The 60948-nt window shown below is 40.3% G+C and overlaps 1 protein-coding gene across 1 annotated transcript; it reads left to right on the forward strand.

Moving 5' to 3' along the window:
* The first annotated feature begins 8426 nt into the window (after positions 1 to 8426).
* On the forward strand, positions 8427 to 60186 carry DSG4 (desmoglein 4). Its single transcript, XM_056523006.1, has 16 exons — positions 8427 to 8714; positions 34396 to 34431; positions 34913 to 35050; positions 35418 to 35579; positions 35799 to 35943; positions 36318 to 36484; positions 38620 to 38754; positions 40495 to 40680; positions 41934 to 42205; positions 43889 to 44055; positions 44138 to 44350; positions 44954 to 45187; positions 45764 to 45891; positions 50991 to 51036; positions 53122 to 53375; positions 56251 to 60186. The coding sequence occupies exons 1-16, from the start codon at positions 8667 to 8669 to the stop codon at positions 57262 to 57264; spliced, it is 3345 nt and encodes a 1114-aa protein (XP_056378981.1). The 5' UTR covers positions 8427 to 8666; the 3' UTR covers positions 57265 to 60186.
* The last annotated feature ends 762 nt before the right edge of the window (positions 60187 to 60948 follow it).

Consider the following 60948-nt stretch of genomic DNA (forward strand, 5'->3'; position numbering starts at 1 on the left):
CTACGGGAGGGGGCGTGACAATCTAGCTGTCACGCCCCCTCCCATAGGCTTGCATTGAGGGGCGGAGCATCACACGGGGGGCGGGGGCGTGACGTCACACACCGCCGGCGGGACTCCCGTGATCAGGCATCTTATCCCCTATCCTTTGGATAGGGGATAAGATGTCTAAGCACCGGAGTACCCCTTTAAGTTAAGTTGAAGTCCCATTGCAACACCTGGATTCTCTTCTTTTTTACCCTCCTGTTGTAGATTTGCTGGTGTCTTTGGGATCATTGTCCTCTTGCATGTTTTAGTTACACATTTGACTTGCTGTACAGAACAGTTTATGGATGACTGAAAGGTGCCTATGTTCTGTAGTTTCATAATAAGCACAGATCATCATCCATCCACCACCATGCTTGACAGTTGGTGTGAGGTGTTTGTGATGATATGCATTGTTTGGTTTTCGCCTTATGTGGTGCTGTGCTTTATGGCTAAACATTTCCACTGTGGTCTCTTCTTTTCCAAGAACATTGGGGAAATGTATCAAAACCTGAGCAGAGGAAGAGTTGTGCAGTTTCCCATAGCAACCAGATTGCGTCTTTCAGTTTTCATAGGCCTTTTTAAAAGAGAAAGAAGCAATCTGATTGGTTGCTATAGGAAACTGCACCAATTTTTTGAATTTTTTGATAAATCTCCCTCGTTGTTCCTGAAATCTTGTGCTTTGTCCAGATTCAACTTTGCAAAATTAAAGTGAATCTGTCAGCTCCGTAGGACATATAGAACTAAAAGACCTAAGCTATATGATACGGTTAGATAAAACTAACTATACCTTTGCTTTCAGTGGCAGCCATTTCTAAACTTATAAAGCTAGTCATTTGTTTTCCAGCTAAACAGTAAGAAAGGCGGTGCCAAACCACTGCAGCGCTCCTCTTTCCTGCCCTGCTTTTATTGATTGATGATTCTTTTATTCCTTATGATGAAAAGTTAGCTCTTGGATATAACAGAATGGCACAATTGTAAAAGAAAACATGGCAACAAATAATAAATAAAAAGACCCCTGTTCAAAAGTCTGCAAACCGTTAATTCCTTTATACTGTGTATTGTCCAATTAAGTATCAATGACAGCATACAGTTTTTTGTCATAGATATCTTTGAGGTCTGAATTCTTGCAGCTGGTACAGCTGCCCATTCATCTTGGTAAAGAGTCTCCAGGTCATTCAAAGTCTTTGGCCATCTTGCATAAATTGCACGTTTGAGATCTTCCCTGAGTGGCTCCATGATGTTAAAGCGGTATTCCGGGAATTATTTTTATTTAACTATGCTACAGGGGCTGTAAAGTTAGTGTAGTTCATAATATAGTGTCTGTACCTGTGTGTGACGGTTTTCTCACAATTCTTATGTGATTTTCATCCCAATATTTATTTTTAACAGCATACAAAATGACTGCTGTCTCGGATTTTTCCCAGCTTGCAATGCGGTCGAGACCTGACTCACTAGTCAGCTGATGACAGGGAGCCTGTCTGCTTCAATGGGTGGAGGGATCAATCTGCAACTAATGCAACAGCTGGAGGCACTCTGATTGAAAACCACAGGTCTGCAGCTCATTTATGTTTCAATGGGTGGGGTGGCTGATGTGTGGGAAGGAGGAAAATGGTATCATGGGATTTGCAGGCAAACAAGAAAACTGAAAACAGGAAATACAAGTTCACAGAAAGCTAGCCACAGTATTATGGCAATCTCACAACATAGCCATTTAGCCCCAAGACAAGCGCAGATCCTTGCTAAGCATGACCATTACTGTCTTCCAGGTACGTGTTAAAATCACCTTATGCTGGATAACCCTTTTAAAGTCATGAGACTGATATGACCACTCTAGAACCTTCACCTGTTTCTGCTGTAATCACTAGAGGGTCAACTTGGCCTTGTTCTTAGGGTCATTGTGGTGCTGGAGAGTCCAAGGGCACCCCATGTGCAGTTTTCATGCAGAAGAATACAAATTGTCTGCCAGTATTTTCTGATAATATGCTGCATTCATCTTATCATAAATTTTTACAAGATTCCCAAGCCTTTAGAGCTCACACTTCCCCTTAACATTAATGACCATATGGTATTCCTTCCCCTATAATCTTTGCTGACTTCTCTCCAAACATAGCCCTCATTGTTGTGGCCATAAGCTCTATTTCAGTCTTGGACTGAACGGGCTCCACTGAGCCCACTTTCCTGTCTCTCCCCGCTCCCACTGTACTGGCGTGATCTTTGTATGTACCGCACCGTGATCGGAAATAAAACTGGAAAAGGGCGAGTGCCGTGCTATCATTTCTATACATAGTATCTATTTCAGTCTTGTCACTCCATATTAAAGTGTACCTACCAACAGTACAGTGTGTCAGGCATATTGTTACTATGTTTTTTGTGGCAACTCTACCATGCAGCTCATTTTTGTTCAAACATCACCGTATTGTGCTCCTTGAAACAACCACACAGACTTTCTCCAGAGCAGTCTGTATTTCCCCTGAGGTTACCTGTAGGTTTTCTTTCTATCCTGAACAAGTCATCTAGCAGTTGTGGCTGAAATTTTTCTTGGTCTACTTGACCTTGGCTTGATATCAAGCGATTCCTTAATTTTCCACTTCTTAATAAGTGATTAAACAGCTCTATTTTTAAGGCTTTGAATTTCTCTTTATATCCTTTTCCAGCTTTATAAAGTTCCATTGCCTTGTCATTCATTTCTTTTGACAGTTCCTTTCTGCTCCCCCATGGCTCAGTATCTAGCCTGTTCAGTGCATCCATGTGAAAGGTAGCAAATTCAATGACTCTTTATAAACAGACACTAATTGCAATTTAAAAATCCTCAGGTGCTGGAAATAAACCTGTAATTTCTATTTTAAACTAAGTGCCACCTTATGTGTCTGTAACAAGGCCAGACATTCGAAGGTATGTAAACTTTTGATCAGGGACATTTGGGTGATTTCTAGTATCATTATGATTAAAAAATTAGCCAAACACCTGTGATATATTTTCAGAATCAATGACAAAATATCAAAAGTTCTGCCAGGGTATGCAAACATTTGAGAAGAATTGTATATATCCACTTGAATGTGTAAAAATATGTAAACAACAGTTAATATATCAAATGTCAAAAAGAAACAGAAATAAGTCCATTGCTCTTTCATAGAAAATCTACAAATTTCTAAAACACTTTCCTACCTCCATCCACGGAGCAGATAGATTCTTCCATTAATCATTGCTATCTTCAGTTGTCCAGGGCTGGATATAGGTACATTTACTTTAACTTGCCAGCATTACAACTGAATATCTAAAGTGTGGTTGACTCTGGAATTCTCCATGCACTTAATGTGTTCAATTGTACCACTGTAAAAAGTGACCATTTAATAAATGTAGCAAATACAGTTACACAGGGGTATAACATAAGGCCTATAGGCTCCAATGCAAATTCTGTAACAGGTTCCCCACCTACTATTCAATGTTTATTATACCAACAAAAACCAGCGAAGATGGCTAACAGCCACAGCTGGTCCACATTACATATGACCACCAAAAAACTAGAACCAGACTGTGTTAAATGACATACATTTAAAAATGAAAAGGATAAAATATGGCACTAAAGTCACAACCACAGAAGATTGGAGAAGACAGGATAGAGGTCAATACATGGAAAACATGGAATACAGGGGAGATGAACACAGTATCTTAATATTACAGAGAATGTGGGACTGGTAGCTAGGAAAATACTCAGAAAATGAATAGTATAACGCCTTCAGGAAGTTAAACCAATATACCACAAAAACAATTATATAAACTGTGCACAAAAGCAAAAATGGTACCAATGTTAGACAAGCCACATAAAAGGTCCTCCTGCCATGCAGACACACACCTGCCAGCTCCTACCCCAATGTACGTTTTGCCTATGCTTCGTCAGGGGGCCCCCTCTGTGGTTGTGACTTTAGTGCCATATTTTATCCCTTTCATTTTTAAATGTATGTCATTTTTTGCATATATGTCAATAAATTGAATTTATATATTTAACACAGTCTGGTTCTAGTTTTTTGGTGGTCATATTCAATGTTTATGTATTTACAGTGCAGGTTGGGAAAGTGAATTGTGCAACAATTCCATGATGCAAAATTGGATAAAGACTTTTCTTTTACATATAGTTCTTTGATCTTACTTGTACAGGACCCTACTGAAATTGCCCTATATTTTCCAAAGGTATCCAATCTCTGTTGGCAATGTGAATGAGTCTTAGGTTCGGTGCTTCACTTGTGGTATAAAGTTTTTCATCCATGAAAGCTAGATGTGATTTTATTTATTATAACCACATGTGCATCATCTGTATCAAGATTGTCCTTAGCTATTCATTTACAAAAAGTACTGCTCATGCAACTGTGAGGCATAGTATGTAAAAACAACCTTGTTGAACCACTCATATCCTACAGCAGGCTAAGGTGTTTTATTTTTACTATACTTGCTTTCTTTCTACTGTTCAGAATGTGTTACAGAGATCACCTTGTATTATTCTTAAACAAATTTACCTAGTCTACTTTTCTCTGTAGATATTGTTAAAGGGGTACTCCACAGGAAAACATTTTTTTAAATCAACTGGTGTCAGAAAGTTAAACAGATTTGTAAAGGAATTCTATTTAAAAATCTTAATTCTTCCAGTACTTATCAGCTGCTGTATGATCCACAGGAAGTTCTTTTCTTTTTGAACTTCCGTTCTGTCTGACCACAGTACTCTCTGCTGACACATCTGTCCATATCAGGAACTGTCCAGAGCAGAATAGGTTTGCTATGGGCATTTGCATATACTCTGGACAGTTCCTAAAATGGACAGAGGTGTCAGCAGAGAGTACAGTGATCACCCGTTGAAGGCAGCATCAACATACGATGCTTTTGTATGTTGAGGCCATCGCATAAACGGCTATCTGGCAGCACAGACTGCTTCAGCTGCCGCGGGTAGCCGTTTAAGGTGCCCCGTGTGGTCCGGTGATGGTCACTCACCTGTCCCCCGACGTTCCGGACTGTCCCTCTCCTTCGTCGTCATCACGTCGCAGTGCACGCCTTCCTATCATCCAATAGGAGTGCCGTGCGCAGAGACGTGATGATGGCAATGAAGAGCGACGATCCCGGCCAGCAGAGACGGTCCAGAGCGGCGGGGACACCCCGGGGATAAGGCAAAAGTGATGGAGGGCAACATCCAGGGCAGCGGTGACGGTCCGGAGCGGTGGGGACAGGTGAGTATAACTTCTTATACTTTATATTGCACGGATCCCTCAACATACGATGATTTCAACTAACAATGGTTCATTTGGAACGAATTACCATCGTATGTTGAGGGACCACTGTACTGTGGTCAGACAGAAAGGAAATTAAAAAAGAAAAGAATTTCCTGTGGAGCATAAGGCAGCTGATAAGTATTGGAAGGATTAAGATTTTTAATTAGAAGTCATTTACAAATCTGTTTAACTTTCTGGCATCAATTGATTTTGAATTTTTTTTTCCCCAGTGGAGTACCCCTTTAAGTAAAAAATGCTGAGTTTTTTTGGTCATTCTTGAGAGACTCAATGTTTTCTTTTTTTTTCATATTTTACATACTTCCGTAACTATTTCATTTGTGTCAGTAGAATGCACAGAATTACATTTACATAATGTATACATTTATTTAAGGTTTCTTACATACGGTTCCAGATCATTTATAAACTTAATTTTTTTGGTAGAATTTGGGCTCAGTTCTGGGAACAGACATTGACTTCTTCCTGTTACATCTCTGGCAATTGCATTATTGGTCACATGACTGGCACACATTTGTGAAATGTCACAGTGTTATCATAACACCTAGAAAAAGCTGGTCAGAAAATGTTCCCGACTTTTCCCAATAGTAAATATAGAGAAATCCTGCAAGTCTGAAACAACTTTTCCCACTAGTAAAAACCCAACACTCTTAGTAAATGAGGCCCGATGTCTATAAATTACATGCAGCTTAAGACACCAAGGCTAAAAACCCCCATGCACATAGACATGGGTCAACAGAACCTACACCAGCCAATCATCTGATGAATATTGGGATTTCCTGATTCTCCGACAGATGATAATTTATGTGTATGGATGTATTTGTAGAGATAGCTGTCAGACAAAGAAGTTTTCACCTCAAAGCTGACCATACAGATTAGATCAGTTACCTACTGATCTTTATGGAGGCCTCCTGATTCCCATTACGAGAGAAGGATCCAGTGTATTGGCTGTCATCTGCCAGATTTTGGACACTTTATAGCCTCCCCTGTTCACATGGACTCCATTATCATCACCTCTTTATTCCCATCCCCAAGCACACTTGTCTAATGAGCAGCAAGTTCCTTACTATTTAGCTAATGAATTGTGTAGATCCACAATCTAGGTCTGTAGGTCACATCTTCCTTTCTGCAAATGTAGTTCCAGAAGTGGAAACGAACATCATATTATTTATTGTTCATTTTATTATTATATTATTAATGCAACAGAATGCAACAATCTAATGGAAAACCAGTCATAAACTGAACGGACCATTCTACTCAATTCTGTGTCTCAATTCTAAATTCTACCTAAACACAATTCATTGCTCTAGTAGAGGTTCCTATCATGTATATCTATTTGTTTGTACATTTAAACTTTATGTTAGACCAATGTAAGCTACATGCCTGTACACACAGATACTGAAGCAGTTCCAAAACAGGAAACAGGTCATCCAAATGGGCATGTTATTTTAGAGGTGAAGAGCATGTGCCATATGTCTCAGATGTCACTTATCTTGATGAGTAAAATAGGATGTGACAAGTCAAATAACTACTGCTAGCTTAAAGGGGTACTCCGCCCCTAGACATCTTATCCCCTATCCAAGGATAGGGGATAAGATGTCTGATCCAAAAGTTACTATTACATGCAAAGAAGCAAATGAATCATGTTATATGTTGCACTGGTTTCTTCTTGATCACTTATATATAGTTGTAGACATTAAAGGGGTACTCAGCCCCTAGAAATCTTATCCCCTATCCAAGGATAGTGGATAAGATGTCTGATCACGGGGGTCCCGCCGCTGGGGACCCCCGGGATCTCTCCTGCAGCATCTAGTCATCTGCAGCATGGAGCCAAAGTTTGCTCCATGCCTGATGACCAAGATAGAGGGGTCAGCGGTTCATGATGTCAAGGACCCGCCCCCTCGTGATGTCACCCCCTGCCTCTCCCACCCTTCCTTGCTTGTGTCCAATGATATGCAGTGACTTTGTGCAATAAAGTCTTCAAGCAAGCAGTGGTGAGTCGCCAATTTTCTTTTCTTCATTTATACACCACATTGGCAAATATGTTGGCAAAATGTCAAAAAGGGAATGCTAATATATACGTGCACATTGATTTCAAAGGCCAGAATAAGTCATCTAGTGACTAGGTTTAGGTCATTTTCTGAGCTTATACATATTTGGGCTCCAACCTACATGTGCATCACAGTTTTAAATCAATGTAAAACATGTGTATGCTTTTAAGATGTCCCTAATATGGTATTTAGCTCATTACAATCGGCCACTGAAATAAATGGGGCCTGTGCCTGTCTGTGCACATAAATGTCAGCATCATATTTTGCTAAATTATCTGTACTATGGAGGGCATCATTTTTGATGTGAAAAGAAGCCTTTACCGTTTCATCTCTCACCTACATTATAGGTCCTCTAATGCCACATCACCAATTCACTTCTTTCACCACACACAAGACTATATGCCATATCACCACAGTAAAGCTGAAGAGCTTATTACTGATTGGTTAGCCAAACATTGTCTCCTTTAGAGCAAACCAAAATATTGACATCATTTTAAGGTCAGGACACCCTCATTAACAATAATAATAATTATTATTTTTTTATACGGGTAACGCAGATTTTGCATCGCTGTACACTCAAACCATTCCCTGTGCCTATTGGGGCTCACAGTCTAAATTCAGTATGTTTTAGTGTGTGTGAAGAAACAAGAGTACCTGTAGGAAACCAATGCAAACACAGGGAGAACATACAAACTCAAAATCCCCCCCCCCCCCCCAAAGTCTTGGAAAGAAAGAACTGATTCTAAGTTCCCAAGAACAATGTATTTATGTTCATGGTACCCAAGGTTAAACACATTTATAGGGAAATACCATACCTGCTCAGAACTTATAATGTTAAGAAATTGTGAACAGTAAGAAAACTATTTGACCTACAAAAATGCAACTTATCAAAATAATCCATGAGTTCCCCATTGGTCCATTGGTTATTTAGGGTAGAAATGTATGGTGCCCCAAAATCATACTTTTTATTGCGCTGTCATAGATTACACGAAATGGTTGGTCTATGCTGATTGGTAGATTTGTCATAATACATTACTTGGGAATGGTTTCATAGCAATAAGATGTAAGGTGTGTCAGAATAGTGAATTATCCAGCTGCAATAATGATGCTGTCATGTGTTTCAGGTGAGACCAACCCAAGATTATGGGTGGAGAAAAGGACTCGGCTGCACAGCATCCACGCTCATCCCTCACTGAAGGAAACCTTTAACATCTACTTGTCAGAGCAGCCAAGAGGGAGCATCCCTTTACTCTGACACTGAGGTTGGGATAAACAGCAGGATCACTAGGGACTGTGCCTGATAGCACAGGAGAAATACACAATGGACTGGAAGTTCTGCACACCTTTTAGTGTCTTCATTATTTTACTGGTAAGAATTTTTCTTTACGGATTGAGAACTAAGGATCCATCTCTGGGGATTTAGGTGATTCGTTCAGCCGATAGTCAGAGCAGAGCAGTCACTTTCCTATGACTATTAAACACTTTGAACTTCATATTCAAAAATCACAGACATACATTTAATATTTATAAATAGGAGTTTATGTTATGTATCCAGATGCTGGGATCAGGTGCATCCTATGCCTGTCACTATGATAAATATCTCTGGCTTTATAAAGGTACATTTACCTCCTACAGTAGAAGTTCACACCTATGCATAGCTATGCTTCTCTTCTCATTTACAGTGTGTGTATGTTTATAATATTTCACAACACTGTTTGTTTTTCATTTATTCTTTGTTGTACTCAGCTTGTTATTCCAGGCAGACAAAGAAGCATTTTGACTCTGTTCTGTAATAACAATGTCTGAAGTGCAAAACCAAAACAGTTCGGAAGGCCTATAACAATTTGTACCCGATTAATCTAGTAAATGATAACTACATTATTTTAATGATGAATGAGATAATGTTAACTGCATGATCATTTTTATGAGTATGTGCAGTGAAGAACGAAACTTTTTATTTGTTGTTTATGCAGTTGCACGCTTATTGAAATGTTTTTTTCTGAGATTTCCCTTAAGTGATGTGGATAAAGAGTTCTGTGCATAATGTGATAGATAGATAGACTTAGCAAGTGTCATATTCTCTATTGAGTTGTTGTATGTAGCAGGTACAAGGATTTATTTATGGCTTGTGCTTCTCAATGTACACAGACTAAGTACATCCCATTAGGGTCAGAAGCAGCAGAATATTTTCACGCAGATTGGCCACAAATATGCAGCAAAAACCGTACGGGTTACATGTGGATTTTGTTCCTGATTTATGGCTCTTGCCCCTTTACACAGAATGTGGTCAAATCAATCACTAATCCACAACATCATGAGCAGCTGCAGATGTATAGGTAAAATTTGCAACGGCTCTGTGGATTCAACCAAAGGGGGAAATGTATTTATTTTTTCTCCAGGCCACAGCATGGCAGCAGTCGCCATCTTTCTTACTTATCGAAGTGTTGCCTCCTTCACACCGCTGCCCTAGATTGCCCTAGGCCCATGAGTACCTAAAGGCAAATACAGCCCTGAGCAAGTAGTGCGCTTCTTCCAAAAATTGACTGGTTTATTGGTAATCTTAATGTCATCCTAGTATAGGGCAGCATACAATGGTGAATGTATACTTTGCACATTAAATGTTTCAATTTCAAATTTCAGTTTAAGTGTACTACAGCTATGGTGGTTGGCAAGGGGCCTATGACCATTATTGCTAGGGGCTCATACCACTCTATGTTCACCCCCTCCTCCCCAATACATGCGCATGGTTGGCTCAGGCAAAGATGATGCATGTTAACATCCAAACACCAGATTCTTTTCTTCCCCACATCAGCCATCATGTGAGAGTCAGGAGACCCCTATATACATTAAATTTTTAATGGTTCCCACCAGATCATCATATTGTGGCAACATTAGTCTAATGTTTATGCCCGCCCTTAACTAGCATTTAGGTGATATTATTATTATATTAAAGTCTAAAAGGGGTACTCCGGTGGAAAACTTTTTTTTTTTTTTTTTTTTATCAACTGGTGCCAGAAAGTTAAACAGATTTGTAAATTACTTCTATTAAAAAATCTTAATCCTTCTAATATTTATTAGTTGCTGAATACTACATAGGAAATTATTTTCTTTTTGGAACACAGAGCTCTCTGCTGACATCACGAGCACAGTGCTCTCTGCTGACATCTCTGTTCATTTTAAGAACTGTCCAGAGTAGGAGAAAATCCCCATAGCAAACATATGCTGCTCTGGACAGTTCCTAAAATGGACAGAGATGTCAGCAGAGAGCACTGTGCTCGTGATTCAGCAGATAGCTTTGTGTTCCAAAAAGCAAAGAATTTCCTCTGCAGTATTCAGCAGCCAATAAGTTTTGGAAGGATTAAGATTTTTTAAAAGAAGTCATTTACAAATTTGTTTAACTTTCTGGCACCAGTTGATTTAAAAAAATAAAATAAAAAGTTTTCCACCAGTTTACCCCTTTAAATGGCTTGTATGTATAGTACAATTTTTTCCTTTCTTTTTTAACATAGCCATCGTTTCAAAAAGGCTTTATAGAGTGCAGTCATGGATGCTTGCTTATGCTTGTTTTAGATAAAGCATTCAATTACATTTCCATTCTGTTCTGTCCTTCCTCCATTAAATGCACTGCACATAGATTTTCATGATTGTTTTACATGTCTTATCACAAAAAAAAGGATGTGTTTACATGTCCCATTCAAAAACGGAATCCTATGTATGTCTTTAGGCCCAGAAACATGATCAAACTGACATCATTTTATGCATCATCCAATCAGTTTTAGGTGTCATTTGTTCTTTAACTTACGCTTTTGCTTATCGACCAAATTTCTTAGGAATGTTAACATTCAAAAAATGTTAACATAAATGAATGAATGAATGAATGAATAAATAAATAAATAAACTGCAGTATGTATGCAAGGAAGATAAGTGTCAGCACACTGAAAATAATAAAGCTATGACTGAACATGTTAAGAATTGATTCCAGCTACACCCAGGATTTATAATTACACTTTTGCTTAATGGGTGAAGCTCTGCAATAGCTGGAGAAGGAGATGACATTATTTGTGCAAAAATGTGGCATCCGTAAGTCTGAGGAATGTTACCTTTTCAGGTCTTAACACTTAAGATACTTAGGCAAAGTTATCCCTTCATTGTACAAAACACCTACAAACTGTCTTTTTTTCCTCGCGCCTTTAGTGTTACGCAAATGAACAGAATGTTGGGAACAAATTATATGACAGTCATAGAGTAGTGTGAACAGTTTTCAAATTCTAAAAATTGTTACTTTATTTGACATTAGTTTCCCATTAATAAACTATTTATGTCTGTGTGGTAATAAACATAAATAGATTTACTAATGAAGAGGAAGAACAAGGTCCAGCGCAGCGATTGAAGCAGATTGTGCGGTTTATTTAAATCACACACGTAGAACACAAAACAGACATGGCAGTGACGCGTTTCGGCCGGTGCCACCGGCCGAAACGCGTCACTGCCGTGTCTGTTTTGTGTTCTACGTGTGTGATTTAAATAAACTGCACAATCTGCTTCAACTGCTGCGCTGGACCTTGTTCTTCCTCTTCATTGCTATTTTGAGGTAAAGTCCGCACCTGTCGGTGTCACAGCTGGTCTGTATCGGGAGAGCTGACCTGCATCTTTCTCTTAGATATATTTACTGTATATATATATATATATATATATATATATATATAGATATATATATAGATATATATATGTGTGTGTGTGTACAGAATGATAAATTAAGGTAAATATGGAATAGATAGGTAGATGGAGCGCAGGTAGATGGAGTGTAAACTGGAACCTTGCAACTGAGATATGGATTAATAGTTGTACCCCTGCTTTTTCACAGGATATTGGAGTACTGTGTTGTTCTAGTTACTATGGACCAAGATCAGGACTGGGACATCAGTAACACTCATTGCTTTTAAGTGTTAGTGTTGGAAATATAGTTGGATTGATTTAAATTTTCTACAGTTTATTCTTACTTTGGTATATCTGTGCAGCTGGTCTGTAAGTAGTTATAGATATGTACAATATAATGACAGATGACAGCTTGTCAGAAGGGCAGTACAGCAATGTTCTATGGGGATTAGAGATGAGCGAACTTACAGTAAATTCGATTCGTCACGAACTTCTCGGCTCGGTAGTTGATGACTTATCCTGCATAAATTAGTTCAGCTTTCAGGTGCTCCCGTGGGCTGGAAAAGGTGGATATAGTCCTAGGAGAATCTTTCCTAGGACTGTATCCACCTTTTCCAGCCCACCAGAGCACCTGAAAGCTGAACTAATTTATGCAGGATAAGTCGAATTTACTGTAAGTTCGCTCATCTCTAATGGGGATATATTCAATTTTATAATTTGTTGTCTGTGGTTTGGAGGTATGCCTTTTTTATTTTTATCTCCACAAATGTGTTAAAGGCCGCAATTATGTTTACCTGCCTAATAGTTAGTAGGCGGTGGAACAATTATCCAGACATCTATAGCGGTGTGTATGGAATTATAGGTCTGGTTAACAATGTGCTTAGATTTCTTAGGAACTCTTAAATTACAGCCTGCAGATGTATGGACATATGGTTATTCTATCAGTCATTGATTTATTGATTTCATTATTTGGTAATTAATATGAACACGACAATGAAGGATGTACATGGTTTGATATATAAATATAAGTGACACTACTTCACCCCATTAGATTTTTAGCCACTTTCTTTTAACTGAGATATGTCAGTGCTGAATAGGTATAATGATCATGACATCGATGTGGTGGTCAAGACTGTGCTGTGCATAGTGAATAGAGCATGTAGGGATAACTGATGACATCAATCATCTATGTCTGCCCAAATTGCAGAGTTATCCAATATCCACAGGATAAGTTGATTGGTGGAGGCTGACTGCTGGGACCCCCACTGATCACAAGAAGAGAAGAAAACTGTGAATAAATAAACAGGGCACACCATGACAATGTGCAGCACATGGCAATGTTTTAAAACCTCATAGAGAAGAATGAAATGGGTGCTCGTTAAAAAATGTTTTGCTATTGCACTCCTTATGGTAAATAAAAAATATTTCTAATATGCATTGTTTAAAAAAATGAAGTTTTCTATGTTTCATTTGTGCTTAAAAAAAGCTCAAGAGCACATTTTCCCCCATCTCATACACAGAGTTTGGACCGAAGTCCAAACACAGGAAGTGCAGCCTGGAGTGCGTGGAGGGTGTGTGTCCAACTAACAGCATATGGCAGTTAAGTGTGAGAGGAGCTATGATTGGATGAGGCTGGACACCCCCCCCTCAGCACTCCACACTTCCTGTGTTTGGGCATCGGTCCAAAGTCTGTGTATGAGATGGAGAAAATGTGCTCTTGAGCTTTTTTTAAGCACAAATAAAACAGAATTTTTTTTTAAACAAAGTATATTGGAAATATTTTTTTATTTACCATAAGGAGTGCAATAGCAAAAAAAAGTTTTGATGAGAGTTACCTTTTAAGCACTGGCTGTCCATGGGCAGTGCTCTCCATTCAGTGGAACGTATTCCTCCATTATCATTTTTGGTGGGGGCCCCACTCTATCAGCTTGTTATGCTATCCACAATGGATTTAAGTTTTAGTTACTCTGCAAGTATCTTAATATTTGAGTATGCATAATATTGTATTAAATAACAATAATAGAAATATTCATCTGTTTATTTATAACAATAAATAAACAGGTCTGCATTTCTTGCATCTCTTGTCTTTTCCTGTTCTAAAACAAGGCCTTAAAGGGGTACTCCACTGGAAAAAAAAAATTTAATCAGCTGGTGCCAGAAAGTTAACAGATTTATAAATGATTTCTATTTAAAAATCTTACTCTTTTTAGTACTTATCAACTATTATATGCTCCATTGGAAGTTCTTTTATTTTGGAATTTCCTTTCTGTCTGACCACAGTGCTCTCTGCTGACACCTCTGTCCATTTTAGGAACTGTCCAGGGAAGGAGCAAATCCCCATAGCAAACCTATCCTGCTCTGGACAGTTCCTGACATGGACAGAGGTCTCAGCAGAGAACACTTTGGTCAGACAGAAAGGAAATTCAATAAGAAAAGAACTTCCTGTGGATCATATAACAGCTGATAAGTACTGGAAGGATTAAGATTTTTAAATAGAAGTCATTTATAAATCTGTTTAACTTTCTGGCACCAGTTGATTAAAAAAAATATGTTTTCCAGTCGAGTACCCCTTTAAGGCATCAGACTTCAAAATGCATACGTTTGTAACAGAACTGTATGACATTTATTGTGAAAGATATATTTCTAGAATATCAAAATGTATTATAGGTTAAGATTGCTTTTATAGAAGCAGGTATTAAACTGGTCATAGAAATTAGATTTTTGTCAGCCAGACCCACAGATTTTCATTGAAGCAGCTGTCCATATAATGTGTATGCTGATCTCTTGACTTTCCCCCCTGGATTTAGCAAGGAATTCCACATATTTTATCCTTTTGTGTTTTAGAGGAACTAGACTATTGCCATAAAAATCTGGCAGTGGCTTATTTCCCTCTTCCTATTGAAAACACATGCATTCTCAACTGAGCTGAGCATGCAACCATACGAGGCAATCTGTAGGAGTAGATATGTAATTTGCATGGCCAGCTTAACAGATGATAGAATAATTACAATATATGTCAGTGTAAAACTCAGCCTCTCCATAAGCTTTCTTCTGGCTAGGTGATTTAAAGAATGATATATGGCAGAATGTGCCCGTATAGTTTTTTGCCATTGGTGCTTCCCTCCCCCATATACATTAGATTGTCAACCAATCACCAATGATTTCCATTCCCTGAGAAAATAGTGTCCCTTTTAACTTTTGTCACAGATTCATTTTCAGGTTTTTACCGTCATATTGTAAGGGCCTTTGGTTTTCCAATCTCTGTGACATGTTCCATAAATAAAGAAGCCCTCATAGCTCACTACTTTGTTTGCTAGAACAAATTTTAGCCAATATACTATAATGGTCTGGCCTCATCTCTCTTAAAAGTAGCTAAAAAGTTTGACAGAAGCAAATCAGATATGCTTCTCTAAAGGAAGGCATAGTCCTATGCATCATTTCACTAACACATTAGACAACATAATTGTGTTTATAAAGGTGTGCATTAACTTAAAGAGTACCTGTCATGATCTTGTAAAATTTTATAATTCTCCCAGTGCATTGCCCCCATCATGATAAACCATCCCCTGCCTATATTTTTTATATATTTTTAGTTTTCTACCTTGATATTGCTCTGTATTTTCTGCTCAGTCAGATTCACAGACTGGTAAGAGGCATTACCCAGCAGACTGTGACATCATCTGAAGCCATACAGGGGAGAACTTCCCCCCTCACAAAGTTCATTAGAAAGATTTTTTATTTACTATAAGGATTACTATAGCAAAAATTAGTTTTCATGACAGTGCCCATTTAAGATACTTCGAATACAGGGACTACAAAATGATAGTATCCCATTTTTCAATTCCAATAATGCTCCTGTAGCCAAAATACTAGGCTTCAGTAGGCAAACAATAGTTATGGTACCATAGGGAAGATGTAGGTAAAGCTGGCCAAATGCCCGCATATCACACATCTTCAGAATGACTTGCTCTCAGTTGGTCTATGAAGCTTGTCATTCAGGATGGCCACATTAAAACAACATATTTATGATCAATTAGCTGCTCTCTAACATCCAAAAATATCCAACAGAGCAACTGGTTTTTCAAAAGGGGGCCAATGGTCAGCAGAAAATGGTTTTAATCTGTCTTTTCTTCAAGCTAAAATCTGTGATATATGGCCAATTACAGGACCACTGTTCACCAGAAACCGTGAATTAAACTACTGATGTAACCAGGGGACCCCCCCCCCTATATATTTATGCCCCAATAAGGCATACTGAAGAAACTAAACATGAAAGCACCTTGTGCCAGGTTGATTACTATTCAGTAGAATAAGTTGAATTGTAAATGGGATCATTCATGAGAAAGCTGCATTTCCCTAGCTTTGCAGTATAAATCAGAAGTGCCCATCCAACTGCTGCTGCTTGTTGTAAACTTTTTCTATGTCCAAGGCAATGTAGAATATTTTTAAGCATGCTTAATTTACAGTGTTTCTAGTGCTTTATGCTTGCCTAGGAATTATACAGGTACAGGTTATTGTCACGATGCCGGCTGGCAGGTAGTGGATCCTCTGTGCCAGAGAGGGATTGGCGTGGACCGTGCTAGAGGATCGGTTCTAAGTCACTACTGGTTTTCACCAGAGCCCGCCGCAAAGCGGGATGGTCTTGCTGCGGCGGTAGTGACCAGGTCGTATCCCCTAGCAACGGCTCAACCTCTCTGGCTGCTGAAGATAGGCGCGGTACAAGGGAGTAGACAGAAGCAAGGTCGGACGTAGCAGAAGGTCGGGGCAGGCAGCAAGGATCGTAGTCAGGGGCAACGGCAGAAGGTCTGGAATCACAGGCAAGGAACACACAAGGAACGCTTTCACTGGCACTAGGGCAACAAGATCCGGCGAGGGAGTGAAGGGGAAGTGAGGTGATATAGGGAAGTGCACAGGTGTAAACACTAATTGGAACCACTGCACCAATCAGCGGTGCAGTGGCCCTTTAAATCGCAAAGACCCGGCGCGCGCGCGCCCTAGGGAGCGGGGCCGCGCGCGCCGGGACAGAACTGACGGGGAGCGAGTAAGGTACGGGAGCCGGGGTGCGCATCGCGAGCGGGCGCTACCCGCATCGCGAATCGCATCCCGGCCGGAGGTGGTAACGCAGCGCCCCGGGTCCGTGGAACCGACCGGGGCGCTGCAGTGAGGGAAGTGTAGCGAGCGCTCCGGGGAGGAGCGGGGACCCGGAGCGCTCGGCGTAACAGTACCCCCCCCCTTGGGTCTCCCCCTCTTCTTGGGGCCTGAGAACCTGAGGATCAGACTTTTGTCCAGGATATTGTCCTCAGGTTCCCAGGACCTCTCTTCTGGACCACAACCCTCCCAATCCACTAAAAAAAAAGTTCTTCCCCTGACCTTTTTAGAGGCCAAAATCTCTTTAACAGAGAAGATGTCCGAGGAGCCGGAAACAGGAGTGGGAGGAACAGATTTAGGAGAAAAACGGTTGAGGATGAGAGGTTTAAGAAGAGAGACGTGAAAGGCATTAGGGATACGAAGAGAAGGAGGAAGAAGAAGTTTGTAAGAGACAGGATTAATTTGACACAAAACTTTAAAAGGACCAAGATAGCGTGGTCCCAACTTATAGCTCGGGACACGGAAACGGACATATTTAGCGGAGAGCCATACCTTGTCTCCAGGGGAAAAAATGGGAGGAGCTCTTCTTTTCTTATCTGCGAATCTCTTCATGCGAGAAGAAGCCTGTAAGAGAGAATTTTGGGTCTCTTTCCATATGGTGGAAAGATCACGAGAAATTTCATCCACAGCGGGCAGACCAGAGGGCAAGGGGGTAGGGAGGGGGGGAAGAGGGTGACGGCCGTACACCACGAAAAACGGAGATTTGGAGGAAGATTCAGAGATTCTGAAATTATACGAGAATTCGGCCCAAGGTAGAAGATCTGCCCAGTCATCCTGGCGGGAGGAAACAAAATGTCGTAAATAGTCACCCAAGATCTGGTTAATTCTCTCTACTTGTCCATTGGATTGAGGATGGTATGCAGAAGAAAAATTTAATTTAATCTTGAGTTGTTTACAGAGAGCCCTCCAGAATTTAGACACAAATTGGACGCCTCTATCCGAGACGATCTGTGTAGGCAACCCGTGAAGACGAAAAATGTGTACAAAAAATTGTTTAGCCAACTGAGGCGCTGAAGGAAGACCAGGAAGAGGGATGAAATGTGCCATTTTGGAGAATCGATCAACGACCACCCAAATAACAGTGTTGCCATGGGATGGGGGTAAGTCAGTAATAAAATCCATACCAATCAGAGACCAAGGTTGTTCGGGGACAGGTAGAGGATGAAGAAAACCAGCGGGCTTCTGGCGAGGAGTCTTATCCCGGGCACAGATAGTGCAGGCTCGCACAAAGTCCACCACATCAGTCTCTAGAGTCGGCCACCAATAGAAGCGAGAGATGAGTTGCACAGATTTCTTGATGCCCGCATGACCTGCGAGATGGGAGGAGTGACCCCATTTGAGGATCCCAAGGCGTTGGCGTGGAGAAACAAAGGTCTTTCCTGGAGGAGTTTGCCTGATGGAGGCTGGAGAAGTGGAAATCAGGCAGTCAGGAGGAATGATGTGTTGAGGAGAGAGTTCAATTTCAGAGGCATCTGAGGAACGAGAGAGAGCATCGGCCCTAATGTTTTTATCAGCAGGCCGAAAGTGAATTTCAAAATTAAATCGGGCAAAGAACAGAGACCACCTGGCCTGACGAGGATTCAGCCGTTGGGCAGACTGGAGGTAGGAGAGGTTCTTGTGATCGGTGTAAATAATAACTGGAAATCTTGATCCCTCCAGCAGATGCCTCCATTCCTCAAGTGCTAATTTAATGGCTAGAAGCTCTCGATCCCCGATGGAGTAGTTCCTCTCCGCCGGAGAGAAGGTCCTGGAAAAAAAACCACAAGTAACAGCATGCCCGGAAGAGTTTTTTTGTAGAAGGACAGCTCCAGCTCCCACTGAGGAGGCATCAACCTCCAATAGGAAGGGTTTAGATGGGTCAGGTCTGGAGAGCACGGGAGCCGAAGAAAAGGCAGACTTGAGTCGTTTAAAGGCGTCTTCCGCTTGAGGAGGCCAAGACTTGGGATCGGCATTTTTTTTTGTTAAAGCCACAATAGGAGCCACAATGGTAGAAAAATGTGGAATGAATTGCCTGTAATAATTGGCGAACCCCAAAAAACGTTGGATGGCACGGAGTCCGGAGGGGCGTGGCCAATCTAAGACGGCAGAGAGTTTATCTGGGTCCATTTGTAGTCCCTGGCCAGAGACCAAGTATCCTAGAAAAGGAAGAGATTGGCATTCAAACAGACATTTCTCTATTTTGGCATAGAGTTGATTATCACGAAGTCTCTGAAGAACCATACGGACATGCTGGCGGTGTTCTTCAAGATTGGCAGAAAAAATCAGGATATCGTCCAGATATACAACAACACAGGAGTATAGTAGATCACGAAAAATTTCATTAACAAAGTCTTGGAAGACGGCAGGGGCGTTGCATAGACCAAAGGGCATGACCAGATACTCAAAGTGTCCATCTCTGGTGTTAAATGCCGTTTTCCATTCATCCCCCTCTCTGATGCGGATGAGATTATAAGCACCTCTTAAGTCCAGTTTGGTAAAAATATGGGCACCTTGGAGACGATCAAAGAGTTCAGAGATGAGGGGTAGGGGGTAGCGGTTCTTAACCGTGATTTTATTAAGACCGCGGTAGTCAATGCAAGGACGTAGAGAGCCATCTTTTTTGGACACAAAGAAAAATCCGGCTCCGGCAGGAGAGGAGGATTTACGGATAAAGCCCTTTTTTAAATTTTCTTGGACGTATTCAGACATGGCAAGAGTCTCTGGGACGGACAGAGGATAGATTCTGCCCCGGGGTGGAGTAGTGCCCGGGAGGAGGTCAATGGGACAATCATAAGGCCTGTGAGGAGGTAGAGTCTCAGCTTGTTTTTTGCAAAAAACGTCCGCAAAGTCCATATAGGCCTTAGGGAGACCGGTTACATGAGGAAGCACAGGGACACGGCAAGGTTTACTGGGAACCGGTTTTAAGCAGTCCTTGGAACAAGAGGGCCCCCAACTCTTGATCTCCCCAGTGGACCAATCCAGGATTGGGGAATGGAGTTGAAGCCAGGGAAGTCCAAGAAGGATTTCAGAAGTGCAATTGGGGAGGACCAACAGTTCAATCCTCTCGTGATGAGATCCGATGCACATTAGAAGGGGCTCCGTGCGGAAACGTATAGTACAGTCCAATCTTTCATTGTTTACACAATTGATGTAGAGGGGTCTGGCGAGACTGGTCACCGGGATGTTGAACCTATTGACGAGAGAGGCTAAGATGAAATTTCCTGCAGATCCAGAGTCCAAGAAGGCCACAGCAGAGAAGGAGAAGGCAGAGGCAGACATCCGCACAGGCACAGTAAGACGTGGAGAAGCAGAGTAGACATCAAGGACTGTCTCACCTTTGTGCGGAGTCAGCGGACGTCTTTCCAGGCGGGGAGGACGGATAGGACAATCCTTCAGGAAGTGTTCGGTACTAGCACAGTACAGGCAGAGATTCTCCATGCGGCGTCGTGTCCTCTCTTGGGGTGTCAGGCGAGACCGGTCGACCTGCATAGCCTCCACGGCGGGAGGCACAGGAACAGATTGCAGGGGACCAGAGGAGAGAGGAGCCGGGGAGAAGAAACGCCTCGTGCGAACAGAGTCCATATCCTGGCGGAGCTCCTGACGCCGTTCGGAAAAACGCATGTCAATGCGAGTGGCAAGATGGATGAGTTCATGTAGGTTAGCAGGGATTTCTCGTGCGGCCAGAACATCTTTAATGTTGCTGGATAGGCCTTTTTTAAAGGTCGCGCAGAGTGCCTCATTATTCCAGGATAATTCTGAAGCAAGGGTACGGAACTGTACGGCATACTCGCCAACGGAAGAATTACCCTGGACCAGGTTCAACAGGACAGTCTCAGCAGAAGAGGCTCGGGCAGGTTCCTCAAAGACACTTCGAATTTCCGAGAAGAAGGAGTGTACAGAGGCAGTGACGGGGTCATTGCGGTCCCAGAGCGGTGTGGCCCAAGCCAGGGCTTTTCCAGACAGCAGGCTGACTACGAAAGCCACCTTAGACCTTTCAGTGGGGAACTGGTCCGACATCATCTCCAAGTGTAATGAACATTGGGAAAGAAAGCCACGGCAAAACTTAGAGTCCCCATCAAATTTATCCGGCAAGGATAGTCGTATTCCAGAAGCGGCCACTCGCTGCGGAGGAGGTACAGGAGCTGGCGGAGGAGATGATTGCTGGAGCTGTGGTAGTAACTGTTGTAGCATAACAGTCAGTTGAGACAGCTGTTGGCCTTGTTGCGCAATCTGTTGTGACTGCTGGGCGACCACCGTGGTGAGGTCAGCGACAACTGGCAGAGGAACTTCAGCGGGATCCATGGCCGGATCTACTGTCACGATGCCGGCTGGCAGGTAGTGGATCCTCTGTGCCAGAGAGGGATTGGCGTGGACCGTGCTAGAGGATCGGTTCTAAGTCACTACTGGTTTTCACCAGAGCCCGCCGCAAAGCGGGATGGTCTTGCTGCGGCGGTAGTGACCAGGTCGTATCCCCTAGCAACGGCTCAACCTCTCTGGCTGCTGAAGATAGGCGCGGTACAAGGGAGTAGACAGAAGCAAGGTCGGACGTAGCAGAAGGTCGGGGCAGGCAGCAAGGATCGTAGTCAGGGGCAACGGCAGAAGGTCTGGAATCACAGGCAAGGAACACACAAGGAACGCTTTCACTGGCACTAGGGCAACAAGATCCGGCGAGGGAGTGAAGGGGAAGTGAGGTGATATAGGGAAGTGCACAGGTGTAAACACTAATTGGAACCACTGCACCAATCAGCGGTGCAGTGGCCCTTTAAATCGCAAAGACCCGGCGCGCGCGCGCCCTAGGGAGCGGGGCCGCGCGCGCCGGGACAGAACTGACGGGGAGCGAGTAAGGTACGGGAGCCGGGGTGCGCATCGCGAGCGGGCGCTACCCGCATCGCGAATCGCATCCCGGCCGGAGGTGGTAACGCAGCGCCCCGGGTCCGTGGAACCGACCGGGGCGCTGCAGTGAGGGAAGTGTAGCGAGCGCTCCGGGGAGGAGCGGGGACCCGGAGCGCTCGGCGTAACAGTTATATATGATATAAAAAGGATGTTGCCTGAAGTAAAGGTCCGTGGTTAAAGGAACGTAAAATGGTCAGTGACTGAAAATCAAAGCAAAACTGACTTAGTTGCTCATAGCAACAGCAAAGTGTTTATTGTTAAGTACTAGTTTTGAGATGTGCTTACATAGTGTGACATCAAAGAAAGACAAAGCTTTTTGAGTGTTAGAACACACAACTCAACCAAAGTAGATGTGTCCTTTACAATGAACAGGTGCAAAGTCTACAGGATACTGTCACTGGCCACTCCTAGTGGATATGGTAAAGGAATGGCATATGTCACAGACAGAGAAAGATCTGACAAACATAGCCAATCAACAGAATGGTCACCTCCACACTCCCATTTCACGGTCCGCTGATACCTGAATGAAATACTACCAGAACTTGGATCAGCCACAACAGAAGCAACAATTTACCATGGTTGTGCTGGCCTCTAGGATTGCCAGATCCTTATTTTTTGTGAAGTTACATCATGGACTCTGCCCCCAGCTACAGGATCTGAACAACCTTAGACAATAAATTACTGAAACTGTGGAGTCCATATCCAAGAATATAATGGCACGTGTCTGGACAAAACTGGTCTAAAACCTAGACATCTGCCATGTCACCAATGGAAATCAATTTGAACATTTGTAGTGTATAGGTAAAATGGTGTTATGGAATACCAAGGCTATTGTGTATCATCCATTTTGAATCACCTTGTAAATATATATACACCGTATTGAGAAAGAGAGAGGTTTATTTTTTTTTATTAAAGGATAGGTATCATGAAGAAAAATGTATCCCGTATTCGAAGGATAGGGGACAAGTTTTAGATCACGGGGGGTCCGAGTGCTGCCCCCCCCCCCCCCCCCCCCCGCGATCTCCTGTTTGGAGCCCCGATTCTACAGCACAGGAGTGCGTAACGACCCCCGCCTAAAGTGGAGGACGCCACGCCCCCTCCATAAAGCTCTATGAGAGAGCCGAAGATTGCCTACTCTCTCATAGAGCCCTAGTGCTCCCACAATCTAAAACTTATTCCCTATCCTTCACATAGGGGATAAGCTTTTCTTCATGATACTTATCCTTTAAGAAGCATTTGTCACAGCAATCAGCATGTTGGCCTTTTACGTTTTATTTAGCCAAGTGTATTGAAAAATATGTTTAAATATGTTCTTTTTTTATCTAATAATGTAAGTCAATGGGAAAGCGTCCATCAGTGCACACATTAATTTAAAACATGGCAGTAATTCCAACAATAACCGTGACTGTTCCTCTTGTCTTGGAAGGTATACTTATGAGATGTGGAGAAGGTTGAAGTTAGTGCCAGGGAGCAGAACTGGAAATAAATACCTTTTCTGCTTTATGGACAATCCCTTTAAGGGCAATAACTGCGGGCAATAACAATCCCTTTAAGGACAATAACCGCAACTGGTACCTGCCTCCTCTTGTCTTGGAAGGTATACTTCTGAGATGTGGAGAGGGTTAAAGCGAGTGCCAGGGAGCAGAATAGGAAATAAATACCTTTTCTGCTTAATGGACAATCCCTTTAATGGCTATTTTAACCTCTTGGGGGCGCAGGGCGTATGCATACGCCCTGCATCCCCGATCCTTAAGTACTCCGGTATTACGGGTTTAAACCGTTCTCACCAGTAGAGAACGGGTTAAACCCGGTGGGTCACGGTTGCTACGGGCAGCCAGGACCCACGGCTAATGCCAGGCACAGCCGATCGGGCCGATGTCCGACATTAACCCTTTAGACACCGCAATCAAAGTTGAACATGGTGTCTAAAATGAAAGTAAAAGAATCCTGGCAGCTCACCAGAGCTGATCGGGACTATCGCGACAAAATTGCGATGTCCTGATCAGCTTATTGGACGATGGGAGGGTCCTCACCTGCCTCTCTGTTGTCCGATCAGCGATTTACTGCTCCGGAAGATTGCATGTGTTAGCCCCCTAAAAAAAAAAAAGTGTAAAAAAAAATTAAATAAAAGTTCATTAACCCATTCCCTATTAAAATTTTAAATCCCCCCTTTTCCCATTTTTTAATAAAATAATGTAATAAAGAATAAAAATAATCATATGTGGTACCGCCGTGTGTATAAATGTCCGAACTACTAAAATATTAGGTTAGCTAAACCACACGGTCGATGACGTACACGTAAAAAAATACCAAAGTCTAAAATTGTGCATTTCTGGTCACTTCATATATCATAAAAATATTAATAAAAAGCGATCAAAAAGTCACATCAAAACAAAAATGGTGCTGATAAAAACTAAATGGTGCTCATAAAAAATGAGCCCTCACACCAACCAGTACACGAAAAAATTAAAAAGTTATAGGGGTCAGAAAATGCCAATTTTAAACTATGTAGTTTATAATTTTTTAAGTATTAAAATAAAATAAAAACTATATAAATTGGGTATCCTTGTAACTGTATGGAGCAACAAAATAAAGATAAGTTGTCATTTTTACCAAACATTGCACTGTGTAGAAACGGGAGCCTCCAAAATTTACAAAATGGCATTTTTTTTATTTCATCCCACAAATATTTTTTTTTTTGTTTCGCCGCAGGCTATATTATAAAATAAGTAATGTTATTGCAAAGGACAATTGGTGACGCAAAAAACAAGCCCTTATATGGGTCTGTAGGTGCAAAATTTAATGCGTTATGATTTTTAGAAGAGAAGGAGGAAAAAGCAAAAATGCAAAAAAAGAACATTTGCTTAGTCCTTAAAGGGGTACTCCGGTGGAAAACTTTTTTTTTTAATCAACTGGTGCCAGAAAGTTAAACAGATTGGTAAATTACTTCTTTTTAAAAATCTTAATCCTTCCAGTACTTATTAGCTGCTGAATACTACAGAGGAAATTATTTTGTTTTTGGAACACAGAGCTCTCTGCTGACATCATGACCACAGTGCTCTCTGCTGACACCTCTGTCCATTTTAAGAACTGTCCAGAGTAGGAGAAAATCTCCAAAGAAAACATATGCTGCCCTGGACAGTTTCTAAAATGGACAGAGATGTCAGCAGAGAGCACTGTGTTCCAAAAACAAAATATTTTTCTCTGTAGTATTCATCAGCTAATAAGTACTGGAAGGAGTAAGATATTTTTAATAGAAGTAATTTACAAATCGTTTAAACTTTCTGGCACCAGTTGATTTAAAAAAAAAAAAACGTTTTCCACCGGAGTACCCCTTTAAGGTGAAAATAGTCTAAGTCCCTAAGGGGTTAAAACATAGATGAATAAACTTTATTGGCAAAGGAGTAACCAGCACTGAGATAGAGCAAACTATCACCTTGGTAATCCCAAATGGCAGCTGGTCTAGACAATCCAGTATTGTCAGTATAGATAACTAAGGGAGGAGAGAGAAATATACACCTAATAGTACAGTATTTTCACATGTAAGCGCATTTGCCTTCTTTTTAATGCTTAGCAAAATCAAGAATGATATCAAGCACCTTATTGTAGGAATTATCCAGATTCCTCGTAATCTTTACAACAGAGAATGTAAAAGTGGAAGGGGGATTAAAACTAACAAAAAACTATAATAATAATAATAATAATAATAATAAAAATATACATATCTAAAATACAAGTTTTTTGTATCATTTCCAGTATAATTGCTATTTAAACTGGGGCTCAACAGTAAAATCTAAATTGGTGCTACTCTCGATCCTGACAAACCTAAGTAGCAATAAGTTAAAAGACATGAAACCGTCAATGTCTTTTCCCTGCTCCATTTCATCTCCATTTCCATTTTAAACTATGGTGATTAATAGCACCTGGGCCTCCATACCCGTTAATTCATGCCCATGGACAAAATGACTGTCCGACAGAGTGTCCAATGTTTTGTAAAGTGTCTCACCGCACAGTTATGCCTTTATTTTGTCTTGGGGTCTAATACTTCCTGGCTTGCTAGAACCTACCTAGCAAGCCAGTAAGAAAAGGGCATTGACTTTTTTTTTTTATATAGAAATGTATATTTTGAGTTTCATATAACAAATCAGTCGAATGATATCATAAGAATGACTGCACCAGTACACATACTTGTAGCCAACCTACTTGTTGAAAAGCAATACTATAACTAACTATTCATTGTGATGAAGGGAGTGGTGGGTGGAAACCAAATGTTACTCACCATTCATCAGACTCCCTTGTAATTGATCACTGATGAAAGCACAATGCCAATAAAAGAAGGTTTAGCACAAAGTCATGAGAACTTGTGTCCGTTTCAATTATATCAGGTATTTTCTAGCAGTGAAACTAAGGCTAGGTTCACATTGCTGTTCGCATCTGACCTGTTAATGGGTCAGATTGGCTCTTCTTTTTTTTTTTTAGCCGATTAGAACCTAAAACAGGTCGGCTACTATCGGGTCCCAACAGACCCCATTCACTTGCATGGCGTCCGTCAGTATCCGGTAATTTTACAGGAATTTAGTGGAGAAAAAATAGTGCTTGCACCATTTTTTTCTCCACTAAACTCCCTTCCTTCTGGCCGGATTGCTGATGGAACTCTGAATAGCAGAGTCCGACGGTAATGTGAACGAGGCCTGACTGAGAACCCTGATCATATCATCAAAAGAATATATAATAAATGTATGTTTTATAAATTAAAAAAACTATTAAAAATCCAATTAGTTACAATAGATATTTCTATATTAAAGTGCATTAGTAATGTTTAAGAGCCAGCAGTAACTGAGTAGTCCTTAAATGTGGCCCATAAATAACACTCAGTATTAAGTTATCAGAGGTTGGATATGTAAAAGAAACTTATAGTCTGGAGATGACTAAAAGGGAAGCTATTCCTGAGCAACCCCCCATTTCAGTATTGGAACATTAATTCACTGGTGGTCCACTGAAAGTTAGTGTCCTTAGTGATTGTCAGCTATCCCTTACCCTTAACATGTCCCTTCTAGTAAATACCACAGGGTTACACCAGCCACTCCATATTGGAAGGCCCAGCATTTCCATAGAGCCACATTAATGAAAAGTCAACTAACTCTGCCAACTAACTCTCTATTACCCTCAGCAGTGAACATAGCAATGTGTATGACACTAGTTCTCAGATTAAAACTGCTCACATTCAGTTGACAAATTTGCCAGCAAAGAATACTATTCCTCAAGGGAACTGCTTTAACTTGCAATGCAGCCACACATTAGTACAACGGTCTCAGTGCTTTACACAGAACAATATCAATCTCAATGTCTCTCCAGTCAACAATGTCAGCCCAAAGTTGATATGGCACAGGTTTGTTATATATAGCCAACAGCACAAGATGGGGGAGGGAGAGTATTAACAGTCTGGTATGCAGAGGTTAAATCAGCCAAGTTTAATAGCCGTTAATGTGGAAGGTCACTGCTGGTATGTATAAGAAGCATCTCTGAATGTGGATAGTGTTCCCAGATGGAGAAAGAAGTATCTGCTATTCATGTGTCAACAGATCGGATACAGAAATGGGATTCAGTGCTGTCACAGCAGTTCTTAGTCCTCTGTTAGGGCAGCACGCTGTGTGTGGAGACTGCCGTGGCATCTCGACCAAGCAGTGCTGTTAAAAAGTCGGGCTCCGGGTTGTAACATCACTATGGAAGCCTGCGAGGGTCAAAATGACTGGATTACATGAATAGCAGATTCTTCTTTCTTCATCTTGATAGGTGCTTTTTATACATACCAGTGACCTTCCACATTAACAGCTCTTAGACTTGGTTGCTGAACCTCTGCATACAACATGGTTTATACTCTCTTTCGTCTGTTGGCTATATATATTGTTTTTTGTCATTGTTTATCTATGAGTGATATCGGGAAACGAGTAGGTATCCACTTCTATTAGCATGCACAAGTAGCCTAGCTCCAGTATATTCTACATACCGTACATTCATATGTCACATGTGGACACTACTCTCCCGATATGTATTGGGATGGTCTGTCTTATTAGTTCCACTACCAGGGACCTTTTGTCTTTGCCCCAGCATTTACCACCAATCCCCTGACTTACAGGCTGAGTTCCCACTCAGGCCACTTTACAAACCATAGGATGACAAATTGTACAGCCACTTAGGCTCTATTCACACGGCAAGTGGAAATTCAGAAGTGTGAATGCAAGATGCAAGTGCGGAATCCCATAGACTTCTATGGGTTTTAAATTTGAGGCGGAATTCTGCAAGCGGATATTCAGAAGTGTGAATGGGAGTGCAGAATTCCATAGAAGTCTATGGGCTTTAATTTGAGGTGGAAATTCTGCCATGTGTTTAATATTCTAGTTAGTATAATAGGATAGCATTGGCTGACCTGGTGACCAATTCCTGGTGACACTAGCCCATTTTTTCTTTCCTTAGTGACCAATTGGTATAACATTCAATCCCTGATAACCATGTGGAACAATGTCCAGGTCATAGTTAGAAATGGAGAAAGACACATTTCCCAAACTGTTTGACTCAAAGTGGAGTAAGGTTTTTTTTCTCATCTATATTATCTTTTTATTGCTTGACCTACTGTCTTACCACAGTGCAAGCAGAGGAGTCCTCAAATCTAGACAGAAAGGATTATATGAATGAAATTTGAAACATAAGCCAAGGTTTACGCTACAGAGATCCAGCTCAGAATTTCCACAAGCCATTTTGGCGCTTATTTTCGATTCCCGGTAGCACAGATCCACTGAGAAAAAAATTCAGTGAAATTTCCTCTGTGTGAACATATCCTTACAATGAATTTTAAAAACATTTTTTATCAAACAAGTAAATAATATTGTATATCCAGATAACGTGTACAGTCCAGAGTGACCCAGTAGTAAAGTCCTCAATTAACAGGAATAATAATGGATCTGCAATCTATTGTTTTAGTGTCTACTCTGTAGTGGTATTTTATTCAATCCCTCCTATCCTGATAATATAGTGCCTAATATAGTGCCACATAGAAACTCACAATTTCCAGCGGACAAATGCCCCACATAAGTAGTATTTATTGCGGCACCAAACTATGATGTGGGCTGCATTTGGTAACAAAACAAGTCATAATTACTAGATTGTTATTCCTCCTTTGCAGCTCCTTCCACACCCTCCACTTTCAAGCAGGCAGGCGATGGCTTAAAGGTTTTGACTCACAAATGTACAGCTGGTAAAAATGGGTGGTGTGCGAGATATATGCCTCTGGCACTTATCTAAAGTATGATTCATAAAACAGGGCGCGGATTACTTTTCGCTAATGAGATCTGTGTTTGTGCCCAACCAAAAGCTTTTTACCTGTGAGCAATCTCTCCTTAACCCTTATTGTCAGTGTTCCCATTGCAGTACTTAGTGTTCAAAAATGCACAGTTTAAACTTGCTAACATTGTCATATGTGCACGACATCTGTATACTATACAGTGTTTATGGAAAATGAAAGTGATTGAAAAAAAAAGTTCTGTATTTTTTGATTGTATTCTACAGCAACTTCATGTTTGCCATAAACCTTTACAATTGGTGAACCATCTGACATAGCCATAAGGTCATAAAGGTTAAGATCTGTCCGTTTAACACTTTATTTATTAACTAATCTTTTTGCAGAATTTAAAAAATATATATCCTATGTGCAAACAGACAAATCGGCAATAACATGTGATAATGGAACATCTCACTTAAGAGGATGATGTTGTAGAACTTTCCCACTTGAAGGATAGACATAGAATTGCTTTTACTGTCCAACACTGCAAAGAAAGGACTAATAGATAGTACAGAAACTTCTTGTTGTTTGACTTTTTATATCAGATCTTTAATTATAGTTATTATCTATTGCACAACACAGGAATTCAAAGTAAGTACAGGAGAGGGGGAGGAGGAGAAAGAGGGAGAGAGAGCAGAGCAAAGAGGGTGAGAACTCGGAGGATGAGGAGGTAGAGAAGAGCGGGAAAGCGAATTGAGATAAATGACCTTTTCAAAAGTTCGGTTCTGCCGGTCACCAAACTCTTGGAAAAAGTTCTGGTTATGACCAAACTAGTTCTATCTGAACCTGTGCTTCCCCAATAGCCCACAAATGTGTGTAGAACATTGTGTAAGAGCCCCAATAGCCCTGCATAACATGTTAGGTCACCGAGGAATGTATCTATGTACTTCTGAGCTGTATATATAGAGCAAAGTAAATTTGTATTTGCAATGGCAAAATGAATTACTATGGATAAACAGATGGTACCCGTTGGTGTGGAAAGAAGCAGTGGCTTTTTACATGCTGTGAAAAATAATTTAATTTTTGGGCATAAAAACAGGATTGGCATCAAAAAAGTGCCCAAAAGTGACACAAAACCCTCCATGTGGCTTTTTCACAAAGTGTAAAACAGAATAAAAAACTGGCACATGTGCATAGGCTTTTATAGTGGCTTTGACATCACCCCTATACTGCGTCCTGATTGGCTGGAAGAGAAGTTTAAAAGGCATTGTTAGATCATGTGATTCTTTCTCCTCTCCATTCTGCCATGTGGCTGATGTCATTTTTGTAGATTCCACTCCCCAAACTGCCCCAAGTTCGAGTTCTAGCCAAACCGAACTTTAAAGGGGTACTCTACTGCTCAGTATTTGTAACAAAATGTTCCGAATGCTTAGAGCCGGCACCGGGAGCTTGTGACATCATAGCCCCGCCCCTCGTGATGTCACACCCTGCCCCCTCAATGCAAGTCTATGGGAGGGGGCGTGGCAAGTTTGGTTCGCTTATCTCTACAAAGAAGATAAAGAGAAAACATTTACATGAAAAGATCTGCGCATATATTTAATGGAAACTAATGCCTGCATTTCAAGGGTGTAGCTTTCCTCTCCACCAGTAATACAAACTCTTCGGCTTTGGTTATTACATTTTGTAAGAACTATTTTTGCTGCTTTTGTTACATCCTCTTGCAGAGATCAATACTAGTCTCTTTTTAGACCCAGTGGCCCAGATTTATCAATATGCCTGAAATCAAAAATATCTGGGTTTGCTCATAACAACCAATCACAGCTCAGCTTACATTTGAAAGCTGAGCTGTGATTGATTTTTATGGGCAAAATCAGATAATCTTTGTTTCAGACAGATCAATAAATCTGGGCCACCTATTTCTAGTGACTTATTTCTTATTTATAGTTAGTGTTACGCCTAGCGCTCCGGGTCCCCGCTCCTCCCCAGAGCGCTTACGGCGTCTCTCTCTCCGCAGCGCCCCGGACGGTCCCGCTGCACTGTCATGGCCGTCGGGGATGCGATTCGCACAGCGGGACGCGCCCGCTCGCGAATCGCATCCCAGGTCACTTACCCGTTCCCGTCCCCTGCTGTCATGTGCTGGCGCTCGCGGCTCCGCTCTCTAGGACGCGCGCGCGCCAGCTCCCTGAGACTTAAAGGGCCAGTGCACCAATGATTGGTGCCTGGCCCAATTAGCTTAATTGGCTTCCACCTGCTCCCTGGCTATATCTGATCTCCTCCCTTGCACTCCCTGGCCGGATCTTGTTGCCTTAGAGCCTAGTGAAAGCGTTACTGTGTTGTCCTTACTGTGTACTTGACCTCCTGCTATTACCTTCTGACTACGATCCTTGCTGCCTGCCCCGACCTTCTGCTACGTCCGACCTTGCTTCTGTCTACTCCCTTGTACCGCGCCTATCTTCAGCAGTCAGAGAGGTTGAGCCGTTGCTAGTGGATACGACCTGGTCACTACCGCCGCAGCAAGACCATCCCGCTTTGCGGCGGGCTCTGGTGAAAACCAGTAGTGACTTAGAACCGGTCCACTAGCACGGTCCACGCCAATCCCTCTCTGGCACAGAGGATCCACCTCCTGCCAGCCGGCATCGTGACAGTTAGGCTGCAATATGTTTATCCTTTCCTTGTCGATCTTAATATGTTGATATGCCTGTCAAATGGAGCTTCCAAAGTGATATTTACAGCAAAAAGAAATGGTCTCTAAACAGTAAAATTCTTATATAGGAGATCACTTAAATGTTCACTGTCCTTTCAACAAACTGCATCAATCAATAGTACATGCTAATATAAGAAATGTTGTAATATATATATATATATATGTTGGGGAGGAAAATCAACAAAGGAGGAAGCTTTTGACTTCATATCCCATCCCCATATATTGTTGTCATATCCCAACCCCATATCCCGTCCTCATATCCCAACCTCCTATCCCGTCCTCCTATCTCGACCTCCTATCCTGACCTCCTATCCTGTCCTCCTATCCCGACCTCCTATCTCCACCTCCTATCCCGTCCTCCTATCCCATCCTCCTATCTCAACCGCCTATTCCGACCTCCTATCTTGATCTCCTATCCCGTCCTTCTTTCCCGACCTCCTATCCCTTCCTCCTAACTCGACCTCCTATCCCGTCCTCCTATCCCATCCTCATATCTCAACCCCCTATCCCGTCCTCCTATTTCCACCTCCTATCCCAACCACCTATCCCGTCCTCCTATCTCAACCCCCTATCCCGTCCTCCTATCTCCACCTCCTATCCCGACCTCCTATCTCCACCTCCTATGCCGACCTCCTATCTTGACGTCCTATCCCGACCATCCTGTCCTCCTATCCCGTCCTCCTATCTCCACCTCCTATTCCGTCCTCATATCCCGGCCTCCTAACTCGACCTCCTATCCCGACCATCCCTTCCTCCTATCTCGACCTCCTATACCGACTTCCTATCCCATCCTCCTATACCAGTCCTCCTATCCCGTCCTCCTATCCCATCCTCCTATCCCATCCTACTATCCCATCCTCATATCCCGACCCTTAATATGTGTACCAGGTATTGAAATATCTCCAGCCATACGGAAGTTATGTGAGAACATACATTTCCCATTGATTTGCATGGGACTTTAAACAAAAACCCTGACCCTCACAAACTGAGGTAGTTAAGGGTTAAATTAACCATGCTATATTTTAAGTGGACATATAAGTAACATGTGACCAAGTATTATGGAAATATCTCCAGCCGTTTGTAAGTTATGCAGTAACATTTATTTCCCATAGACTTGTATGGGACTTTAAACATAAACCCCGCCCCTGTCAAATGGGGGTGAGTAAGGGTTAAATCACCTATCCTATGTTTGTTGTTGACATATAAGTAACATGTGTGCCAAGTTTCAAGTTAATATCTTTAGCCGTTTGGAAGTTTTTGTGGAACATACACACATACATACATACACACACACACACACGTTGAGTTTTATATATATAGATATATCCTATCAGAGGCTCCTCTTCCCCTCAATCCCCCATATAAATCCCTCATTTACTTGAAAAATAGCTCAAGTCCATCCTGAGAGGCCAGATTAATTAGCGGCTCACTAAGGGATCACATTACATGCTGCCTATACAAGTCTATGGGGAGGGGAGGGGCAAGGATGGATGTGGGAGGGGAATAATTAAACAAGCCAAAAGCAAACAGAGATTGTAAAGATTCTACACAGAGCTTGTGAGTATAGGATCTAATTGCAGGGCTAATTTTAAATATTAGACTGCTCAGTCAAGCTCTATAATGTCCTCCGCACTGCTGTATTCTGTCAAATTCCTATTTAATCAGTTCAATATCAATCTTAATTGTTGTATGTTAATGGCCTATCAATATGATTGAAGTCTTTCTAATCTGCCAGAAAACCGATCTGACATGCTTAAAAACTTTTTCTACCAGTGCACATCATCATCATCATGACTGACACCATTTTCTAAAATAAAACTCCATTCTGGAAACAGCAGTTTGTTTGTTTTTACCGTACCAAGCTCAAAAGATGTGAAACTGGTTTTGTTGGATAGAGATGTGTGTAAACCTAGCTTATACAAAAAAAAATGACTTAAAGGGTATATCTTGGGAAAGGGGGGTCCTATGGGAGGGGGCGTTGCGGCCGTTACGCCCCCTCCCATAGAAATTAATGGAGGGGGCGTGGCGTGACGTCCCGTCCCCGTCTCGGAAGCCCGGCGGTTTCCGGAACTGCAGACGCAGCTACGCATAGCAGGGAGATCGCGGGGGGGGGGGGGGGGCTGCCGCTGGATAGGGGATAAGATGTTTTTGCCCGGAATACCCCTTTAAAGAATTAGATGCCATAACTTCCCTTTCGTGCCAGTTGTTTTCAGTTCAGTCCTTTCAAGGAAATCTGCTCTTCATAGTTTCCTGTTTTAAGTTTTCATAGTGCACATGTATAGACTGTTTCTATAGGGAGACAATGTAAAATGTGAGTAATGGGTTCAAGTATAAGCGTTGGTCACCTGAACGCTTACCATTCTTGTAGTAACCAAAGTCATTTTTATTTTCCAGATATGTTTACAATGCAGCTGCCACTGGAAAGTCCAGGTAATCTATAATATATATATATATATATATTTTTTTATCAGCACTGTTCACATTGTATCAGAGTAGGCAAAATTTAAACAGCTAGACAAATTCATATGCTTTTTTTTTTAAAACATTTATAAGTATTTATTTAATTTTGGCATTTTAAGTAACAAACTTCACCAGTAAGCTGAGACAATGTCAAACACAATTAACAGCCTCCGCAGGTCCCAGAGACTGACTCTAGCACAGTGACAGGGATTCAAAGTATACAAAAACATTCGCCAGTAGGAAGGAAGGTTGCATCCGAGACCTAACAGACACACATACACACACACCCAAGCACACAACCCGATACTGTGAGGAGACTGGCGTTTTAATCATGAATAAGAATTTAACACATGGAGATTTCTATTTACCAATTAATGGAACAATATCTACATTTATTGTATTTATCTGTAAGCTACATTTATTTTCTAAAAAAAAAAACATGATGTTGCAGTTAAACAAAGGAAAAGATGGAAAAGGCAAAATATCATGGGAAGATTACCATCATAAACGTCAAAAGCGTGAATGGATAGTGCCCCCAGTGAATTTAAGAGAAGGAGAAGACAACACATACAGAAATCCACTAGCAAAGGTAAGAGCTTAAATTCTTCCCAGTATTGATTTTTCCCACTGTTTAAGGCAGAACATTTTTTTCTCATTTTCTGTTTTATATAAGGAACAGGGTTTAAAGTTTTCTATATCAATAGTAGAGACACGGTCAAAAATGATTCAGAACATTTAGGCAGGTTTCAGCCAGAAAAAATCACACAGCAGATAGCCTCCATCTACTGCATATGTACAAAACTCTTCTATAGTGGCTTCTGCAATAAGGGCTGGCAGATGTGCTCTTCTATCTAGGGGCATTCTACAAAAAATGATATACTAGTATAATAGTAGTCTACCTGTGGGCAGTTGGAAACCCATTTACTTCATTATGTACCTTATCTTCTTGTTGACAGGTCCATTCTGACATTCAGGTGAAAAAGGGTATTGTACGGTATCACGTGACTGGACAAGGAGTGGATCAGCCCCCTTTTGGGCTTTTTAAAATAGACCCTATAACTGGATACCTAAATGTTTCTGGAGTTATTGTGGATCGTGAAGAGATATCAATTTTGTTTGTAAGTTACATGACATAATGCACATTGCAATGTTTGTTTTTTGTTTTGTTTTTTAAATGCCAGGCGTTGGAGTAACACTTCATTTATATTAGGGACTAAATATCTTATAGATGTTTCTTGTTCAAATCTTTACCACTTCCTTATTTCTTGTATCAAATCAATAGTTTTAAAACATTATCATTCATCACTTTTATTGTACTGTTTTGATGTTTATTCTAGATTACAGTCCATGCTGTAACAGGTTCCGGTGTAGAGGTAGAGAAGCCGCTACAGTTGCGGGTGAGGATCTTGGACATCAATGACAATCCACCAATATTCTCCCAGAGTGTTTTTATGGGTTCCATAGAAGAAAATAGCAGAGCAAGTAAGTGAAGTATGTTCTAAATTATTTGGGATTGAGAAATACAAGACAATACAAGGGCATACATATCAAGAAGGCATGTTCTGTGAGTGATTTGTGGACTGTTCTAGTTGTCTCCAGTCCCTTATCCATTTATTCATGGGTGATGTGAACATGCACATTAAACTGTATAAATTTAGCAAATGGGTGGAGAATACAGAAAATGGGAAGAAAGGGCAATGAAGCTAATCTCTGCTATGGTTTTATGAATAGAAGAAAATAGACCAGGTCACAGCCGGTGGAATTCTTTTCAGGCCACAGTTGTTGTAATTAGTCAGTCTTGAATCTTAAATGAAGCTCATACTTCGATCTTGATTTTTTTATTTTGTGTATTTTAGATACTCTAGTTATGCAAATCCTCGCAACTGATGCAGATGAAGAAAATACAGTAAATTCTCAAATTGCTTACAGAATATTATCACAGACTCCAAGTGATCCTGCAATGTTCATTATGAACCAGTATACTGGTCAAGTTTTTACCATGTCTAGTTCTCTGGACAGAGAGGTAGGTTTTTGAATCGTTAACTCTTAAAGGAACATTAAACCTAGAAGTGAGTGATAGTTATAAAGTAAACCAGAGATACCTCTGGACCCTGTGTTAGTCAGTCTGCAGAATGTTCTGTACAAATCTTGCCTAGAACACAGGTACATTTTATTTATTTATTTATTTATTTAATCTATTTGAGCTATTCCATTTCTGACTGATAAATCATTGTGGGGTAGGGCTTACACAAGGTGGTAGGCTCTCTACTGGAAACAGGGCTGTGGGGGGAGGACCCTGCTGCAGTGAGCTGTCTTACAGCCAACTTTGTGAAGAGGGGATGATGATAAAGAGGAGATGAGGTGATGATGATAAAAAGATGACTAAATATAAACTTATCAGCCTTTAAATCCCCCTGCCTAATGTTCTATTAGCCCTAACTTGTGCCAAAAAGCCAGCAAGACATGATCTCTACAGGACCTATCAAGGTGTTCGGTGGTATCTGGCACCGAAGACAAACTGAAAAATGTTTTATTGTCAGATTCATAAGTAATATAGATGAAATAAATAGTAGAGCTGTCGGTTTTCTTACTATGGGATTTATTTATGAATTCCCAGCTTGGTTTCAGTTTTTATGTTTGATCATATGACCTGCATAATAACTATCTGAAACGTATACTGTCTTCTGTCTGGACCAGAAGTCAGTGTCTGTATTCATTCCTATAATATTCACATTTGCATATAGAAAGTAAATTCCGCTCCACTGACTGAAGGACCGAAACTAGGTTTCAAATTGATGAATAAAGCCACCAGAAAACAATGGCGCTGTTATTTGCTTTAACTAGATAAAAATAGGGCAGAAAATAAAAGAAAAAATTCCAAGAGTGCTGTAAATTGCAAAGTGGGAACTCAATGGATCACACTTGTTTTTCAAGCATACCCCACAGTTGTTATTGACCAAAGAATCTGAGTGGTTAATTTCTAAGATTATAGTTATCTCCAATATTGGCCATGGACGATGAGCTGGGGCCCCCGAGATCTGCCGCAGCACCCGATGTGAGGTGCAAACTTGCATCCCATGCAAGTCTGCGTCTGCCCCTCCCCTCAGCTCTCCGAAGCTAGAGCCGGGGGGAGGGCTGAGCGAAGGCAGAGCAGGGGGAGTGAGGACATAGATGCCTCCCTCATCTCCCCTCCCTCAGCTCCGCCTGCATTCGGAGAACACAGGTTTGCACGGGCTGGACAGGGGGAGGACAAAACGCAGGCTCGCATGGGCTGGACATGGGGATGACGTAGACTTGCACAGGGTGCTGTGTTTAGTGACAGCCCGTACACAGTTCCCTCTTTGCCTCTCACAGCTCCGCTGCTGAATGTAGATTTTGACAGCTGTGCGAGCGGGGCTGTGAGAATCCCTCTCCTCCTGAGGAAGGTGCGTGAAAAATTATGTCCAGGAGCAGGGCTGTGAGAATCCCTCCCCCCCTGTGAAAATTTTCATCCAGGAGCGGGGCTGTGGGAATCCCTCTCACCCTGTGAAAATTTACGTCCAGGGGCGGGGCTGTGGGAATCCCTCTCCCCCTGAGGGTGGTGCGCAGCCCGACTCGCACAGCCCCCTGGACCTAGATTTTCCCAGCATTCAAAATCTACGTCCAGGAGTGGGGTTGTGAAAATCTACGTCCCTCCTCTCCTCCTGAGGGAGGGCGAGGAGGGAACTGTGTACGGAGCTGAGAGAGGTGCAGAGCTCTGCCTTCCCCTCCCCTCGCTGTATGTTGAGGGGAGGGGCAAACACAGGATTGCATAGGACGCAGTTCTGCACCTCACACCAGCATTCTAAACAAACACCGGGTTCCAATGGCAGTGGTCGGACTCGTGACGTCACGGTCACGCCCCAACATGACGTCACTTCATGTCTATGGAGGGGGTGTGAGGGTCAACATGGGGGTGGGGGCGTGACCGTGACTTCACGATTACACCCACCCATTCCAAGCGTTCTGAACAAAATGTTCAGAACGCTGGAGCACGGGAGTGCCCTTTAAATGCTGCAAATGGGTTCACACAAGCCAATATAAAAATAATAATGCTTTATAAAAGTAGGTCTTGCTATATATGCTACTGCAAAGTCTGTTCTGAATAGCACTTATTGTAGTGATGTTTTTCTATTTTAGTCAGTAAGTGGTTATAGCCTTGTGGTTAGTGGATCTGACTTGAATGGAGCTGCTGGAGGACTGTCAGGACAATGTGGTGCCGACATCAGAATTTTAGATGTGAATGACAACTTCCCCATGCTTGAGTTTGATTCTGTGAGTATACAGCACAATAATGTATGTAAATATCATGTAAATAAAGAAATCATTATCAATACTTCAAAAACTACTTCAAGAATCTACTGATTAAAATTGTATATATGAATATATATATATATATATATATATATATATATATATATATGTGCGCTATATGTCACTAAATGATTTATTATACTTTATGTTTTAAAAGTTCGACCAAAACAATAGTTTCTGCTGGGAAATTTTACAATCAATCCTTTAGCCAACTGGTGACAGACATTATCTGGAAAGAAGTCAGCCATGTTTGACATTTTCAGATGTTAAATTAATTACAAACTTTTGTCCATTAATGATCTTTCAGGAAAGTATATTCTCAGAATGTTTCCAAAACATTCCCAGAGAGGTCGTTCATTTTTCACCCATTGACTATGCATGGTCAGGTTCAATAACTGTACTGGCCAATGTAGACTAAAATGTGTGTGATTGTGTATTCAAAACAATCGTTTATCACACAGTTGTTCAACCATCAAACTAGTTTTATGTATGCATGCCCCCCTTCAAATCTAATGTAAATAATGTGACTATGGTTGGTGCTTAACTGCTCTATTTTAGCACAGCTAAACATCTTACCTCTTCTAACCTCATCCATGCTTTAGGACACACAGTGCAGGAAATCAGTGCAAGAAAAGTGGATTTCCATTGAATAAAAATGTAAACTTTCATTGGGGATTGTGGATATCAGATATACATTATACACTATAGAGGCAGATCATGCAGCTTTTATGAGGTCCATGGCAAGAGGAGTTCCAGCCTCCTAAGAATTTCCTTAGCTTTTAGGCTAAGTTTCCACTTTTTTTTTTTCTGGCAGTTTTTGGAAAACTGTCACTGCAGTTTTTGAGCCAAAGTCAGAAGTGGATCCATATGGGAGGAGAAATATAAGTCCTTCCTTTACATGTCCTATTCCTTTTGAATACATTTCTGGCTTTGGCTTAAAAAATGCAGTGGCAGTTTTCCAAAAACTGCCAGAAAAAAAACCAAGTGGAAACATAGCCTTAGGCAGCAATATCTTCCCCAAGAAAAAACAAGCATCATAACATGGGGGTCATTTTGTACTTTGCTATTGGGCCCTCCTTCTAAGTTTTTCATTGTGAAAAGTTATCTGGACATAGACAAGATAAAGCTTCTACACAGCTATTTAAAAAAAAAAAAAAGTATCAGAAAATTAACTATTATTTAAATTACGTTTTTATGATAAACATATGTTTTTAAGAATTTTTTGTGGTGGCTTTTCTAATTTTAATTCATTTAAAAATAATCCTGAAACCTTGCAGAATGAATTCTCACCACTAAACCTAAAACTAATCTGGCACTTCCTGTTCTGTATGTGATTATAAGGAAAAGGCTTTTGGAATGTGATCTGTACAGTATTATAGTTAAAGATCACAACAGTATACAGAGAAGACAATAGCATCTCCCCTGTAGAATGACCACTGCACAGGTCACAAAGCATGCTTACAAACATGCCCCATATTAAAAATAGGGTCTGGAGATGAGACTTGCTGTAAAGCATATAACTAAATGCTGTAAACAGCTCAAGAAAGAGGGCTGCCCCATTATAATGTACTAATAATAAAATAAAAAATATATAAACATATTAGACAAAAAGAACATGTATCAGTTTCTGGCTCTAATGAGTGAAAAAAATAATGGTCACACATTTCTGCTCTATGAAACATTTCTTTTTTACTTTTTCAGTACTCAGTTCAAATCAAGGAAAACATGGTTGGTTTATCAGACTTAAGGATGAAAGTTTTTGATGCAGATGAAATGTTCTCTGATAACTGGATTGCAGTATTTGAGATAATATCAGGAAATGATGGAGGATGGTTCGTCATTGAAACGGACGCTCAGACCAATGAAGGTGTTTTGAGAGTTGTCAAGGTAAATGTTGAGTAAATATGATAAATATTGGTCCGGTTAGTGGCATCTTTCAGGGATATTGTGGAATGCCTTTATCTGTTTCTCCTAACTTTATTGTAAAAACCTTTTTTTACTTAAAGAGCTTATCCAGGCTTTTACAATTGATGGATTATCCTTTAGATAGGCCACCAATATTAGATCAGCGAGAATCTGACTACTAGTGCCCAATCTGACTACAAGTGAGCATCAGGAGAGAAAAGCTTCAAGAGAGACACCGGCTCAATGTGGCGCAGGACACAAGTTGAGCAGGCATCTCTCTTGAAGCTTTTCTCTCCCGATTACCATTACTGACCGGAGGGCTGCGGACACTTCTATATCACACCCTCACCAGTGTTGTGTATGTGGGTACACAACTTTATCAGGTGAGCGACTTTCATGTTTTTTAATTTCCACACAATCCTCTTTTATCACACCACGGAGCGCTGTCACCTCCATTTTCAGATACAAGTGAGCATGACATCCTCTTTACCATTTACTGCTGCTTTTCCTTTCCATCTATTTTTAGTAGAAGCAGTGGAAGGTATTGCAGTGTTGTACCATTCACATGAATAGGACAATGCTGTCACTACTAAAAATAAGACAATGGAAAGGACATTCAGCAGTAGACATTAAAGCTGCAGCACTTTAGCCCTTTCAAGTAACTGAATGGCAGGGGTGCTTGGATACAGATCCCCAGCGTTGTAATATTAATGGCCTACCCAGAATCTATGGGCTTCCATTAATAGGGATCATGTTATGTCTGGTGCAGTCATTCAAATTTGCAAAGCAAGTATTTTTGCCTATACAACATTAGGAATCATCTCATAACTTTTCACAGTTTCTCCAGACTCTACAAACACAGAGATTAACACTATAGGGCCATAGTACACTAGAATATTGCTGTATACTTGAACAATATTAGCAAGACATTCATTGTGGAAATACTCACTGAACTTGCACAAGGTAAATTTGCCAGAGACTGAAAAAGCATTCTCACATAAATGTTGTGTATAAAAGGTGCATAAATGGATCATTAAATGTGTGTATAGACACATGTCTCAGACAATATGAACCAAAATAACTTGGAAAAACCCGACAAAAACTAGTGGATTTTAGCTTACTAAATGAGGACCACGGTGACTTTTATTCTAGGAAATAAAGCCCTAATAATAAATGATATAGAGGATATTTGTTTGACCTTCTAATTGTATGTTTTCGCTTGTTTGCGTCTATAGGCATTGGATTATGAAGCAATGAGGTCAGCCAATCTAGCTTTTCTTGTAACCAACCGGGCTGCTTTCCATTGGTCTGTCATGTCTGAATACCAAGCAAAAGTGACTAATGTAAATGTTCAAGTACAGAATGTAAGAGAAGGACCTGTATTTGTTCCCTCCACCTATAATGTGCAGATCCCATCAGGATTATCAGCAGAACAGATGATAAATTATGTATTGGCAAAAATTGTAGCTATGGATGTAGAGACTGGAGGACCAGCCACAAACGTTGTGTAAGTTGCATAATTCACTGTACAAATGCTTAATATGAAGTATAAAGATATGTAAAAGAATCAGAGAGGCTTCGGAATGTACTATACATTAAACTCTGCAGCATAAAATCTGCAGCTTCAAATCCTGTGCATCAAATATGTGCAGGATACTGCACATGTGAATACACCATTAGGGTTCGTTTACATGAGCGGATTTTTGTGCGGATTTTCTGCAGCTGATCTGCTGCTTTTTATTTTCTGCTGCTTATTTTATCATTGACTTACCAGCAAAAATAAGCAACAGAAAAAAACCTGTAGAAAATAAGCAGCTGAAAATCCGCACTAATCCGCACCCCAGCACAGCACCCCAGTCAGTCCATTCCATGCTTGATGACTGGTAACTACAGCCGCAATGCCCCTTCCATTCATATCTATGGGAGGAGGCGTGATGGCTAAGTACTAGCCGCCAACCCCCTCCAACAGACATGAATGAAGGGGGCGTGGCATCACGAATGCAGAAGCTCCAAGCTTCCGTGTTCTGGACGCTGCTGCTGCCGGCCCAGAGATCCATAGTGGGACCCCCGCAATCAGGCATCTTATAGGGGATTAGATGTTTTTTGGTGAAGTACCCCTTTAAGGGCTTTCCCAGGCTGAAATCATCATCAGGAATTGTCTGGTGAAAAATAACTTACCACCAACCCAAGCTGAGCACTGGGACCCCCCGTGATCTCCTGCATGGGTCCCAGCAGTCGGCTGGAAGGGGGTGTGCCGACCCCCGCACGGAGTGCTGGCCAACACACCCCTCCATGTACCCCATAGAGATACATGGAGGGGTTTGCCGGACGCGGCTTTCTGTGGGGGTCAGACGTCAGCTTCCATCAAAATGCTGGGAACCCGTGCAGGAGATCGCGGGGGGACCCAGTGCTCGGACCCTCCGCGATCTATAACTTTTCCCCTTATCCTTGGATAGGGGATAAGTTATTTTTCGCTAGACTACTCATTTAATGGGCTAATATCAGGATAGGCCATCAATCACTGATCAGGGGGGCTGACAACTTGTACCAATGTCAATCAGCTGTTCAGGAGAGCCAAAGTTCTGTAAAATACACAATAAAAGCCAGAAGCCGTGCACAGTTCTTTGTGTAGTGGTGGTGCTGAGTTACTGCAGGTCGACTCCCATTATGGTTCAAACCTTGGAATAGAAAGAACTGGTAGAAAGGCCAGGTCCATAAAAATAAGCCTGCAAGTCTGACCTGGCCTGCAAGTCTGAAGTTGTGCATACTGTACATGCTTAAAAAAAAGCTCACTAGAAAACAGGATCTCTAACAAAATGTATTAAGCTCTGTTCCATATATATCAACACACATAACATTACTAGGGTGGTCAAGTATGGAAAACCTATTGTCAAATTCCATTTTGGGACATATTAAAATAATACAGGAAAGTCACTAATTCAAAACTTCCAACAAGAGAGAGTGCTTAAAAAGAGTGTCTATCTCTCTAAAGGACCAGATTTACTATGAACAGTCCCTCTTAGTTTAATTCATGCTCCGGTTATGGGTGACACTTGGTTGACCTCTGATCTGAGTTTTGATAAGAACGACATTTCTTTTACTTACGTCCTAGTTGTGATACAATACACATTTACTTGTTATAGTTAGGCAGTTTACTCTGTACTATTGTTAATACTTTCAATCTCAATAGGTATTCATTGGATAAGGAATCCAGCAAGTGGTTTATAATTGATTCTACAACTGGAGAGATCAAAATGACTTATGAAATGATTCAAAATATTGCAAAAGCCAATGGCAGTAGCACTGGCCCTAACGGTGGTCAAAACTTCACTGCAGTAATCCTTGCTGGAGATGGAAGTAAGGCTATAACTGCTCCTTATGATTATTCTCATTATGTGTAAAAAGCAGATGTCTTATTTTACCGATTTATTTTGTGCAGGTGATCCTAGCCTACCAACAGGAAGTGCTGATGTCAATGTAATAATGCCTGGAAGAAATCAAACCCAAGTCTGTCCTATAATTTCATCAGAACCACGTGTGGCATGTTTGGATAAGAAGGAAGTTATTATCAACGCAGTTGAAACCCCACCAAGTCCCCCTTACACAATAACTATTGCGCAAAATCCTGACTGGACTGTCAGACGACTTAATGGTAAATACTAGACAAGAATCATAAGTTATACATAACTTGAATAAAAATGACTGTTGTCTTCTCTATATTTTTCAAGATTTTAAATATCATCTGTACTATATATTCCATTGCTAACAGTTAGATTGCTAAATATGTAGGTATGTTCTCTATAAGTAGATGAATGATTGCAATAGAATGGCACTGCATGTAGATAGATACTGTATATTCCATTGCTAATAGATAGATATGTAAGTATGTACTGTATGGATAAAAAGATGAATGAATGGATGGGTGGAATACTTAGAAAGTTAATGTAGATAGATAGATAGATAGATGGGATGGTACACACTATTTGGCCAAATGGTAAGCTAAGAACCTCTATTTTTCACCATAGCAGTATTGCTAAGTTAAACATGTCATATTTCATATATAGCTGTGTGCTAGCAGTGTGCTACTGTAATGCATAGATAGATAGATAATAATGCTGATTTTTCTTTTGCTTAATTACTAAAGAAGCATTTTAAATATTACAAATAAATATTATTATTACTATTGTGATTACTAAAAACTATTTAATATTTTTTATAAGTTATAAAAAACTGACTGAACCTTTTTGTATTTTAGACACAGCTGTAACTTTGGTTGGAGGCCCTTCTGTTACTGCTCGTAATTATTCTGTGCAAGTAACCATTAGGGACAATAACGGTGTTACTTGTCCAAATCCATTCAATATTGTTATACAAGCCTGTGAGTGCACTGCTGCTGGATCTTGTGATGCTTCAAAATTCACAGGCAGGAATGTATCCCTTGGTCCCGCAGCAATTGGTCTGATGGTTCTGGGATTTTTAATGCTTCTGTGTAAGTAGCCCGCATTTATCTCACCTCTAAATATACAATAGTTGTCAAATGTAGCAGAGTAAGACTAGAAGAGTTTGTCACATCCCATGATTTGTTTTACAGATGCAAACGACAAACACTTAAACTGTAGACAGTATGTATCAGCCATATACACTAGAGTAATTTTACCTGAATACCCCGTATATACATATATTCTGCTCAGTCAAGCTTGATTGTTTATTTCATTGTGGGCATGAGGACACGCCTCCCCCATGAAGCGCTGCAAATCAGCAATCTCTGGCTCTGCCAAAGATCTGCATGGAGGGGGCATGTCGGCCGCCGCTTAATGCTGTAGTCAACACCGCTCTTTCCACGAAGAGAGTGAAGCGCAGTGCGGGAGATTTGGGGGGGGGGGGGGCTCCCAGCGGTCAGACCCCTCCCGATCTGGCACTTATAAGTTTTTGAAAATGTGAGTTCTTTATGGGGTTAATTATGCCTCAAATTCTCCCGTACAATATGTTGATCTAAATAAAAATATCCATTATCCATTGCAGAACCTGTTGCTCACATAGATATTTCTTTATTATTTCTTGACAGTGGCTCTGCTCCTATTGCCCCTATGTCTATGTGGATCTGCAGCAGGGGCTAAATTTGTTCCAGTGGCAGCTGGGTATGATGGAGCTTGTCATCAATGGGGAACAGAAGGTGCCAAGCCTGAAGATGTGGTCAGTTTTAGTATTTAGTAATAAAATGATGACATTGCTTTTAGAATTCTTTTCTATAGGAACTATATGAAAGAAACAATAACATATAGTTCACAGGCATTAATGGAGGTAGGAGCCATACAGAGCCATACTGAATACAATCTATTATTTAAAGTGTAGAAAGAGCGGATGTCTCCAGCACCAATATTCAGGTAAAAGGTTTTTCTTTTTAATCCAAAGTAAAATATTTACAGGACATCAGTGTAGACATGAGTTTATGTAACTGGCTGAAACGCATCAGATTTTTATCCTGTCTACACTGATGTCCTGTTAGAATTTTACTTTGGATAAATACAGAAAAACCTTTTACTTGAATAAGTACTTGAATGTTAACAAGTATTACAAGGTGGAGTGGCTCACCCCGATTCGTGCACCGAATTAGGTACAGCTGCTAGAGGGCTGGTTGCACCTTTCCCCTAAGGGTGTGTTCAGTTTGCTGTATTATTTAAAGTATGATCCAAGAAATAATATTTTTTTATGGTATATGGAAAGGTTTTATTATTTCCCAATATACTTTCTGTATCAACTTCTCAAAGTTTCTAAGATCTCTACCTACCATAATTCGACAGAAACTGCTGTGGATAAACATCTGCCCTGGTAATAAGATGGACACACTGGTAAAGTACAGTATGTACAGTATATTTGTATAAGACAGCTGTGTCTTGTTATGAGCCAAAGTTAAATGGCATTAATCTTGGATACCATAAGAACCTGATAGTATATTGGAAAATTGTACAAACTTTCTGTCATGACTGACTGGGGGGACAGGGAGAGTGAGCCCTAAGCTGTCCCTAGTGACACTCTCCCTGCCTACTTGCCCATACACCCTAAGCGGTGAATCGACAACTTGGAGCCGGTTCCGCCCTGTGCTACAGTGCAGTGGCATAAAAACAAATAATATACATAGTCGGTCACAGGCCAGAAACAGAACGGGAATAACTACTAGACAACCAGAACACATAAACCAGACAGGATACAAATACTAAATGGACAGAATATAGTGTATAAACAAACAGTTAACAAACCAGAATCCAGATAAACAGCAGACATGGATAAATGAACAAGACTAGGCATGGTACGAGTATACAGCAGAAACCAGGAATTGCAGGGGATAAGCTGAAGAACTGAAAGCTAGAACACTAAACTGATCAGGTAACATAGAACACTGTTCACACTGGGACACAGAACTAACAAACTGGACACCCCACTCCACAAAAGGAGTAGCCATTATAATAAAGCCAAATAGACTACTGGCCATTGGGCCACACTCCACCGAATGATCAGGATGCTGATCCAGTAGGAAACAGAAATATAATATATGAAACTCTAGACCAGAACCAGATGAGTCTAAATAGACTCCAGGATACCAAACAGGAATTGTTATATAAAGAGCACAGGTAGCAAGCAAGACTAACACAGTGTGAACACAGACTAAGCAGAACGGACATACCAATCCTAAAACCAACAAATGTAACAGACTAAAATCTACAATAAACAAGACTATTTAACCATGGCTAAAACTCATATACAATCTAAAGATAAATACAAGGTAAATGCTCAAGCAGACATAGTCGGAGTATTGCACAAACAGACATCATAGTAGCATTATTGCACAAAATAACCAGCACCAGAATGCAGGAGAACCCTGGTTAAAATAGAAACACTGAAGATCTCATTGGTTCGGAGCATTAACCATTTCCAATCCAGGAAGAATAGCAAACTGCTCAGAACAAACTAGTGTGTGAATACACACCTAAACAGAAAAATACAAAAACAAATAAACGGACATTACACTTTTATTATACAAGGAATATTGTATTGCAACTATGAAGGAGATTTATCATTCTTTTAAAACATTTGGCTTTTATATGACAAATATTTTTAACTTACTTTTGCTTACATGCAACCTATTTAGCGAAACGACCTTGATAAATAAATTGCATGTAAGCAAAACCTGGGAAACCCGCTTACAAAAGCATTTTTTAAAGCAGAAAAGTTTTCCCTAATGTTAATAGCCGAAGTTCATTATCTACCCTTTATCACCAGTAGTGTTGCAAGAGAGTGACACGGGGGGGGGGGGGGGGGGGGGCGTTCCGCATTGGGTGACACCCTGACTGGCCTGCCTGGCACTAAATAGCTGCACTCCAACTATCCCACAACAACCCATCCACCCTCCTCAGAAATAAAAAAATATTCAAAACATACTATGCCGCACCATGAATATCCGTACTCTGGAAGCTTTTTTGTTTAATTTTGAGCCCGCATTTTGTGACGTTGGTGGGCAGAGTCTTGCGTCACTGCGCTGAGGCCAGAGTTTACATCAGGAAGGAAGACATCGCAGCCCCAACAGGCACATAAACAATAGTGAAGCCACAAAAAAAAACGTCTCGATACGTTACCCACCCCAAAATGTGCATGAAGCTGTATTACTATGGATGTTTCTTTTTTTAAGGAAAAATTTTAGTGCCACATATAGGTTATTTACGTAATCTGTAAAAATTCTTACACAATTATTTTGTGCCTATTCTATTTTAACACAACATTCATTTAAAAATGTAGTGGGTACACCAGCATGTACGTGTCCTAAAATTAACAAGGTGTGCAGTGTGTATTTTCAACCTTAAAATTAATAGTTATTAGTTATATCATTAATTTTTTCGATAATTAACCTTAACGTAGTAACAGTTGTTAAGGTGGGTGTTAATTTCCATCTCTGGAGACGTATGCACTTTCTGTAAGCCAGGTTGGACCTGGAATACATATGCGACTTTTAAATGGAGATACAACTTTTTTTTCTTCATAAATAGCGTCTATCCCATTTGATAAATACATGACCACTGCAAAGAAAAAAAAATAGTATGTGAGCAGATTTCAGAAACGTGCTTTAGAATAAGCAAAAATCAAAAAGTCGCAGCATGTATAGAAAAGTCGTACGTGTGGCTTTTGTACGCAAAAAAAAATCTACTACGGAGCTTGATAAATCTCCTTCTATATCTCTATGCACATAATTTATTGGACAATTAATTGGAACGCTGCCTGTGTGGCAAACCTCCTCACCCAACATGAGTGCCTGGCCTCATAAATGCCCATTGGGCTGAACAAACCAAGATTATTACCGACAAACTTAACCTCTTAAGGACGCAGGGCGTACCTGTACGCCCTGCGCCCGGTATATAACGCAGTGACCCTGCTTCATACCGGGTCGGTTCTGGCGGCTAATGGAAGCTGGGACCCTGGGCTAATAGCGTGCGGCACCAATTGTTGTGCCGCACGCTATTAACCCTTTAGATGCAGCGTTCAAAGTTGATCACTTCATCTAAAATGAAAGAGAAAGCTTCCCGGCAGCTCCGTTGGGCTGATCGGGACCATCGCGATTAAATCGCGATGCCTCGATCAGCTAAAACGCGAGCGGAGGTCCCCTTATCTGCCTCCATCGCGTCCGATCGGCGAATGATTGCTCCAAGCCTGAAATCCAGGCTTGAGCAATCGACCGCCGATAACATTGGTCTTTGCCGTGTCAATACACGGCAATGATCTGTGTATTGCAGTGTGTGCAGTGTAATAGCCACTAGGGGGGGCTATAACACTGCAAAAAAAAAAGTGCGAAAAAAAGTTAATAAAGATCATTTAACCCCTTCCCTAATAAAAGAAAGAATTAACCCCCCTTTTCCTATAAAAAAAAAAATAAACTGTAAATAAAAATAAACATATGTGGTATCACCGCGTGTGGAAATTGCCGAACTATAAAAATATAAATTAAACCGCATGGCTAATTGCATACGCACAAAAAAAAAATTTAAGTCCAAAATATCGTATTTTTGGTCCCTTTTTATAACATGAAAAAATTTATAAAAAGTGATCAAAAAGTCTGTTCAATATAAAAATGGTACTGATAAAAACTTTTGATCAAAAAATTAGCCCTCATACCGACTCGTACGTGGAAAAATAAACAAGTTATAGGGGTCAGAAGATGACAATTTTAAACGTATACATTTTCCTGCATGTATTTATGATTTTTTTAAGCAGTACGACAAAATCAAACCTATATAAGTAGGGTATAATTTTAACCGTATGGACCTACAGAATAAAGATAAGGTGTCATTTTTACTGAAAAATGCACTGCGTAGAAACAGAAGCCCCCAAAATCTACAAAATGTTATTTTTTCTTCAATTTTGTCGCATAATGAATTTTTTTTCCATTTCTCAGTGAATATTTTGGTAAAATGACTAATGTCACTGCAAAGTAGAATAGGTGGAGCAAAAAATAAGCCGTAATATGGAATTTTAGGTGCAAAATTTTAAGCGTTATGATTTTTAGAAGGTAATGAGGAAAAAATGAAAATGCTAAAACGGAAAAACCCTGCGTCCTTAAGGGGTTAAAGAGTGCCTGTTGCCAACCCTAAAAAATTGAGATTACATTATCTGTACATAGCATAGATTGCACTAATCACATACCTTTTTTCTTGATACGCACTTCCATTCCCAATTTATGTTGACATATGTCTGACAATTTGAGGAATCTGTCATATGAACCGGGACTTCCTTTTAATAATGGAAGGTGATAGGGGGGATTATACAGTTAGGGCTGGTGAATGTTGTACATTAAAGGGTATATATGCTTGATACACAAACCCAATAGTTTAATCCCACCTCTAACATCACTCCTATTAATAAATGTATGTCCCTGCCCATCTGACTGATGCCCTGAATTTTAAGACAAACTATCAATCCAAATATCTCGGGAATGGAAGGTTTTTTTAAGAAACAGTGAAAGAAAGGAGCGTGATCAGGGCACCCTAAGCTACTTATTGATAATGCAATCTAATTTATGGGGGGGGGGGGGGAGTTGGCCACAGGTCTTCCTAAATGGGGGGCCATATCCCATATGAATGCTCAAAGTTGGGTTTTAATGTCTAGCAATTATATACAGTATAAGTGTGATGGTTATGTGTGCACTTAAATTTGTCCCTATAGTGTATCTTTATATACCAAAGGAACCGCATAGGTATGTTTTGTAACACTAAGTATGCATAGTTAATCATGCTTTGTTTTCAATTCAGGATATGACAAGTCCATTTATAACTTCAGGAGCCCCTGATTATTCTGGTGAGTTTAGTTACATTTATTGCTTTTAAGGCTGTGACTATGTTGCAGTTAGATCATTTTTTTTGCCACATTTTTTCACAAAGCTATGGAAAAGCAGAGCTGTACCCTGGCAAGAAGGACAAAATGTATTTGATGTGAAGAAAAGCATGGAAGAGGGGGGTTCTTAATCCCATAAGATTTCAAGTAGATGTTAGTAAACTGATACTACCCCATATAACAAAATTAGCTAGTAAAATCATTGATGATTGTCCAAACAACTACACAAAGAACTGAAGACCGGCACTACCTCTAGACCACTATTCACACTTACTTGTCAATCTCCTCCAACCTACGCGCTAGATTCCAGCCCTAGTGCTGTATCATTTCACATGGCAATAAGTTCACATAAAAGAGATAAAGTCTGCAAGTACCGATACAGAAGTCTTCATATATTGTCTCATATAAACAAGCATGCACTGGTATCCATGCAGCAAAGGATACAAATTAGATTGCAGAGGCTTTTCTCGGTAAAAAGAAACGCCCCTACAATCTAATCTGTACTGCTATATGGATACTTGTGCACATGTGTTTATACAGCGCAATGGTATGATATATGTTGCACATAAGCAAAAATAAATTACTTTAAAACAAACTTTCAAAAGACACACAAAAATACATGTCCCCTACATTTTTAAACAAAATAGCCCAAAAGTTAGACATAGATGAGGACACTAAATACCATGTGTACATGTGTATAGTGTATGAAAACTTAATATACGTAGATCTTAAGGGCTGCATAAATATGTTGCAATGATAATGATGCATGATAAGTGGTACTCCGGTGGAATTTTTTTTTTTTTAATCAAGGGGGGATTAAACTGGCAGAGTCACTGGTAGAGAAGGATCTGGGTGTACTTGTAGATCACAGACTACAAAATAGCATGCAATGTCAGGCTGCTGCTTCCAAAGCCGGCAGGATATTGTCATGTATAAAAAGAGGCATGGACTCGAGGGGCAGGGACATAATACTCCCCCTTTATAAAGCATTGGTACGGCCTCACCTGGAATATGCTGTTCAGTTTTGGTCACCAGTCCATAAAAGGGACACTGCGGAGTTGGAAAGGGTGCAGAGACGCGCGACTAAACTAATATGGGGCATGGAACATCTTAGCTATGAGGAGCGATTAAAGGAGTTACAATTGTTTAGTCTTGAGAAGAGACGTTTAAGGGGGGATATGATAAACGTATATAAGTATATAAATGGCCCATACAAAAAATATGGAGAAAAACTGTTCCAGGTTAAACCCCCCCAAAGGACGAGGGGGCACTCCCTCCGTCTGGAGAAGAAAAGGTTTAGTCTAAAGGGGCGGCACGCCTTCTTTACCGTGAGGACTGTGAATTTATGGAACGGTCTACCTCAGGAACTGGTCACAGCAGGAACAATTAACAGCTTTAAAGCAGGGTTAGATACATTCCTGGAACAAAATAACATTAATGCTTATGCAGAATTATAAAACTACATCCCTTTCCTTTATTCCCTTACATCCTTCCCTTCAATCCCCTGGTTGGACTTGATGGACGTATGTCTTTTTTCAACCATACTAACTATGTAACTATGTAACTATGTAACTATGTAACTGGTGCCAGAAAGTTAAACAGATTTGAAAATTACTTCTATTAAAAAATCTTAATCCTTTTAGTACTTTTTAACAGCTGTATGCTACAGAGGAAAATCTTTACTTTTTTAATTTCTTTTTTGTGTTGTCCACAGTGCTCTCTGCTGACACCTCTGTCCGTTTCAGGAACTGTCCAGAGCAGCATAGGTTTGCTATGGGGATTTTCTCTTGCTCTGGACAGTTCCTGATATGGGCATCAGGTGTAAGCAGAGAGCACTGTGGACAACACAAAAAAGAAATTAAAAAAATAGAGATTTTCCTCTGTAGCAAACAGCTGCTAAAAAGAACTGAAAGGAATAAGATTGTTTACAAATTTATTTACAAATCTGTTTAACTTTCTTGCACCAGTTCATTTAAAAAAAATAATTTCCCCCGGAATAACCCTTTAAAAGGTTTGTTAATGTATTATTTCTGTAAATTCTTATTTTAGAGGTCAATGCAAGCAACATAACACACGGAGTTGGTGCAGGAAGCACATCAGGCACAGCAACTAGAGGCGTCATAAGAGATATGTCTGCTACTGGGCTTGAGACAACCATTGCTCAAGGAGAAGGGTTTGATGGACATGGCATGGGATTTTCAGGCGAAAGCAATGTAGCTGAATCTTTTCGTGGAACCATGCTTCCACCATATGAAAAAAGTGGCACACTGAACATGGCTTATGTGGAAAACTACTTTGCTGAGGTAAGATGCACAGTAATACTAATATATGCAGCTGGAAATAAAACATAGGCCTCCCCATTTTTTCTGTATTAACTTCAATATTGTGTTAAGTTAAAAACAATATTAATATTAAGTTCAATTTTTGTATCCATTATGCCGGAATAAAAATAATAACTTCAAAGTTACCTTCCCCTGCTCCTCAGATGCCACCGATATCGCCGCTTCATCCTCTTACCCCAGTCTTCTTCTGGCTTTTGTTGGCCTTCTTCCTGAGCCTGTTACCCGAGCCTGTTACATAACACTGCTGCTCAGCCTAGAAGACTTGCCTATTTCCAAATCTAATTTCTGCATTGTGAATGCAAATTGTTTGCAGGTGTGAGATTTGAAAACAGGCTTCCAGCCAATCAAGCAGGAATAGAAATAATAGGGGGAACAAGGAGGCGTTCCAGCCATCAGCACTTCAGGTTCTTGGGAATGCCTTTCTGGCACTTGGCACAAGATAATAAAAGCATTTTTCTATGTTCTGTCTATGTTATGGAAGCACAGAAAGATACATAGAAGATACAAGCCCTTATTCACTAAGAGTGGAGTGTAGGTTTCTTTGTGGGTTGTAATTCCCTACAATTTATTTTCCACGGTATTTACTAAGGTTTCTCTACATTTTGCACTTTCCCTTCACTTTGCTTTTTTTTTTTACACATGTTCTGATCTGTAGGGTTTTCCTCAGCTCAAATCCACCACATTATATGTGGATACCTTAGTAAATATTTTTTTTTTATGTCGGGAACACGCCCCTTTCCGGAGACCATGCCCCTTTCCCTGGCAGCCATGCCCCTTTTTCTTAACAAAATGGAGAGTTACTCTGAGTTTTTTCAATTCTGGTGCAAAATCTGTCGCAGACAGAATTTTTGGCGCAATACGACAGAATCTGGTGCACAATCCGACAAAACATGTCGGGTTCGCAATAGTAAATGAGGGCCACAGTGTGTCTCCTCCAACAGCTATCTAACATTGTCAGCAACTTTAAAGAGTAGCTCCCACCATCCTTTTTTTTTTTCTGTCCCTGCCTATTGCCCATCTATCCCTAACCCCCTCCCTGCCTTTAAATGTTTTTTTTTTTATTAAAAATGCCTTTTTGTCTGCCTGGTAGTGTGCTCACTTATAGTGTTGCTCGCGAATATTTGCAATGCGAATTTTATTCGCGAATATCGCATATTCGCGAATATAGCACTATATATTCGTAATAACGAATATTCGTTTTTTTTATTGTTTTTTTTTCACAGTACACATCACAGTGATCACCCCTCTCTGCTTCCAGCTTGTGTGGTGTAAAGAAGGCTCTAATACTACTGTGTGAGACTGGTGTGCGAATTTTCGCATATGCGAAAATTTGCATATGCTAATTTTCGCATATGCGAATTTTCCCTTATGCTAATTTTGTATATGCTAATTTCCGCATATATTAATTTTCACATTTCACATTTCATATTATAAATTTCATATATGCGAAAATAAAACAAAAACATGCGAATATTCGCGAATATATGACGAATATTCGCGAATTCGAATATGGCCTATGCCGCTCAACACTACTCACTTACCAGGCAAACTTCCCAGCAGGCGCGACGTCACTGATGCCTGCTGGGGGGGCCGACTTCCACCATTAGTTCATCTATACAGGGTGCCTTCAGCTGTTTCACCACTACAACATCTATTGGCTGTCAGGGCATGCTAGGAGTTGTAGTGGTGAAACAACTGGAGGCACCATGTTGAAAACAATATCTTTGTTATGGCCGCAGCCGCAACCCGCTTCCCCGCTCCACCCGAACAGCTCCACACCCCACCCACCACCGCGATACCCGCTCTACCCCCCCCCCCCCCCCGAAAATCACTTACCGAAGTGCAGGGGTGCTGGACAGTCATGAGGCAGCAGCAGCGGCGTGTATCTGCCAGGAGACAGGGCCAGTTTGCAAGGCCAGGGAGCCAATTCACGCATCCTCTGTGCTCTCAGCGCTCACTCCCGCTAGGGAGCGAGTGCAGGCTGACTGAATTAGGACCGATTGCCCGGCTAGCATTGGTCCTTATTCAGTCCTGACGTCACGGCAGGCTGCAGCCGGCCACTAGGAGGGAGACCCCTAGTGGCCGGTTTTCTAATATAAAATAAACTATTTTAAGTTAAAAAAAAATTTATGAAAGTATATTAGAGATATGTTGTAGTACATAAGTACTACAACATATTAAAAAAAAAAGGTTGGTGACAGTTTCCATTTAAATATGAATTGCAGCTGACAGATTCCCCTTATTTAATATGTGGAAATTAGAATTTTCTCTTAAAAGGGGTACTTCCCTGGCCAGCGTTCGGAACGCCCCCTCAATGCAAGTCACACCCCCTCAATGCAAGTTAATGAAGTCATGGCCTACCCCCCATTGACTTGTATTGAGGGGGAGGGCCATGACATCACGAGGGGCGTGGCCGACCCCCGCAGCGCAAAAAACAGGATTCGGAACATTTAGTTCCAAACACTGGCCAGTGGAGTACCCCTTTAAATCACAACATAATAAAAGATAAGGGATAAGTTATAGGGGTACGCCGCCAAAAAAACATCTTTTCCCCTATCAAAGATGTCTGATCGCGGGGGTCGTGCCATTGGGGAGCCTCTGCGATCTCCGGTGCAGCACTCCATTTTTTGAAAAGGAATAAGATGTTTTTCAGCGGAGTACCCCTTTAAGGTGTCTACTAGCTTTAAATGATTACATTGCCAAATTTGGCAAAATAATTTGGTGGGCCAAAGAAATAGCTAGTGGGGATGGTGTAAAACAAGTAACAAAAGTTACTGACTGTATTTGAAATAATATTATATCATTTTCTGTAATTACATGATTGCTATCATTTTAGAAAGCAGAATCGTATGCCAATGAAGATGAGAGTCGTCCAGCAAACGATTGTCTTTTAATTTATGATAATGAAGGTATAGGAAGTCCAGCTGGATCTGTTGGGTGCTGCAGTTTTATTGCCGATGACTTGGATGACACCTACTTGGACACATTGGGACCAAAATTTAAAACACTGGCAGAAATTTGCATTGGTTCAGAAATTGAACCAGAATCACGTGGCAATGAGCCAAGATTGTTTCCAAATGTTCCAATTATAGAAACCGAAACAAATTTTATAATCGATGATTCAAGAGTTAATGTTCCAGTCAACCGATCTGTGCCAGTTGCCAACCATACATATGTTACTGAGAGCTCAGTCTCATCCTCCAATCTTCAACCAGTAAGACCTATGCCAGAAACTCTTATTCCAGGTAATGTAGTTGTAACTGAGACTTATACAACATCTGGGGGCACACTCCGACCAGTTACCCATAATCTAGATTCTGGCCTCCCTTCTAATACTTCCTACCTAGTAACAGAAAGGGTGGTTGGATCTGCAGGAGCAGGACGTGGAGTATATAATGATTTACCAAGTGGATCTAATGTCACTGTGACCGAGAGAGTAGTCCGTCCATCATCTGGTGTTCATGAATTTATAGAACTACCAAATATGACAAATCTAGGAGACACATCAAATGTTGTATTAACAGAAAGGGTTGTTGGACCAAGCAGTTCAAGGTTGTCTAACTCATATAACATCCCAGATTTTGATTTTGCTGATGGACAAAATGTTGTGGTTACTGAAAGGGTGATACAACCTATCTCCAATGTTCAGGGAAGTTTAAGCATTCGCCCAGAAATGGGAAGTTCTCAAAATATATATGTAACAGAAAAAACTGTACGATCTGGTCAAGTCGGTAAAACCCAAATGTTAAGTGTAGAACCTTTGTCAACTCAAACTGTTGGTTCAACTTCCCCAAGTTTAACCCGCAGCAAAGTTACAAAGTACAGCACAGTTCAATACACTAAAAAATAAATTTGGCAATTACACTAGACATTTGTTTAAAATACTATAAATTGTTCTATTTAAGATTTGGTTAAATTCCTAAATATTAACCCTTTAAGACACAATGGGAGTAATATTTTGATCCATGCAATCATAGAATTGCTTCTATTAGTCTTGCAATTGGCCATTCAAGTATTGTTGCTCTGAAAAAAATGGTCTTAAAGTCTTACAAATAAAAAGAAAGCTAGGTTTAGGTTAAAAATGAATTCACTTTTTGTCAATGGATTTTATAATCTATATATAATTTGCCTTTAGCTGTGTTTGGGCAACTTTATTCCACTGTCGTTCGTGTCCCATTTTGTGTAATATATGTAAATTAAAATTGTGTTACTGTGCTGTAAATAGTATTACATTCTAAATAAAACCTGTTAGCCTTAGCATATACATTGTCTGTTAATGCTTAGGTTACTTCCTTACTTGTCCTCTAATGTTCCCTACTGTAGCTTATATATAAAAAAAAAAAAACATATATAGTAAACAATAAAAGTCATGTTTTCTCTTTAAAGCAAATATTTTTTTATATAGTTCTATTCTTTTGTATGCAATTACTGGCCTTTTAGTAACAACATTATTTTTAGAAATTGTTAATGTTATTTAAAACCCATACTAAATTATGATTTACTTTAGTAGACACCGTTAAATTAAGTAATATCCGTATGTGTTTCCATCTTGTCATTAGGTGATAGATTTTGAGATACTGATTCAATAAATATATCATTTATATACTTTGTTCTAGTAATTAAGAAAAAAAAACTTGTTCTTAAAGGGTTTGTCCAGCCACATAAATTCAGAAAAGGGACTGACAAGATAAAAAAAGAAAATACACAAAACAGAACTCAAACACTATTGATGGATCTGAGTTCCCTGAGTTACCATTGATCTCCATTTTCTGCTTCCCATCTCATTACAAGGAAAATACTGGTTCAGCCAATCACTGACAGGTGCGTCACTATTGACAGCCAGAGAGTGGCTTAAACTGCACAAGGTAGTTGTCAGACAGAGTTTTCGGCCCAGATCCCCGGATAAACAAGCAAATCCACCATGTTGTTAAATCAAGCACAAAATGGAGAAAAGCAGGGGAAAGACATTTCTATGCTGCATTTATTACACCTTATCCAATATATATTGATATTTTATTTTCATTTACTGAAACTATAACATCAGATGTGCTCCTTACACTACTTTAAGAGGTTTCCATTTATAAATCTGTATAAAGGAAAATTAGTGGTGCTACCAATGCAACCATGTTATAATTTTCTTGTGTAATATATGGAATTTAGGTTCTCAGGAAAATAGCATTTAAACCCCACTGACTTCTATCAAAGATTTTAGGTAGACAGAATTTAGAGTAAGGGCAACCAGCTAGTAGCACTCCTAAGGCAGTATTTGGACAATTTCACTAGAGAATGAGCACTATGTTTTGTTTCACTGTGTATATATTTAGCTGCTTCTGTTTTGGTACTGAATTGCTTTATGCTTTTAATGCCTAGTTTTATGTCTATTTTTCTCAGTTACCTATAATGTCATGGTTTAAGTATTCAGTTGTGCATTAGTGCTGCGTCATATTTTGTGGTTGTGGTTACTGGTGTTTAGCTGTTGGGCAGATTTCCTATTAGAGAACTGTATATGCCACTTTTATGATATTGAAGGCAGAACTAGAGATTCATATTTCAGTATATCAGCCATACAGCATACATGACTATCTTTAGAAAGACAAAGCCCTATCTTATCTAGAAAAAGCAAATACAATTTACAGTTGCGTACTATGTGACTATGCCATATGTTGATGTGCTAAACACATTGTATTAGGTGTACTGACTGATGTATATAATGCTTTCAAATTACCAGCACTTTTAAAGATAACTACATAAAAAATATAGTATAGCTGGCATACTTTATTTATAACATCTTTAAACCAAAATACTTAAATAATGAAGGCTGTGAGGAGCCATATTAGGTACAAAATGAAATAAAGTATTGTGTAGTGAAGAAAATAATCTAATGTATTATTAAACAAAAAACACAATTAGTTAAATGTTTTTTTTTTTTTTTTACAATTTTTTATCTAATTACTAATAAATAAGAAAACAACCTAAAGGAAATGTTCACTGTGTAAAATTACAAGTGGTATTGGTACAGGGCTTTTGTGAAATTCAATTGATTCAGTCGTGCTGCCAAACAAATGGCCCGTGTGCCAATAATTTAGGAAACACTGACTTAAACATTACCCACGTTAAACTACTGTGAGAGAAAACCAAAGAGTATCAAAATTCCTGGCTACTGTTCTAACTTCTGATTTATTAGTATATGGACATTTTGGATGGAAATACTCTTTAAAGTATTCTTTAACATAGAACTGTACGTGCCAAAACACCTGGCCTCTTGTGATAATATAAAGTATTTTCACACAGATTAAAATTAGTTAACATATAGTAGATACTAGCTTTGTTACATTCGACTGTCACCTATGCTAAAAGTTTAATGCTAGAAGATTTTTTATTTCTATTACTTGTTATTTGTATTTAGCTTGTAATTTGCTAGAATGCAAAGAAATAACTTAAGAGGCTTACTAACTTCAAAACAGTTCTAGGTTTCTTACCTTTTAAATTCTGCTCCATTTCTGGGCTGCAGGCCACTGGAGAACCCACAGTGTTATTTTTCCCCCAGTATCACAGTACCATGACAATGAATCACTGGCAAAGAACCCCAGTGACTGGTAATATGGAAAGGTGTTAAATCTGATTTATTCTAGAACTCTGTATACATTTGTAGAAAATCAGAACTGGTTTTTGATGTTGGTAAAACCCTTTAAGCACTTACAAAAGTTATTTCGCTCTAGCAAAATGTCAAAACAATCAACTGATCTGTTACAATACATTGTAAAGTTCAGAAAGAGCCTGCATTTGTATGAACTAAAACATTATGCAATATTTTTGTATTTTCCAGAATATATTAATAAAGCACTTTTAAATAATTTTACATTTTCAGTTTCTTCATTTTATTTTTTATTTAACAGGCTAAAGAAGACATTCTAGTTGTGTACTTTACACTTGAGTGTCCCATAGTATTGCATGTAGGGCTCTCCTGTTTTCCCACATTAGAATAGCATTAGAATTATGTGTGCAGCCATTGCCAGGCCTTTGTTCTCAGTGATAAATGTAGCACTTAAACATCCCGTAAATGTTTATGCCCTTTATTAAGCAGTGCTGAACCATCTGTGTGACCTTGGGCAAGAAACGTTGTGCCAAGAATTCCAAAGGCACAAAAAAATATTCATTTGTAACTTCCATTTAAGCAATTTAAAATAGAGCTGTGTATTTCTTTGGTAAGAGCCAGAAGGCAGCTCTGTATGCATGCAGCAAATACTGAAATATCTGTTTTACATGGCCTACATTTTTCTTATCATGCTTGTAAAGGCAGGCACCCAACCTACTACAAAACCTAAATGGACAAAAAAAAAAAAAAAAAAAAGATTGCAATATGATTCCTAGACAGATCCCACTCACTACTAGGATATGAACTCCTGATTTAAAGTATATCAATTTTACAAAAATTAAAGAGGTTATCCAAGGGAAAAACTTTTTTATATATCAACTGGCTCCAGAAAGTTAAACAGATTTGTAAATTACTTCTATTAAAAAAAATCTTAATCCT

This window comes from Hyla sarda, chromosome 5, assembly GCF_029499605.1.
Source record: "Hyla sarda isolate aHylSar1 chromosome 5, aHylSar1.hap1, whole genome shotgun sequence".
Lineage (NCBI taxonomy): Eukaryota > Metazoa > Chordata > Amphibia > Anura > Hylidae > Hyla > Hyla sarda.

Coding starts and splice junctions, on each gene's coding strand:
- DSG4 (XM_056523006.1), top strand. CDS start 8,667: ATGGACTGGAAGTTCTGCACACCTTTTAGTGTCTTCATTATTTTACTG. Junction 51,037..53,121: donor AGGAGCCCCTGATTATTCTG/GTGAGTTTAGTT, acceptor TTCTTATTTTAG/AGGTCAATGCAAGCAACATA. Junction 53,376..56,250: donor TGGAAAACTACTTTGCTGAG/GTAAGATGCACA, acceptor CTATCATTTTAG/AAAGCAGAATCGTATGCCAA.